Source organism: Mesoplodon mirus, assembly GCF_964341445.2.
Source record: "Mesoplodon mirus genome assembly, chromosome: 8".
NCBI classification, from domain to species: domain Eukaryota; kingdom Metazoa; phylum Chordata; class Mammalia; order Artiodactyla; family Ziphiidae; genus Mesoplodon; species Mesoplodon mirus.
Genome location: NC_138984.1, coordinates 44,425,086 through 44,497,174, shown reverse-complemented (window position 1 = coordinate 44,497,174; position 72,089 = coordinate 44,425,086). Strand labels below are relative to the sequence as shown.

The window sequence follows — 72,089 nt, the reverse complement described above, 5'->3', positions numbered from 1 at the left end:
TTTCCACTAAGATCAGGAACAAGACAAGGTTGCCCAGTCTCACCACTCTTAGTCAACATAGTTTTGGAAGTTTTAGCCACAGCAATCAGAGAAGAAAAGGAAATAAAAGGAATCCAAATTGGAAAAGAAGAAGTAAAGCTGTCACTGTTTGCAGATGACATGATTCTATACATAGAGAATCCTAAAGATGCTACCAGAAAACTACTAGAGCTAATCAATGAATTTGGTAAAGTAGCAGGATATAAAATTAATGCACAGAAATCTCTGGCATTCCTATATACTACTGATGAAAAATCTGAAAGTGAAATCAAGAAAACACTCCCATTTACCATTGCAACAAAAAGAATAAAATATCTAGGAATAAACCTACCTAAGGAGGCAAAAGACCTGTATGCAGAAAATTATAAGACACTGATGAAAGAAATTAAAGATGATACAAATAGATGGAGAGATATACCATGTTCTTGGATTGGAAGAATCAATATTGTGAACATGACTCTACTACCCAAAGCAATCTACAGATTCAATGCAATCCCTATCAAACCACCACTGGCATTTTTCACAGAACTAGAACAAAAAATTTCACAATTTGTATGGAAACACAAAAAACCCCGAATAGCCAAAGCAATCTTGAGAACGAAAAACAGAGCTGGAGGAATCAGGCTCCCTGACTTCAGACTATACTACAAAGCTATAGTAATCAAGACAGTATGGTACTGGCACAAACACAGAAATATAGATCAATGGAACAGGATAGAAAGCCCAGAGATAAACCCACGCACATACGGTCTTCTTATCTTTGATAAAGGAGGCAGGAATGTACAGTGGAGAAAGGACAACCTCTTCAATAAGTGGTGCTTGGAAAACTGGACAGGTACATGTAAAAGTATGAGATTAGAACACTCCCTAACACCATACACAAAAATAAGCTCAAAATGGATTAAAGACCTAAATGTAAGACCAGAAACTATCAAACTTTTAGAGGAAAACATAGGCAGAACACTCTATGACATAAATCACAGCAAGAGCCTTTTGGACCCACCTCCTAAAGAAATGGAAATAAAAACAAAAATAAACAAATTGGACCTAATGAAACTTCAAAGCTTTTGCACAGCAAAGGAAACCATAAACAAGATGAAAAGACAACCCTCAGAATGGGAGAAAATATTTGCAAATGAAGCAACTGACAAAGGATTAATCTCCAAAATTTACAAGCAGCTCGTGCAGCTCAATATCAAAAAAACAAACAACCCAATCCAAAAATGGGCAGAAGACCTAAATAGACATTTCTCCAAAGAAGATATACAGACTGCCAACAAACACATGAAAGAATGCTCAACATCATTAATCATTAGAGAAGTGCAAATCAAAACTACAATGAGATATCATCTCACACCAGTCAGAATGGCCATCATCAAGAAATCTAGAAACAATAAATGCTGGAGAGGGTGTGGAGAAAAGGGAACCCTCTTGCACTGTTGGTGGGAATGTGAATTGGTACAGCCACTATGGAGAACAGTATGGAGGTTCCTTAAAAAACTGCAAATAGAACTACCATATGACCCAGCAATCCCACCACTGGGCATATACCCTGAGAAAACCAGAATTCAAAAAGAGTCATGTACCAAAATGTTCATTGCAGCTCTATTTACAATAGCCCAGAGATGGAAGCAATCTAAGTGTCCATCAGCAGATGAATGGATAAAGAAGATGTGACACATATATATAATGGAATATTACTCAGCCATAAAAAGAAATGAAATTGAGCTATTTGTAATGAGGTGGATGGACCTAGAGTCTGTCATACAGAGTGAAGTAAGTCAGAAAGAGAAAGACAAATACCGTATGCTAACACATATATATGGAATTTAAGGAAAAAAATGTCATGAAGAACCTAGGGGTAAGACAGGAATAAAGACACAGACCTACTAGAGAATGGACTTGAGGATATGGGGAGGGGGAAGGGTAAGCTGGGACGAAGTGAGAGAGTGGCATGGACATATATACACTACCAAACGTAAAATAGATAGCTACTGGGAAGCAGCCACATAGCACAGGGAGATCAGCTTGGTGCTTTGTGACCACCTAGAGGGGTGGGGTAGGGAGGGTGGGAGGGAGGGAGACGCAAGAAGGAAGAGATATGGGAACATATGTATATGTATAACTGATTCACTTTGTTATAAAGCAGAAACTAATACACCATTGTAAAGCAATTATACTACAATAACGATGTAAAAAAAACATTTCCTGATTTTATCAACTTTTGCTGTCTGAAGAGGCTGAGAATTCTTTAAATCATCAGTTTAACAGTCCTTCTCTCAATTTATCTCTTTCCTTTCACATTTTACTATAAGCAGGCTGTATCTTCAACACTTTGCTTGGAAAGCTTCTTAACTAGATCATCAAGTTCATTAGGCATATTCTCTGCTTTCCACTTAACTGAAGACAACAGTGTTGCTAAGATTTCTGCCACAATATAACTAGCATCTCCCTTCCTCCACTGTTCCTCACTTCCCTTCGAGCCTTCACCACCAGCATTCTCAAAGTTCAGCTTTCTACTAACAGTCTACTCAAAGCAATTTAGGTTTTCTTTAATATGCTTCTCAAAATCCTTCTAGCCTCCACCACCCATTGCTTGGTTCCAAAGCTATTCCCACACTTTTAGGCATTTGTTATGGCAGCACACCACTCTCAGCACAGGGTTCAATCAGACAAGAAGAACCACTAGGATGGATATATGTATGCATGTATGTATACACAGGGGTTTGATCTTCCTGAATTGTGGGAGCTGGTTAAGAAGTCTCTTAAGCCTGTTGTCTTCACATCTGAACCTGGAGCTTGAAGTCTAACAGTCAGGCAGAGTCTGGAGGGGATGATGGAGATCAAGAACAAGCTAAAACCCAAAAGCATGAGGTCTGAGCCCCATGAGGACAGACTGAAACCCCTGCCAATTCTTATTGCCTCTAACCTTGGTGGTGTGAATATCCTGCAGAAGCCAAGGCTCATTGTCACAGAGATAAACACTCACACCTGGCCCAGGAGTCAGCCACTCAAGGAGAATCCAGGGGAAGATGGAGCTGTTGCTGCCTTACACCCAGCTGCTGCCTCATACCAATGAGGTGAGTCAGCAGATCAGCAACAGGTGTGAGAGCTACAAAATGGCTGAAGCACTCTAGATCTCCCACAAAAATCTCGCTGTGGCCTGCCCTAAATGGAAACATGCAGGAAAGGGAATTCTGTGGAAAGTAATTCGTACTGGTTAAATTGGCACATTCTAAGTCACCATAATCCACTGCAGTCCAGCCAGTGAGGAGGAGGAAGGAAATGAAGAAAAGCTCATCCTCCTCCATTTAAAGACACTACTTCAAAGGGATACTTAACCCTGTGGGCTAAAACCTAGTCAGGGAGATGGGAAATATAGTCTTCACTCCAGTGGTCATGGGCATAGGAATTCTGTTCCTGGGAAAGGAAGAAGGATGAATATTGAAGACAACTCACAGTTTCTGCCACAACACATTTGGCTCTGCACAGAATGTCTTTTCCTCCTTCTCTGCTTGGCAAGCTCTAGTTCACCCCTATAGGCTTAGCTCAGTTATCATCCTTCCTGCAAAGCCTTCACTCTGTTTTCCCATTGGGTTTTAAAGTCCCTCCATCTTGGCATTTTCTTGTTTATTCATTTAACAAGTTTGAAGTCCTTCCATATGTCAGGCATTGTTCTGGGAACTGGGGATTTAGCAGTGACCAAAACAAAATCCTTTCCTTTGCAAAGCTTATTGCATCGTAATTATTTAATATCCTTTTTACTCTAAGGCTATCTCAAATTAAGACAAGAAGGGCAAGATTCACGGATAACTTCAAACATTTTTATTCCCAACTAAACGTAAAAATCTGTTATCCAGAACTAAGATTAAATAATTGGGTAAGGCTTCTAAAGTACTTCATATTCTTTCCTATTAATCACCCAGGTAATATTTGTGATTTACAAATTACATCTCTTTTAGGAAGTCATGGACCTTGAAAGGACCTTGGAGATTATGTAATTAAACCACCTCAGTTTAGATGAGAAATCTGAGTCTTGGATCACAAGATTATTTACTCAGGATTATGTGCCAAGTTAGTGTCAGGACTAGAAGTAGAATCCAAGAATACTGATTCTTGTACAGGTGCCCTTGATGTATTGTATTTTTGTGAAAAAATCACAGTAAAAAATATACTCCCATTATGTTTATAAAAATCAGTCTTTCCAAAAATTATAGCATCAGAATTTATGTTAAAAAAACTGCTACAAGAATAGGGGTATTTGAGGTGAGTGTGTGATAGTATTAAGGACATTTTCTAGTTCCAGTATGTGGAAAAAAGATATAAATAATTTGAAAATAAACACATTAGAGAACAGTAATATAGAGTTGTAAAATGTCAGCTACATTTTAAGGGTGACAGATGACACTTTACATCAAGGTCTATGTAGCCCTTTCCTAAAATTTCCTGGATTCTATTAGATCTGCTTTATGTTAATTTGAGATCTGTAACAGTGCACACACACACACACACACACACACTCAAAAACAGAAAAGCAGAGTTTTAATTTAAGACTGATATAAAAAATAAAGCCATTATGCAGAGTTTTGGGCAGCCACTGAATTCTAACACATATCCTTGCTCTTTGACCTTTGCTCCCACACACCAACAGATGCAGTCTAAAACACATGCCCCCACGTGCACACCTACACTTTCAGCCATCACATGTCCCTCACACACAGTTCTGACGTCTTTGTTCCACCTTCTTCATCTATGGGAGATAGCACGAAGGAGAAATGAAATGAAAGACACGAGCACAGATGCATAATGTATAAATGTGCGTACTACACAAAGCCTGTGGAGAAAAGCTTTCAGTGAAATAAACTTTAATTTATTTCAGAAAAATTAATTTTCAGTAGAATCAATGAAAATATAGCTAGCTCCTCCAGACCAAATTCATGAGCCTAGATGGGAAGATTGTGATTCAGTTTCATCCACTCCATTTTTATAACAATATATCTGAACAAATACAATAAATTGATGGTTTCCTGAGAAAGGGGTTTAAAACAGTACTATTAAATTAGCTCTAAAGAAAATAATAGTTTTATCTTTTTATGATGGTGCAGGAAGACTTTAAATTGAATGCATTAGGGGTTTTGCCCCAAAGCCTGAAGTTTTTCTGATTCTCTACTACATTTAGGTTTAGGAGGATAAAATTAGGTCAAATATTAGATTTCAAAGCACACAAATATGGAAAGTCAACAATGCTATTGCTAAAAATACACAAGCCAGGAACTGTGGCAAATTCAAAATTATCAAATAAGATGAATGTTATAAAACCTCTCTAAAAGTGGTGGCCATTGACTGTATATTACTCCTGCTGACAAAGCATCTTGTACTTTACATGACAAATTTTTGTTTATCAAGAATCTTAAAGGTTCTGGAAACCAATAAAATTCTGAAAAACAGACTAGAAAGGTGTATATTTCCTCCACTAATGAGTAGAAATAGCTCACCTTCAGCACAGGCTAAGACTCTAGGGAATGAATGGACTTCTTTTGTTTACAAGTAGCAGAAAACCTGACCCAAACTGGCTTAAGAGGAAGTTTATTGTCTCCTGTAACTGAAAGGCCCAAATGTAGGTTCCAGACTTCAAGTATAGCTGGATTCAGGCTAAACAATTCACAAGTGCTTGGTTGCTCTCCATCTTTTAACTCTGCCTTCTTTGTGGCTTCAGTATCATGCTCCACACAGTTGTACTCCAGTCCTACCATCCTCTCAAGTTCAAGACCAAAAAGCAAGAGCAAGTCAGCTTCCCCAGGAACTCAGAGTTACTGACTTGAGTCTTGTGCTCATTCCTGAGCCAATCACCATGGCTAAGAGAATGTGATGTACTGACTATTGTAGGCCTAAGAAGTATGTTTTACATCTGAGTGAGGACAAAGGTGTGGTCTTCGTCAAGCACATGGACTAAATTGGGGAAGAGTGAGGAAAGGGTAAAATTCAGTATGAAAATGGGGAGCTGTTGCTGGAAGATGGAGAGTAGATGGGATTCTGGAATACAAAACACACATTTATGGGGTAATCTGTTATGGGGGAAAACTCAGTCGTGGCCATGGAGATATGGTTTTACTGGTTTGGTCAGGACCAATTAACAAGTTGTCATAGATCAAAGGTGATGATAAAAATGCAGAGTGAACCCACTATATAGCCAAGGAAACTGATGATCAGTGGCATATCTGCCTAATAAATGGGTGAACCTTGGCTGTACAATGACAATCATACCACTTACAACTCATTTTTTTGGTGAGGATTAATAAACCAATGCATGTGAAAGTATAGGTGGTTAAAGAATACCCTTTGAGTCAAATTTTCCTTTCTTAGGTTGAGAGTTCTTTAGACTAGGAAGTATGCCTGATTCTTCTTCTTTTTAAAAAAAATCTCTAGAACCTAGGATAGTATCTAATATATAGTAGAAATTTAGTGTGTGTTGAACAAAGAGGTGTTAGGTATATTAGTTAGGTTATAGGATAAGCTGTTGCAACAAAGAGACCCCAACATATACTGGCTCAAACAAGATACACGTTCATTTCTCTCTCACAGAGCAGTCTGGAGCCTCTGGGCAGTTTTGGTAGGGAGGTAGCTCCGCTCCTGTAAATCATGCAGCTTCCTTCTCTTTTATTCTACCACCTTTTCCTTGTTTTCCTCATAGGCATGGTTGAAGCTGGCTAACCACCGTTGCAACTGTGTTCCAGCTCGTGGGAAGCCGCAAGAAGATTTGAAGGGCAAACAGCTTCCTTTTAGGAATGTGATACAGAGAGACGGGGGTGGGTGTGTTTCAGTGGGCTGTCTGTGCAGTGCCCTGGGGGTTGTTAGCCTATCAAGAACTGTCTCTTTAATTGTTACAGACCTGTTGGACCTGGGAATGCAAGCCCCCCTGGCCACCAGAGCCAGGTAATCAAGGGACATCCTCTGGGTAGCAGCTGAAAAGACCTGGGCACTGGAAGTAAAAACCAGGGCACCAGATATGTGTAAAAACTCCCCTCCTGGAGATACTGGCACTCTGGAGCAAGGCAGTGGGAGAGCATGAAGATAGCACCTGTCTTTCAAAGTCTCTATAAAGGATTACAGTCAGCCCTTAGACTGTTTAACTAGAAGCCTGTCCCTCTCAGGCTGCAGCTATGATGATAAGCTAATAGGCCTCTTTCACAGAAAGACTGAATGCCTGGGTCTATTGCTTCTTGCTGTGCCCTGAAGGAGGTAGCCTTTTAAGAATTCTTCCTCCATTATAAGCCCCACTAGCCAACAGAGCCAAGTTATGTAGCGGTATCCCCTGGTGGCAGACATAAAAACTGGGGCACCAGATGTAAAGCCAGGGCACCAGACATGTATAAAAACTCCCCTCTGGGAGATACTGGCACTACGGAGAACAGCAAAGAGAGGGTTCAGAGATGGCGCCCACTGGCTGAAGTGAGGCAGACAGAGAGGATAGAGATGGCACCCACTGGCTAAAGGAGAAAAGAAAAAGCCTTAAATTAAAAAAAAAAAAAAAAAGATGGCATCCACCGACTGGAGAAAGGTCAAGGGTTAAGTGCAAAATGATGCTCACCAGTCTCCATCCCTGGAGAGCACCTAAGCAGGCCCCAAATATGTCAAATCAGATGCCTGCCCCTCAGGTCAGTGCTCCCAGACAAGCAAATGAGCTTCTCCCATACAGAATGGATGACTGCTGTGCTGGGCCCTGGGGGCAGGTGAGCCCTTTAAGAGCCATTCCTCAGACTGCTATTCTGTGGGTCTCGTTGGTTTTCAAAGCTAGATGTTTTGGGGCTGTCTCTCAGGTGCAGGTCTTAAAAGTTGGGGTGCCGATGTGGGGTTCAAACTTTTTGCTTCTCAGTGAGAAGCTCTGGGTTTTGAGTTCCCTCCAGACTGTGGGTAGCTATGCTGGGGGTGAGGCTTAAAGTGGATTGTGTCTCCCACTTAGATGTGGGCCTTCTCTCATTTGCCTGATGCATAGGAGCCACTCAGCCAGTTTTCAGGGTTTGTTTGTTGGTTTCTTTTTTTCGCAGAGAACGTTGTTCCAAATATAGCTTTAGATTTGGTGTGTGTGTGGAAGGAGGTGAGTTCAGCATACTCTTACATCACGATCTTGGACTATCTTGAACCATCTTGAACCACCATCTTGATGCTCTTTCATTCCCCTCTCATGAACATGGGTTTTATTCTTAAAGAGTTAATTTCTAGGAATGATTAACCTGATTTTGTCATTTCTCCATATGAAAGTTCTAAGGAATGTAGGAAGTATTATTTGAGTTAAGAATTATATTTTCAGCTAAAGAATTGATAAATATACTTACAGTCTGTTCAATGTTGAAAGGACTTGTCCTAAATCAATAAAACATATTTAAGGCAATTAGACTGCCCCAGATTTTCTGCCCCAGATTTTCTGAGGCAGTCTAATTTTAGATATCTGGTATTGTCACCAATCCTATAAAATATTGTAGAGCATGCACCACCTATATATGTATATTTATTTATCTATATATGTATGTACTAACATAGATATGAACTGATGTGTCATGTCACAAAACATAAAGCAAAACAGAAAAATTTAAAGGATGAGCTAAAATAATTGTAAATAAAAGTTCTAATATTCACTTCTCACATTCTCCTGGGGCTCATACACATACAACATTAAACCACTGTACCAGTCAGTGAGAGAATCTGGGCCAGAACCCAGGTCTCCTGACTTCAGAGGTGTTTCCTCTGAACTTACTGCTTTTCATCTTTCTAATATCTAATGGAACTAAAGTGTAAGGCAGGCTTTGTTCCAGACAAGATGGAATAAGTGCATACCTCCTGCTAACAACAACAATAATAATAACAAAAAACCCTGAACAGGGGGAGAGATAAGTTAAGAGTTTGGGATTAACATATACACATTACTATATATAAAATAGGTAAACAATAGGACCTACTGTATACAGGGAACTATACTCAATATCTTGTAATGACCTACAGTGGAAAAGAATCTGAAAAAGAATACATATATATGTATATATTTATGGGTGTGTGTGTATGTAAAACTGAATGACTTTGCTGTACACTTGAAACTAACACAACATTGTAAATTAACTACACTAACAACAACAAAAAAAACCCAGCAAAAAAACCCTGAACAAAACACACATCTCTTACCAGAAGATCTGAAAAGTGGAGAAAAGAAGATGAATTAGCTAGAAAACGTGAGACCTGAGGAATAGGCTTCCTGAGTTTTTTTCTTGCCCTCTATATATCCAAGCCTGTGTGTTAGAAAAGTTTGCAATCTGGAAATACCAGTGGGAAAGGACAAAAACATCCCCAAGAAAATTCTGCCCTCTCCAGCCAAAGGACCAGGAAAGGGGCAGCCCAGTAAAACAGAAATCTTTTAGCTGTATGTGGTAGGCAGAATTCTAAGCCATCCCCCGACAAATTTCCTGCCAGTGATGCCCTGACCTGGAACTGGGAATTTGATGGACTTTACCTCTGTGATTAGTCTATGTTATACGGTATGGTTGATCTTAAGATATGGAGATTATCCAGGTGGTCCTGGTCTTACACATGAGTCTTTTAAAAGTCAAGAATTTTTTTCTGGGTGGTGGTAGAAGAGAATTCAGAGAGATTCAAAACATGAGAGGGATTCAACATGAAGGAGGTTTTCTTTTGCTAAGATGCAGGGGTCCACATGGCAAGGACCTGAGAGTGGTCTCTAGGAGCTCAGGATGGTCCCCAGCTGACAGCTAGCAAGACATGGGGACCTCAGTCTTACAACTGCAATGTAATTAATTGAATTACAAGGAAATTAATTCTGCCAACAATGTGAAGGAGTTGGAAGCGAGTCTTTCCGTAATTGAACTTCCAGGTGGAGATATAGCTTGTCCACATCTTGGTTTTAGCCTTATGAGATCCTGAGCTATGGGACTCTTGACTCAGGGAAACTAAGAGATAATAAATTTGTGTTCTTTTAAACCACTAAGTCATTGGTAACTTGCCGTTCTTGAGACAAACACTATGAAAAAGCCATGTCCTCCTTCACCCCGGTGGTGCTGCAGTAGTGGAGCTGGGTGGCAGAACTCTGACTTCCACTGCTCTATTAGTTTCCTGTTGCTGCTATAACAAATCACCACAATCTTGGTAGTTTAAAACAACATAAATTTATTATCTTATAGTTTTGGAGATCAGATGGCCAAATGGATCTAAAACCAAGGCTAAAACCAAGGTGTCCACAGAGCTGCATTCTATCTGGAGGCTGTGGGGAGAGTCTGTTTCCTTGTTTTTTTCCCCAGCCTTTAGAAGTTTCCTACATTCTTTGGCTCATTGTCCCTTCCTCCATCTTTTTTTTTTAAAAATAAATTTATTTATTTTTGACTGTGTTGGGTCTTTGTTGCTGTGCACGGGCTTTCTCTAGTTGCAGCGAGAAGGGGCTATTCTTCGTTGTGGTGCACGGGCTTCTCATTATGGTGACTTCTCTTGTTGCGGAGCACAGGCTCTAGGCATGTGGGCTTCAGTAGTTGTGGCACATAGGCTCACTAGTTGTGGCTCACAGGCTCTAGAGCACAGGCTCAGTAGTTATGGCGCATGGGCTTAGTTGTTCCGCAGCATGTGGGATCTTCCCGGACCAGGGCTCGAACCTGTGTCCCCTGCATTGGTAGGTGGATTCTTAACCACTGCGCCACCAGGGAAGCCCCCTTCCTCCATCTTTAAAGTATATCACTCCAACCCCTACTACGGTGATCACATCCCCCCTCCCTTTTTTGACCCTTTTATCTTCCTCTTATAAAGATGCTTGTGGTGACATTAGGCCCACCTGGATAATCTGGTATAATTAAGATCCTTAATTTAATCACATTTGGAAAGTCTCTTTTACCATGTAAGGTAACATATTCATAGGTTCTGAGGATTAGAATGTGGAATAGCTCTGTAGAGGCTTAATAAACCAAATTTGAACCACAGCCCACAAAAGCAGGCCAGGATATACATTCTGGATATAAGCAGCTTAACTACATACTAAACTAGGAAATGTAAATAAGAACCAGAGTCTTATCATATAAAATGTTCAGGATATAGTCCAAAATTTCTCACCATATCTGGAAAATTTTCACTCAAATAAGAAAAGACAATCAAGAGTTACCAACACCAAGATGACAACAGACGTCAGAATAATCAGACAGGGATTTTAAAGCAGCTATTACAAAAAGGTTGTAATAAGCAATTACAAATACTCTTGAATTAAATGAAAAACACAGAAAATCTTAGAAAATATTTATAGAATATATAAAGAAGAACCAAATGGGAATTTTAGAATTTAAAAATATAAAAACTGAAATAAAAACTCATTGGTGGGTGTTTTGATAGTACCCAGGATTTAATTTATAGAGGAAACTGAGTGAGGACACTGAGAGGTCAATGCTATTGAAGGAAGAGTTTATTTAAGGGGCATGCTGTGCCATGCAGGGCTAGATGAAGAAGTGCCAGGGTCAGGTAGGAGGCAGGAGGTGTGAGGGGAAAGCATGGGCACAAGCCATTTTAGCTTCCAAAAGAAGGAATGGGTAGGCAAGTTTGAGCAACCTTAGGATTGGATAGTTTTAATGACTTCAGGGGGCTCAGGGTTACAGTGGTGGTCTCTACTTGTCCAGTACTTGGCCCTGGGGTTGATTTAGGGCAGGGGAAATATTGGCTTGATGTGTGAATGCTAGGTAAAAGAGGTTGTTGGGTGTATGGGCTCTGGATTGGTTGGCTTGCTTATAAAAAGCACAAGGTAGGGGAGTCATTTGTTATCTCAAGGAATTAGTTAGTTCTGGGAGGGCCAGTCTCTCTCTGCTTGGCATGGCCCCCAAGATGTGAAAGCATCATAAAGTATGAAAAATAAAAAACATAATTAAAACAATGGCTCAATAGTGAAATGGGATGCCAGAAGAATCAAGTGAACTTAAAGATAGAGCAATAGAAATTATCAATACAAACAACAGAAAGAAAAGAGATTTATAAAAAATGAATAGATCCTTGGGGACCTGTGGGGTAGTAACAGAAGATCTAACATTCATGTTATCAGTTTCAGAAGAAGGAAAAGAACACTGAGCAGAAAAACATTTGAAGAAATGACGGCTCAAATTCGGTGAAAGATATAAACCTCCAGATTTGAGAAATTGAGTGTACCTCAAATAGAATAAATTTTAAGGGATTCACACCCAGATACATCATAATCAAACTTCTGAAAATGAAGGACAAAGAAAAACTTTTTTAAGCAACCAGAGCCAGAGAGAAACAATGCATTACCGACTGAGGAACAATGATTCAAACAGCAGCAGATTTCTCCTCAGAAACTTGAAGGACAGAAGGAAGAGGCAAAGATTTTTCAAGTCCTGAAATAAAAGCATTGTCAATCCAGAATTCTTTATCCAGTAAAATATATCCTTCAGGAAGGAAGGTGAAGAAACACTAAGAGAATTTGTCACCAGCAGACCTGTTCTACAAGAATGGTTAAATGAAATTCTTCAGACAGAAAGGAAATGATAAGGAAAGGACACTTGGAACACCACGAATGAAAAAAAGAGCAGTGGAGTCATATGGATTACATATTGTATAACACTCTCAAAGTGACAAAATTATAGTGATTGGAGAATTGATCAGTGGTTGCAAAGCGTTAGGATTGGAAGAGGGTGTGATTATTTAAGTGTAACACAAAGAAGTTTCTTTCTTGTGATGGAACAGTTCTGGATTCTGATTGTGGTGATGGTTACAGGAATTCACAATCGTGGTAAGATTTCAAATTTTAGCCTCTAAGAAGAGTGTATATAAAGAAAGACTGGTAAAATCCAAATAAGGTCTGTATCTGAGTGAATAGCATTGTACAATACCACTATGAATTTCCTGGTTTTGACATGTTACTGTGGTTATAGGAGATACTATCATTGGGGCAATATTAGGTACACAGAAACTCTCTTGTAATATTTTTTGCAACTTCTTGTCTTAAACATTTCCAGAACAAACTGTTATAATGACAGTATAGGACATATTTTAGTTTTTAAAAAATTTAATAATTTATAAAGGTAGGAATAAGAGCAGGTGAAAGCAGAGTTTGAAGAAAAACAGCTGAACTGGCAATTGGTATAGGAAAGATTTTAGTTCAGTGAGATCATCCTGTGCACACCCCCTCTAATCTACACATGCATATGTACATATGCACACTCACGCACACATGCACACACACGAACACAATTATAGCCACCTAGGTTTCAGTATTTCCTTGTTGTTTCTACTATCCTCTTTCTAGCCATCTACCTTAGATTTTTCTGTGCTTACATTAGGAAAGATCTCTCAGGAGATTATTCATCTTTTCCTATTGGTGGTCTCACCCATTTAACTCCTCCCTCACCCCCTTATGCTTCATCTCCTAATTCTTTTGAAGCCTTTATAATTCTCACTGCCATAAAATTCTAGCCTCCATTTCTAAGAATAATATTGCCAGCAGCCTATTTAACATCCCAGAATTTGCTACCACCTTATTGGATATGACAGAGTGAGAGAACACTGACTCAACACTAAGTGATGTCAGACAAAGGAGTCACCCTAGAGGTGCTCACAATCTCTCCGTCACATTCCTAAAGCCCATATGTCCTCTGGAGGGTTGTGGTGGGGAGAACAGCTCCAGAAAAGTCTGAGGAAACATAGCAGGTAAGTAGAAAGTAGGAAGAGAGGAAAGGAGTGGTGAGAAGTCATCCCATTTATTAGAACATTATTCAGCTCAAATCCTTTGATGATCATTCAGGCTGGGACTGAGAAAGGAGAAGAGCAGTCAAGAGAAAAGAAGGAACAGAAAACTTCTTATAGCCAAAAAGTCTATTCCCATCTTGTTCTGAGGCTAGAGGGAAAAAAGGGTCAAGGATGGTAGACCCAATTCTGAGGTTGCTGGGAGAAGGAATAGAGAGAGCTCAGTAGGTGTTGATGACTTTGAGGATCCAGTCTGTATAGTGAGAAACCTTGGTGTAGTAGCCAACATCACCTCTCAGAATATACCCTTCTGACCAGGATAAGATCCCTTGGAGCTGATATTGGCACAGAATTGGGGCAGCAGCTACTTCCTGTTAGAAAGAGGAGAGATGGGTCAGGAAGAGTAGCCAGAACAAAGATGACCTAGTACCAAGTCCCCATCTGAGGAGCCCAGAACAGAAAGATTTAGGTGATAAAGGTTGGAAGAAATGTCTGGTGGCTATCTTGGGCCCATCCCATCACTCACCCTAGGCTACATCAGAGGAAGCCATGGAGAAATGAGAACACTCAGCTGTTTCCACCTTGACATCTAAGTTCATTCATGATTGGAAGGAGGACACATTCCTTCCTGGACTGTAATTACCTTCATCTCTTCTTGGATGTAGACAGGGAATTGGATTGGGTTGAGGGAGATATGTGGACCCCAAAACAGTGTCCCAGAGCAAACTTAGGAGGGGCTAAGGGAAAAGAGTTACCTTACATGAGTGTGTGCTATCCAGAGATGATCCTGCACAGAACATGTTCTCTGTGATTTTAACAGGCATTTTTCCTATAGGGGAATCTTGGCAATATTCATTAGGGAAGCAAAAGACAGTCTGGTTTATCTCGACATCAGGTTTTACATCTGAGCACATGCACATACATGGGGTGGGGGGAGGGGAGAGAGAGAGAGGGACTTTTCCTTTGATCCTTCACATATCCATCTCCCTTTCTTCTCTCCTTCCCTCCCTCTTACCTGTAATTGACCTCTCTATCATTCAATGAAAGAAAAAACCAAAATGAAAAGGAACCAGAGAAGAAGAAAAGAGACAAAATGAGAAAACTAACATCTGGTTCCAGTGTTGTAAACTACATGCCTTGGGCTTGTAACCATGCATGCTTTTACTTGTAAATGCATGTCCGTAGGTTTCTAATGAATGAGCCACATTCAGCATTACCAGCAGGGTGACCCTCCAACCCCTTCCTCACCCATACACCCCTTCACCCACATCTGAGTGGTAAATGAGTCAAGAATACTGGATTCCAGAGACCTCCAGCCATAAATAGTCATGTTACCCCTAGGTATATCTTATCACCAATTTGGGCCTCAGTTTCCACATGAATAAAATTAGAAGTTAAGATATATAAGTTCTCAGGACCCTAACAGCTTTCTTGATCTATAGTAAAAAGTATCTGATAATCCTCACTGAGCGGACATTCAAGGAGCACTAAGCATCTGTCCTGAGGGTCACTCACTGGAATTCTTCCATGACCAGCCCCAGCCAAAGACTGTGCAATTGTCTTCTGTCAGTCGTGGTATGGGGCAGAACCACCAGCTTCACCTGATCATTGAGCTTTAGGGGAATCTGTCAGCTTGATGAGCATGATGTCATGCTCAGCAGAATCCCAGGTGAAACTTGGATGTTGGATAGTAAGCATGGGTCTTAGGTTCTTCATCTTGTTTTGGAAACTCCCTTTTAAAGTAGCAATCTCTATCTCAAGAAATCTAGAACAGGCCATGAAGGATTAGTAGAGGAAATAGATATTATTATATTGTTCAATTTGCATCCTTTAGCACCCTAACTTGCTTTGTGACTTTACACAAGTTCCTTCCTAAACTTGCCAAGACCCCCATCTCCTTGCCTGGCAAATGACAATTTCCATTGCTGTTCTATAATTCTTTGATCCGTACCACATTGCATATAGTCTTTTCTTCCCTATTGGTTCATTCCCTGGTCCTCAGCTTCCCCAATCCCCTCCGTCTACATCATCCTACCCAGAAATCTAACTCATAACCACCCAGAACTATTTCCTTCCTCCTTCCAACCACTTCTTAGGCTTGAGAGTCCCCTGGGCAAGTCTCTTCAGGGCTGAGCAATCCCAGTGACTAAGGGGGAACACCTCTCCCTCCAGGAGCCCCATCACTCACGGTAAGAAGCAGTGCACTGCAGTGGGAACCCACTGTTTGTGGATCAGGGTCCCCAAACAAGCCTCATTTTCTGAGTTCAGGAAAACCAGAAAAGTTGACACAGTTTTGCTGTTCGCCTGACTGAACCGCCTGACTGATCTTGCTTGTTCTGGTGTTGGTGTTACGGTGGTTGTTGTTACTGCTGTCAGGTGGGGAAGGAAGGCAGAATCTTAGAGACAGGGGCAGACGTTCCAGAGCATGGACGTCTGAGATGTTTTATGTGGAAGTGCTTTGAAATGGTCAATGTGTTTTGGGTACTTAAAGTACTATTAAACTATTTCAGAATCCTTCTGTTAATTTCTCCTTGGACTTCCTTCTGCATTTGTGTCCTCCTTCTTACTCACTCCTCCTCTCTCTTCCTTTCTTCCTTTTGATTCTTCCTTCTTTTCTCCAAGCTTCCTTCCCAGCTATACAGCAAAATCACATTTTTTGCCACTATCCACCACGTATTTGTGTAAAGTTTCATCTTGGTCTGAATCTTCTCCTGTGCTGATGGAGCCAGGGGAAAAATCAGTGGACTCTAGTTATCTCTGAATGTTCTAGGAAACTACCAATCCCTGGGGTCCTGAATTCTTATCTTTCTGATGATCTCTTCACCCCTGTTATCTAGGGGTGAAGAGATCCTACACTTTCTTCCAATATGACCTTTTCAAAATTTTAAGCCAAAATAGGAACCTGCACTCACCAGTCACTGTCAGAATAGTGAGGAGGCTCTTCATGTCTGCTGTCTCCACACCCTCTTCCAGCGAGAAGACCTGGGAAGGGAGTGAACTACCAACAAGCCTGATGCTCTGGAAGCTTTGCAAGGGGAGAAATTACAAAAAGGGGTGGGGAGGTTCAAGGGAGCAAGTGGCGCTGAACTAAGGGAGGATGACATCAGCTGGAGGAAAGACAGTCCCTATCTCTCTAGAGGGTCTGCCTTCCCACTGCAGTCTGGGAAATTTATCCAGGGTGAGATGCCTGACCCCCAGGGGGATGTACTATAAACCAAGAACTTTGTTCTCCTTTATTAGCAAAGAGAAATCTCAACTGGCCAATCCTGTCTGCCCTAGTCTACTGTCTCTAGTAATACTTCAGCCCCCTGGTTCCCTTAGGTTTACTCACCTGTCCTCACTCAGTGTGGCTGATCTCTACCTCTCTGTGTGACATTTACCAGCCCTCAGCTTAAAAATAAACTCCCTCTTCTATGAGGTACAGACCCCCTCACCTAACACACTGAGCCCTCCCCCATGTCACACTGACCCTTATCGTGTGAGGACCCCTTGCCCTCATGTCACACTGGCTCTACCCCCATGTCATCCTCTCCTTATGTCACACTGTCCCCATCCCATGTCATCTTTCTCTATCCCCAAGATATCACTGACCTCTCCCTGAATATTTGCAGAACCAGTCAGAGACAGACAGGATATGCGTAGCGCAGACCTCCCTTGGAATGAAGTCAAAGGGATACAGAGTAGAATGTACCAGCCAGCATTTGCTACACAGCAAATTTCCTCAAAACTTAGTGGCTTAAAACAGCAGTCAATTATTTGCTCACAATTCTTTGGGTTGCCAATTTGGGATGGACTCAGCGGCACAGTTCTTCTGCTCTTAGCAGGGCTTAGTCATTCATCTGTGATCAGCTGACAGTCAATGGTCCCATGAACACGCCTGGTGGTTGGCTGGAGTGATGGGTGTAACTGGGCTACATGTCTATCATCATCCAACAGACTAGCCCAAGATCATTTATATGATGGTAGCTGACAGTGTTCCCAAGATCAGCAAAATGCTAAGTTCCAATGCCCAGCACTTTTAAAGCCTCTGCATATGTCATATTTGCTAATGTCCATTGACCAAATCAAGTTGCATGGCCGACCCAGATTCACAGGGCCACTTATCCCACTCTAGTCCCTGTGTATCCTAACTTCTTTTTAAAAATTGGCTGTAATCTTTGGCTTTTATCCCTCTTAGTTTGGCCTCCCCCGCCACACCTGAGCATCTCCCATCAGTACCCCACAGGCACCTATTTCTGCCCTGATCTGAATACCTTCTTCTCCTAGGCTCCTGGTCAAAAGCCCCTTGACTTCCTTCATCAAAGGTCATCTATGCATTCCCTGCCTAATGAGCAAGGACTGGCTCCTCCCCCTATCATTTGGTTAAACAGTGGCCCTGACTCTTTTTAATGTATTCCCCTGATTGGCTCTGAGTCCTTGGCTATTCTTTCTGAGTTCATAGCCACAAGAAAGTCTTCCCATTCATCCTTTGATCTGGCTACAACCCTAACTACACTGAGGAAGACTCTGCTTCTCTGCTCTCCATTGTGCTAATCCCTGTCTGGTACCCACTGAGCTCCACTTGTTCAGACTGGATTTTAAGAGCCCCTTTGATTCCAATTTGAGTCTACTCCTCCAATCCCCAAACTGTTTCCTGGAGCATTATTTTTCTCTCTTCTCTGCTATGAACTTTCTACTCTAGGCCAGCCAGTTTCTTCAGTATTCTTCACTTTGACCATTACCATACATGTGCCCTTTCATTCTTTGGCTCATTGTATAGACATATTTGGGGGCACCTACGCTACCCACTCCTTGTCAGGGAGTCTGTCGCTGCCCACAACCCTTGCTGAGTGGCTCAAGATTAGATGTCAAAAGGCCAGAAACTGGATCCTTAGAGATCCCCTTGGATCAATGTAGCTCTACCTCGGTGCCCAACCCTAGTTCTGCCTGATCTCGGTCTGACACTTCCATGCTCACAGCTCATCCTATCAGACCCTCACATACTTCTGGATGGTCTCAAACTTAAGAAGCTCCATTTACCTGGTTCCTAACCTTGACTTCCTTAAGGATAGGATTTATATCTGATTCAGCTCTGTGTCTCCAGATCCTAGCATAATGTCTGGCCCCACACAGATTTTACACACACATACACACACACACAACTTTTTTAGATGAATGAGTGAATACCATCTGCTTATCTCTTGACTTAAAACTCTCAACAATCTGCAACACTGACCTGACTGACTCCAGGGAATCTAAGCTCCCTGGCTTGACTTAGGTCACTTCCCTGTGAGTTATAGTGGGAATAGCATTCCTAGATCATGGTATTTGATCATACCAAGGGTGACGTACTGGATGTCATTGACATGAGATTTAATCTTTTTTTCTTTTAATAGCTTAATTGAAGCATAATGACATACAATACAATAACTATACATATTTCAAGTGTACAATTTGGTAATTAATATTCCCAAAAGACTCCTTATGTCCCTTTGTAATACCCTCTTCTTTCCCTCTCACCCACCACCTTGGCAACTACTAATCTGCTTTCTGTCACTGTAGGTTAATTTACATTTTCTAGAATTTTAGATAAATAAATCATACAGTATGTTCTCTTTTTTCATCTGGCCACTTTCACTCAGCATAATTTGAGATTCATACATGTTGCTGTATGACTCTAGAGTTCATTTATTTTCACTGCTGAGTAATATTCCATTGTATCGGTATACCAAAATTTGTTTATTTATTTACCCATTAATGGACATTTGGGTTGTTTCCAGTTTTTGGCTGCTACAAATAAAACTTCTATGAAATCACTATATACATGGGTCTTTATGTAGACATATGTTTCCTTTTCTCTTGGGTAGATAACTAAAGGTGAAATGGCTGGATTACATATAGTAGGTAATGGTTTAATTTTGATAGAAATGGCCAAATTATTTTCCAAAGTATTTTACATTCTCACCAGAAGTGTATGAGAGTTCCAGTTCCTCTATATCTTCACAAACACTTGATGCACTCAATCTTTTAAAATTTTTTTTTTTTTTTTTTTTTTTTGCGATATGCGGGCCTCTCACTGTTGTGGCCTCTCCCGTTGCGGAGCACAGGCTCCAGACGCGCAGGCCCAGCGGCCATGGCTCACGGGCCCAGCCGCTCCGCGGCATGTGGGATCTTCCCGGACGGGGGCACGAACCCGTGTCCCCTGCATCGGCAGGCGGACTCTCAACCACTGTGCCACCAGGGAAGCCCTATATCTCAATTAAAAAAAATTTTTTTTAGGGGCTTCCCTGGTGGCGCAGTGGTTGAGAGTCCGCCTGCCGATGCAGGGGACACGGGTTCGTGCCCCCGTCCGGGAAGATCCCACGTGCCGCGGAGCGGCTGGGCCCGTGAGCCATGGCCGCTGGGCCTGCGCGTCTGGAGCCTGTGCTCCGCAACGGGAGAGGCCACAACAGTGAGAGGCCCGTGTACCACACACACACACACAAATATATTGAGATATAATTGATAAACAACATTGTATTGGTTTAAAGTGTACAGTGTGCTCAGTCTTTAATTTCAGCTATTCTCATAACTGTGAAATAGTGTTTTAAATTTGGGGTTTAATTTGCATTTCCCTAGTGACTAATGACATTAAACATCTTTTCATGTGCTTGTCATTCATGTATACTCTTTGATAGTGTTTGTTCAAATCCATTTAAAAATTGGATTCTTTCCTTATAATTGAGATGTGAAGGTTTTTAAAAATATCTTCTAGATGGGAGTCCTTTAATACTTCCAGAAGCTGGAGAAATGGACTCCTACAGGTCCATCCACATGCCTCTTCCCTAGATCTGCTTCTCAATTTTCTAAGCTTTCTCCTTCCAAACCCTGAAGCAAGCAGCCACACTATTCATCACTGAGATGAGTCCCATATATTTTTGTTCAGGCTACTTTTCTTTCCACACAAAGTAGATGACTGGGTGTACCATAAATCTCTTCCTATTGGAAGAGTTTCCTTTCACTACTGTCTTCTAGGGCCATGTTTGAATGGGGTTATAGTGTAACAGTCCATTTCTGACTTTACCACATATGAAGCTGACCCATCTGTGTACCAAGCACAGACTTTTTCTCTTACAAGGGCTGGTCATAAGGGAATCTCCCTGCCTGCCCCCCAAAACAACCATATGTGTAAACTGAGGAAGGGGCAACAATGCCATAGTGGTGGGTGACACAGAAATCTGAGCCATCTACTTATGCAGCTTACTTGTCCTCTGGCCCTGCTCAGGACCAATCCTAGATATATCACTTCTGTCTTACTGGACTTCTGCTGGGGCTCACATGACTATGACTTAGTGGATCTGACAGAACACACCTTACAATGAATAGTTCTGGCTGTATGGTTACTGGATATTCCAAGATCAGGTACTCTGTCTCTACCAGGGCACAGCAGCACATCAGGGACTATTTTTTGAATGGTCGCTGCTGCAGATGGCATGACATTGTTCCAGAACTCTACAGTTTACACGGTGATTCTCTTACTAGGGCTTGCTGAAAGCGCCAAAAAATTTCTTCTCCTGCCACAGATACCTCTAATAGGTCTGCTAGGTAGTATGGCCCAAGTAGCGGTGCTCCTCGTACCATAGCCTGAGACTTCTTCAGAGCTTTTCCTCTGGACCCCACTCAAAGCTGGCAGACTTCCATATCACACAGGAAATGGTTAAATGCAATATTTCCAAGGGTTGAATATGCTGACTCCAGAACCCCAAAAGCCCACTGGGCACTATGCTTCTTCTTAGTGCTGGGACACCTGGCATGTCCCAGTCCACTAGACAGTGAGGTGGAGAACCTCTGAATCTTCTTAGGATATATCTTTTACCCTCTAGAGCACGTTTCTTGCCAAGGCCTCTAACATTCTTGACACTGCTTAATCACCTGCTCTGATTAACCTGATATAGTAGTTATCTGCTGCTCTCTTTGAAATTACATAGCAGCTTAAAACAGTAAATGTTTATTATCTCACAGTTTTTGTAGGTCAGGAATTCAGGAGTCGTATACCTGAGTGATTCTGGCTCAGGGTCTCCCATGAGGTTACAGGCAAGATGCTGTCCAAGGCTGCAGTCATCTGAAGGCTTGACTGGGCTAGAGGATCTGCTTTTATGATGGCTTAAATGGCTTTTGGCAGGAGGCCTCAGTTCCTTTCCACATGACCCTCTCTGTAGAGCTATTTCAGTGTCCTTATCACATGGTACCTGACTTCCCTAATAGCAAGTGACCCAAGAGAGAGCAAGGAATGAAACTGTAATGTCTCAGAAGTCACACATCATCACTTCTGCACTAATCTATTTGTTAGAAGCAAGTCACTAAGTCCAGTCCACACTCAGGGGGAGAGAAATTAAGCTCCACCTCTTGAAGGAAGAAATACCAAAGGATTTGTGGGCATACTTGAAAATCACCACACATGATATCACCAATATAGTGGATCACTGTGATGATATGCAGAATGTCCAGGCAGTCCAGGTTCCTTAGGGCTATATCATGACCAAAGGCAAAAGAATTAACCCTGGTCAACAAACACATGAAAGAATGCTCAACATCATTAATCATTAGGGAAATGCAAATCAAAACTGCAATGAGATATAATCTCACACCAGTCAGAATGGCCATCATCAAAAAATCTACAAACAATAAATGCTGGAGAGGGTGTGGAGAAAAGGGAACACTCTTGCACTGCTGGTGGGAATGTGAATTGGTACAGCCACTATGGAGAACAGTATGGAGGTTCCTTAAAAAACTACAAATAGAACTACCATATGACCCAGCAATCCCACTACTGGGCATATACCCTGAGAAAACTATAATTCAAAAAGAGTCATGTACCAAAATGTTCATTGCAGCTCTATTTACAATAGCCCAGAGATGGAAGCAACCTAAGTGTCCATCATCCGATGAGTGGATAAAGAAGATGTGGCACATATATACAATGGAATATTACACAGCCATAAAAAGAAACGAAACTGAGCTGTTTGTAATGAGGTGGATAGACCTAGAGTCTGTCATACAGAGTGAAGTAAGTCAGAAAGAGAAAGACAAAATACCGTATGCTAACACATATATATGGAATTTAAGAAAAAAAATGTCATGAAGAACCTAGGAGTAAAACAGGAATAAAGACACAGACCTAGTTGAGAATGGACTTGAGGATATGGGGAGGGGGAAGGGTAAGCTGTGACAAAGCGAGAGAGAGACATGGACATATATACACTACCAAACGTAAGGTAGATAGCTAGTGGGAAGCAGCTGCATAGCACAGGAAGATCAGCTCAGTGCTTTGTGACTGCCTGGAGGGGTGGGATAGGGAGGGTGGGAGGGAGGGAGACACAAGAGGGAAGGGATATGGGAACAGATGTATATGTATAACTGATTCACTTTGTTATAAAGCAGAAACTAATACACCATTGTTAAGCAATTATACTCCAATAAAGTTGTAAAAAAAAAAAAGACTGTAAATGTCTGTGTTATTCCACGCATCTGTTCCCTCTCCTTGATAGGAATGGAAATGAAGGCATCTGCTAATCAACACAAGGTACCTGAGGCCATATTAATGTGTTCCAGCAGAGATATTATTGATACATCTGGCATAGCAACTGCAATTAGGGCAACTATTTGGTTGAGTTTCGTATTCCCCAGGATCAGACATTTTTGTCAGGGCAAGACTGGTGAATTAAATGGGGATAAATGAGCATTATCACCCTACATTCTTTAGGTCTTAAAGGGTAGCATTAATCTCTGCCATTTCCCCCAGGATGTGGTATTATTTTTAATTTACTATCTTGGTAAGGGAGCAAATGTTTCAGATATTCCACTTGGTCTTCCCCACTAATGTAGCTTTTATCCCACAGTACATTCTGAGCCTCTTAGAATGGAGTTGCTTGTTTTTAAAGCACTGAATTATTCATAAAACATTGTGGCTTCCCTGGTGGTGCAGTGGTTGAGAGTCCGCCTGCCAATGCAGGGGACACGGGTTCATGCCCCGGTCCGGGAAGATCCCATATGCCGCGGAGCAGCTAGGCCAGTGAGCCATGGCCGCTGAGCCTGCGCGTCCGGAGCCCGTGCTCTGCAACGGGAGAGGCCACAACAGTGAGAGGCCCGCACACCGCAAAAAAAACAAAACAACAACAAAACATTGAAATACTTTCAGACTTCTTTTGACAAATTGGAAGATCTGGCTATTGCCATTTTTTTCTGGTGCTCAGAAGTAGATACTCATTTCAGATGGGCATATGCTTTTCTATTTTATCACAGTCCTCACCACTCCTTGTTGTCTCTTTCACACTAAGGCTAAGTGAGAGTTGCCATTCATCAGTGTATAAATAGGATCATTTTTCTTAAAGTAAAGAAGAAAGTGATATAGTTTTATATCCAAGTCCATATAAACACTGGGAAGAATGAAATGTAGACAGAGAGAAGTATACATTTCAAGAAAATGGGAAGAATGTTTTTGGAAGGTAAGAGAGCACAAAGATCATTCCTAAGCATTTAATACATAATATGCAAACAAAATATGACTGGGAACATAGTGTGCAATTCAAGATATAGGGAGCCTGAGTTTGCAATCCTTTTTAATCCAATAAAGAAGAATAAATAGTATATTCCACTTAATTTGCAAGGTACTTATTTCTCTTTAAAAGAAACTCTATAATTCACATTATTATGCAAAGCAATTTTAGTTTCTTTTCTTTCCATGTCGATATCCTCCCTCCAGGATATATACTGTCCCACTTCAACTCCCAAATTTTGCCCTTTGGGAATGGAAATAGAAATCATTGCTAGTTCATATGCTTAATAACTGTTGCTTCCTTATTTACAAAAAGAAAAAGTTTTACAATTCCAGTTCAGAAAAGAATTAAAATCTCATCTAAGGACACTTATTTTCTTCAATTTTAATATGGGCGGAAAGGTGATTTATTCTTCCAGTTGCTTTTTAAGTTGATGGCTTTAGGATCCAATAACTGTAATTATAACAGTAAAAGTAAAATTTCTCATTAGTAATTTGAATTCTGGTATGTCCTTAGCTAGAAAATACACATGATGACTAGAAAAATGTAACACTATTAGGTAAAATTATCCAGATGTTTTTTTAAAGGCCAAATACAAATTCATCACAATCTGGCATCGAGGTAAGCTTAAATGGTAGTTAGGTTATGGTGCACAGTTGTCAAACTCTTGCAAGGAAACAAGAGTGTTCTTATATTTAGCTGAATATGTCTTTCTCCTTCTACCACCTTCTCCATCTTCATTCAAGTCAATTATAAAATAAGGCAAGTTATTGAGCCCAATATTCATTGATAGCCAAGCAGGCAGCTTTTGGGTGTGAACCAGACTGGGGATGGCTCACTGGAAGCCAAATGTTTGTATGGAAAGCTCCCCCCTAAAATGGCACAAAAGCAAATATTTATAAACATGTTAAAAAAGTGTGGTGGAGCTCTTGGGAGGAGGGGTTTAAATACTGCCACACATTCCTAATTATACCATTTTGATAAAACATTGCTTTGCTACCATGGAGGCTGGCCCAGGCCTTAAGCCTTTCAGAAACAGGGTTGCTATAACTGGTAGGGCTGTCCTGACTCACAGTACTTCTTATTTTGAAATATGACTCTATTTTGATAACCTCAGACTAATCTGTATTTTGAATGCACTGAAAATTCATGTGCTACTTCTGAAAATGTTAAGGTTCCTATAGATAGGTTTCTCAATTGCAATCTACACAAAGGTCACAAGAAAAGAGTGGTTAAAAATGGAAATCTGTTTCTTGCTGAGCAAGCATTTATCTCAAATGGTGTAAGCATTTATTTAAATTCTGCACCGTGATGTTGACTATTGTTTTAAATGCCCTTCTTTATCCCTCAATCTAATAAAAAAGTTGTTTTCATTCTGATAGATATTTTTGATACACATCAGGCTCCTGTTAGACTTATCAGGCCCTAGAGCCCATGACTCAGATGATTTGGGGCCCATGGGAAGGGAGTCAGCTCTGTTAGAAGTTGTCTCTGAAGATAAGGTGATGGTAATGGTGGAAGGTTGGTGTTTTTCTATTTGGTCCTTATTTGAAAGGGAACCAGGTGATCAGGAGGTAATCAGGTCAAGAGGCCAGCCCTCCTGCTAAACCAAACTGCCTGCCCTATTCCTATGACCCCTACTAGGGTTTCTAGGTTTGTTGGCACATTTTAAAAAGGACATTGAGTCAGCCAAGCATTGATGATTGAACTCATTGAACTAAGTAGCAGCACTTTAGAATTTTGTCTTGCATCCAAGAAACCAATAGCGGCCCCTTTCAATCGTACCTGAATTGTATATGCTAACGAGGTGACTCTTGGTAGGCCCCTAGATAGCTTCAGGATGAGGGCTGGTTGTGGAACCAACCTTATGATTAGAGAGAGAGAACTTTCAAGCCCACCCCACTGACCTCCAAAGGAGAAAGAGAGGGGCTGGAGATTGATTTAATTACAAATGTTCAATGATTTAATCAATCATGCCCATGTATGGAACCTCCATTAAAAACCCCTAAATGATAAACTTCAGAGAGCTTCCTAATTGGTGAACACATCAAGGTGTTGGGAGGGTAGTATGCCCAGAGGGCTCTGTGCCACCCCTTCCCCCCCCCCACCTTATACTTTGTCCAGTGCACTCCTTCCAGTTGGCTGCTCCTGAGTTGCATCATTTGTAATAAACTGGTAATAGCAAGTAAACTATTTCGGAGTTCTGTCAGCTGTTCTATCAAATTATGGAACCTGAGGCGGGTCATGGGAACACCCAATTTATAGCCTGTCGATCAGAAGTACAGGTGGCCTGGGACTTGAGATGGTTGTCTGAAGTGGGGACAGTCTTGTAGGAATGAGTCCTTAACCTATGGGGTCTGCACTAACTGGTAGCTAGTGTCAGAACTGAATTGTGGGTCACTTAGTTGGTGTCTGGAGAGTTTGAAAATTGGTTGGTGTGAGGAAAAACCCCATACATTTGGTGTCAGAAGTGTTGTCAGTAAAAAAAATAGCTCACCAGGCTTTTATGATTTCCATATGCTAGAATATGAATCGGGTTTGCCAAATCCATATGAAAAAATATACATGTAGGCTCTAGTCTACTGGGTAGATCGGACAAGACTCAGTTGACTCACAGATACATGGAAATAGATCAGACAAATAGCATGTGTTTGAAAGGAACACTTTAGTTAGACAAGGAGCGGGGATTTTTTGACAATCGTTTTGAATGTGAGTCAGAGTGTAGGTTTGTGTGGGTGAGTGTGTGGGTGTATATACATCTGTGGGTGTCAGAAAGAGACAGCCAGAGATAGATGGCTGCAGTTCCTTAGCTAGTAAAATGACTATAATAGTAAGATAAATTTAAAGGCATAGAGCTTCATAGAGCCCTTTAAAATAGTTTTAGACACATGATGTCTACAGACAGGCTTATTTAAAATACCAATTGCTTCCCACAAAGACTCTAAATTACCCCCTCCTTACATAATACCAGGCAATTTTCATTTACCACTTACTTGAAATTTGGTAATTATCACAAATTAAACCCTATCTTACATTCCTGATAGTCAAAACTTTTTAAAAATGGGAAAATTGAGATACTTTGGCTGCATTTCTTATCTAAAAAGTGACCTTCAGCTGTTCATAGACCAAGAAATGACAGCAAATAACTTGCTACAGAAAAAGGAGCTAAATGGGTAATAGGATAAGAAGAATTTTATTTACAGCTATAACAAGATAATTTCTGATATACTTATCTACATGCAGTAAATAGGCAATACAAAGATGTAAAAAGATAGGGAATTGGCAATGTAATTGCTTGTCTTGTTTAACCTGGGAGAATAATGATGATGGTGAAGTGAAGTCTATGCACAGAGATTTTACTTAACAAGAAATTCACAGATTTTCACTGTTTTGGGCAATTCCATGATTGCATCTCTAGACCCTGGCAAGTGTGAATTCATGAGCAAGTCCAGAGCCCACAAAAGCTACTAAGAATATCATTTGAAACTAAATGAAATAATCCCAGAATGACAGAGATGATGGATCAATAGGCACAGGGTAGGTAGTCAGTCATTCAATATGCAACTCCCATATTTGAGCCTCTATGATGTGCCTCCCTGCTGTGCTTCCTTCTAGAAATACAACCTGCATCTGCCGTCAAGGAACTTAGCCCTTGAATTATAGTTAAGGAAGCTGATAAGCACTGTTTTTGCCAGGTCAATGGAGGAAACAATTCTTTTTTTTTAAAATAAATTTATTTATTTATTTGTTTTTATTTTTGGCTATACTGGGTCTTCGTTGCTGCACGCGGGCTTTCTCCAGTTTCTCCAGTTGCGGCGAGTGGGGCTACCCTTTGTTGTGGTGCGCGGGCTTCTCATTGTCACGGCTTCTCTTGTTGCAGAGCGCAGGCTCTAGGTGCGTGGGCTTCAGTAGTTGTGGCACATGGGCTCTAGAGTGCAGGCTTACTAGTTGTGGCACACAGGCTTAGTTGCTCCGGCATGTGGGATCTTCCCGGGCCAGGGATCGAACCTGTTTCCCCTGCATTGGCAGGCGGATTCTTAACCATTGTACCACCAGGGAAGCCCCGGAAACAATTATTAATTCTTCATTCACCAACAGTGATTTTTTTTTCCAAAATAGAAATACCTTTTTCTAATTATAAAAATAATAGGGACTTCCCTGGTGGAGCAGTGGTTAAGAATCCACCAGTCAATGCAGGGGACACGGGTTCGATCCCTGGTCCGGGAAGATCCCACATGCCGCGGAGCAACTAAGCCCCCCGTGAGCCACAACTACTGAGCCTGTGCCCTAGAACCCGCGAGCCACAACTACTAAGCCCGCGTGCCACGACTACTGAAGCCTGCGCACCTAGAGCCCATTCTCCACAACAAGAGAAGCCACCGCAATGAGAAGCACACGTGCCGCAGTAAAGAATAGCCCCTGCTCACCGCAACTAGAGAAAGCCCACGTGCAGCAACAAAGACCCAACACAGCCAAAAATAAATAATAAATAAAAATAAATAAATTAAAAAATATATTAAAAATATACACACTCATTATAAAAAATTCAGATACAAGAGAAAAGCATCATTCAATGAGTTAAGGAGAATTCATTTAAAGCCATTAGATACCGAAGGAGTATAAAGGGTCTGTGTTTCATCTCATATTCCCTTTTTGTAAACTAACTTCTCCACTCCTTGCCATACATCGCTTTTCATGATTAACTGGTGGAGAGTAAGTGATACAATGTACTTGCCTAGTAGAGCAATATGCCCATATACCATTATTGGTTCTCACATACTGTAAGCATAATATACATTTTTTTCATAAGTAACTTTAGGCCTGGAAATATCCAAAACTATACCTGCCTCTTATTCGCATTAATATCACTCCTGCACTCACAAGAAGGGAGCTCTCACCTGTCCCTGCTCTAAAGTCCTGATTCTTTACCTTTATAGCTAGGAAATCAAATCCCATGTAACCAGTCTGAGAATGATTAGTGGTAGCTTTGAGCCTCCACAACGTTTGGAATTTTTGATGTGGAGATTGAACAAGATACATAGAATGTGTGAGCCTTGTGTAAGTCAGGACAAGATAGGCTAATGTTGCAGTTACCCAACTAATCTGAAATCCCAGTGGCTTAACACAAGAAAGGTTTACTTCTTGCTCTTGCTACATACCCATTGCAGATGGGGAGGCCATCTTATTCAAGGACCATGATGATGGAGTTTCTGCCATCCTGTGGCTACAACAGCTCCTTGGTCACTGCAGCAGGGATAGAGAGAGAGGAGAATCTCAGATGGGTTTTTCACTGCCTCTGCCCAGAAGGACCACCTGTGGCTTCTGCTCACATTTCATTGGCCACAGCTAATCACATGGTCTTCCTAACTTCAAAGCTGAGGAATTTGGGGAACAGACGGAATGATTAGTCTCTCCCTTAAACCTAAGTATGCATTTTTGACACAGGCTGACATCATCCAAAATCAGATAAGTGATATTTACTTATGTCAAATTTTTGGGGGTTTTCTCACCGCTGTGGCTTCTCCTGCCGCGGAGCACAGGCCGCGGAAGCACAGGCCCAGCGGCCATGGCCCACGGGCCCAGCCCCTCCGCGGCATGTGGGATCCTCCCGGACCGGGGCACGAACCCGCATCCCCTGCATTGGCAGGCGGACTCTCAACCACTGCGCCACCACGGAAGCCCCTACTTACGTCAATTTTTTACTCCTTTGACATGAATATTTGAGTGTGAGAAGAATGTAAAGAAGAATATATTATACCTTACACATAAACAGTTTTTTATACATAAGATAATTACTGAATACATAATAGATTTTTATTTTCCATAACAGGTATTCGAGAAGGAGGGAGATGATTGTGAAAGAGAACACATTACCAAACCCTCATTTTTAACCACTGATTCCAATTTGGGTTGACTAAAAGCAGCAACAGGCTTGGATTTGTCAGGGTAGAGTAATTTCTGTAACAATTAGTTATCTCTGGTCTTTGGAATTCTGGGTATTTTTTTCTTTTGAATACCTGAATTTTATAGTTTTTCTATAATCTCTCTGGTTAAGACAATAGAATTTATTAATTGCATATGTGACAGTTCTGTGTACATATTTGATGAGTGGCCTTCCATAAGGCGATTCAGGGAACTGGGCTCCTCCTTCCTGAGACTGACATCTTCCAGGGTTTTAGAGTCCTCTGCACGTTCCCCTGCCTCAGACAGACAAAGGAAGAGAACAGCTGGGAGGATCAGGGCCCAGGCTTGGAAACAGCATATATCATTTCCACCCACATTCTGTTGGCTGGAACTCATGATCACACTTCCCCCAAAGGGTTCCTGGGAAATGTAGTCCGGCTGTGTGCACAGGAGGAAAAGAAAACAGGTTTGGTGACTGTCTCTACCACAATGTCCCTAACATGACCTAAGTAAATAAGTAAATAAAAGAGGAATCTGACCAGAGTTGGATATGTCGGAGGAAAAGAGCATTATTTCTATTGCCTTGTTCTTATTTCCTTCATTTATACTTATATATTGCTTCTGTGCAAGTTCTTCCTTTTATTTTCTTTTAAAATGAGATTTTAAGAATACCCCACTTTCTTGAGAGTATACAGAAATGAACATGATGCCACTCATCTGGTTGGAATGTAAACTGAAAGAACTTTACTGAAGGGAAATTTGTCTATATGAATCAAAAATCTTATGAGTATAGCCAACAATTCTACTTCTAGAATTTTGTCCTGAGGAAATAAACAGGTAATATAAACAGATGCATGTACAAGTATGTTTATCATTGTATTGCTAATAATGGGTAAACACTTTCATGAGATACATGTCCAGCAATTGAAGGTAAATTAATAATGTTACTTCTAGGGCTTCCCTGGTGACACAGTGGTTAAGAATCCTCCTGTCAATGTAGGGGACACGAGTTCGATCCCTGGTCCGGGAAGATCCCACATGCCGCGGAGCAACTAAGCCCGTGCGCCACAACTACTGAGCCTGTGCTCTAGAGCCTGTGAGCCACAACCACTGAGCCTGTGTACCTAGAGCCCGTGTTCTGCAACAAGAGAAGCCACGGCAATGAGAAGCCCGCACACCATGGCGAAGAGTAGCCCCACACAACTAGAGAAAGCCCGTGCGCAGCAACGAAGACACAACACAGCCAAAAAATAAATAATAAAATAATAATAATAATGTTACTTCTAATAAAATATCATGTGGTCGTGAACGATGCCATAGATGTCTATTCAGTAATGCTGAACAATGTTCCTTATACATTAAGTAAAAACATCAGTTTACAAATCTCTATGTCTAAAATATTCCCATTTTCATTTCAAGAAAGATTATATACATAATATATATCAAATCAAAATCAAAATGGGAATATTCTAGACATGGAAGGTTTGTAAACTGATATTTTACATATACTATTTTTTATTTACCTGTGTTTTAAAATTTTTCTATGTAAACAAGTGATATTTTTCTAAAAAAAGAAATTTATTTTTTTATTTTAAAGCAAAAAACGAAAACCCCTAATGTTTAAAGCAAAAACACAGAGTTTTAATCCATAGGCATCTCAAAGAAAAAACAAAACAAAATACCACCTGGCTACCCACACTGGCTCTGTCTTCCAGACAGCCCCCTTGCTTGAGCACCTGATGGAGCCCCAGACATCATGGTGGGGGTGGTGGGGAGGTGGGGGAAGCCAAATTCCCGGTAGGCCCTCGTCTCAGTGCCCGGCTTAAGCTAACTGTGGAGTCCATACATAGCTGCTGCTCTTCATTCCTCACCTCCCTCACTCTGACAATGGTCTGCTTTCTTTCCTCTGAGTAGGAAACCTGCAGAGGCAGCTGGCTTGTGATATTTTGTGTAGGCATGTGAGTTATATGCAAAGATACGAAGAATCGTTTCTCAGATGGCACAAGTCAAGAATATTTGTCTCCAGTTTGTTACACCTAAAAGAGAGCACATGCTTCTGATATTTCTCTTACTTAATTTATTCCAGAATAAGTCAAGCTGCTGTCAGAAGAGGTTCAGCTTTTCAAGTTCATATTTGTTTTTGGAGTTATACATGCATGCATGCTTACAAAAGTTAAATTATTTTCAAAGAAATTCCACCACAATTGAATTCAAAGTAAGTGAAGAGCCAGAACATGATAATTTTATCCAAGAATCAACATCCTTTACAGTTCAAATAATGTAATATGGATTTATAACAGCCCAATGATGAAAACATTTTTTAATTGCTTTCAATATTAAGAATAGTGATTTTATGACCTGTAGACTTCACTCAGCAAAATCATATATCTCTGTCACTTACACATGCAAACACACATCCCAAATTTTATTAATATTTGTTAAAATTATAGCAGCTATATTCATTTAAAAATTAATTCAAAGTAGTATACTTTTAAAAAAGATAACACCTACACTCAAAAATCAAAGCCAGTCTTGCTTTTCTATTAAAGACCAACTTTTATTAACCAGTATACTCTCTTCCAAAAATTATGAAACTCAGAAAAAAAAAAAACAGAACACACCAAGATGTCACTTTGTTTGCTGAATTATAATTATAATTAGCCTATACTAGCCTAGGCTTTTTTTTGGTTTTCAGAAGCAGGTTGAAAAAGAGGAAATACTGATAACTGTACGTAACTCATTCTGATTTTACTGCTTAGCAGTAAGTTAAGAAATCTCTTTCCTAACAGAGAAGGATAAGATGTTAATTATCATAATCACTCAGGATTTTAATAGGAGGTAGAAGGGAATTATTCCCTGAGGGGTAAGGAGATAAAGTGTCAGTGCTGAGGTGAAAAGGCCGGGAAAAGACTAGTGGCAGGACCCTTTGCCTCCTTCATGATTTCCTGCAAGACTCTAGCTAGTATTGCCATAAGTAAGTCTCTTTCTAAGGTACAGCTTTTGTTACCACAAAGGACAACAGGATCAACATAAAAGGTGTGTTCTGGGGGAGGCCTTGCGCTTATACCTCAATGTTACTGCTCCTCTGGAGGATCTTGTTTGTCTCCCCTTATTGGCTACCCCCTTTGAGCACCAGCTGTAAATGCTGATCATTTGCTCCTGACTCACCATTCCCAGCATCTCACTTCCTCAGCTGGACCATCATTAAAAAGACCTTGGTCAGTCTGGATAGTCCCTCCTCACTCTGGGTCCCTGACTGGCTGCCAATGGGCATGGCGATTTTCCACTGCCGAGCTCAGACAATGTGTGAGGAGGGTCTACTGTACAGGGCAGAAAGAATACTAAGCAGCTCACTGATTTCACCTAAGAGCTATCCTGGAATGTTGTTGGGACCAGTTGAAGGGACTAGTGCAATTATAAAGGTAAGTAAGTGTACAGCTTGTTCTCTGACAGCCAGAGATCGGATAGTAAGAAATAAAAGAGTAAAATTTGGCAACTCAAGCTTATCGTCTTGAATCTCTTTGGCAAAGAAGCTGCATAATGCTTTCTTATGATCCCCACTCATTTTCCTGCTCACCCATATCAGTCATCCTCCCTTCCACACAACACTCAGCTTTTTGCTTACTACTCTGCTTCTCCCACCTACCAATCAGTGAACCCATTTACATGCCCTTGAACCTTTTTACTGTTACATCATGCATCAGGGTATTCTGTGGAATATCTTTCTGTATGTGTAGGCATTTGTTTCCTTTCACCTCTAAAACATGATTTTCTTTAGTTGAACAGGTTCTTTGGTTAACCTGTGTGGCTATATTGCTTCATGACATAATGTGTAGGTGTGTGCACCTCTACTGAGGAGAAGGTTAAATCCTGATGATGGTTTAAATCAACCTTCTGTATATACAAAGTGCAAACTGTATGTTTGTAGGTATGTGCATACCAAGAGGTATAAACTCTTGTGTTTATCTGGGTATCTGTGTTTAGGTACCTGGGTTGTGTTTATGTATGTATAAGTCCACATCTGTATTCATCTGTATGTGTGTCTTAAGGCGCAGCCAATAGCTTCCTATAAAGTATGACCATCTGCCTCCAAATTTCCCTATCTAGCAGTGCTATCCTCCTGGGTTTAAAAAATTTTTATTTTTATTGTGGTAAAATACATGCAACATAAAATTTACCATTTTAACCAATTTTAAATGTATAATTCAGTGGCATTAATTACATTCACAATGTTGGACAAACAATCACCACTATATGTTTCCAAAATTTTTCATCACCCAAAATGAAACTCTGTATTCATTAAGCAGTAACTCCCTGTTCCCCTTCTCTCAACCCCTGGTACCCTCTAATCTACTTGCTATCTCTACGAATTTGCCTATTCTAGATATTTCATATAAGTGGAATCATATAATAATTGTCCTTCTTATGTCTGGCTTATTTCACTTAGCATAGGTTTTCAAGGTTCATCCTTGTTGAAGCATATATCAGAACTTTATTCCTTTATGTGGCTGAATAATATTCCATTACATGTATATACCACATTTTATTTCTGTTTATTTGTAATGGACACTTGGGTTGTTTCTACCTTTTAGCTATTGTGAATAATTCTGAAATTAGCATTTGCATACGAGTATCTGTTCAAGTTCCTGTTTTTAATTCTTTTGGGTATATAACTATGAGTTGAATTTGCTAGGTCATATAGTAGTTTTATGTTTAGCTTTTTGAAGAACCACCGAACTGTTTCCTCTTTGGCTGCACCATTTTACATTACCATCAGTGATGGATGAGGGTTCCAATTTCTCTACATCCTTGCCAACATTTGTTATTTTCCTCCCCCTCCTTCCCCTCCTCTTTACCCCCCACCCTTCCCCCCACCTCCTTCTTCTTCTTTGATAATAACCATGCTAATGGGCTTGAGGTGGTATCTCATTGTGATTTAGACTTGCATTTCTTTAATGATTAGTGATGTTGAGCATCTTTTCATGTGCCTATTGGCCATCTGTATATCTCTGGAGAAATGTCTATTCAAGTCCTTTGCCCAGTTTTTAATTGGGTTGTTTGTTTTTTGTTGTTGAGTTAGAGGAATTCTTTATATATTCCGGATATTAATTCTTTATCATATATATGATTTGCAAATATATTCTCCCAGTCTTTAGGCTGACTTCTCACTTTCTTGATAATGTCCTTTGAGGCACAAAAGTTTTTAATTTTGATGAAATCCAATTTATCTATTTTTTGTTGTTGTTGCTCATGCTTCTGGAGTCATATCTAAGAATCTATTGCCAAATCCAAGGTCATGAAGATTTTCTACTATGTTTTCTCCCAAGATATTTATGTTTTCAGCTCTTATATTTAGGTCACTGATTCATTTTGAGTTAAGTTTTGTATATTGTGTGAGGTAGGGGTCCAACTTCATTCTTTTGCATGTGGAAATCCCAGAACTATTTACTGAAGAGACTGCTCTTTTCCCATTAAATGGACTTGGCACCCTTGTCAAATACTGACTGTAGATGTCTGGGTTTATTTCTGAACTATCAATCTTATTTATTGATTTGTATGTCTATCTTTATGCCAGAATCACACTGTTTTGATTACTGTGGGCTTGTAGTAAGTTTTGAAATCAGAAAATGTGGGTCTTCTGACTTTGTTCTTTTTAAAATTGTTTTGGTTCTTCAGGGCCCCTTGAAATTCTATATGAAATTTAAGATTGGCTTTTCCAGTTCTGCAAAAAGGGCCGTTGGAGTTTTGATAGAGATTTTGTTGAATCTGTAGATTGCTTTGAGTATGATTGCCATCCTCACAACATTAAGTCTTGCCACCCATGAACATGGGATGTCCTTTCATTTATTTAGGTCTTTAATTTCTTTCAGCAATGTTTTGTAGTTTTCAGTATATAAGTCTTTCACCTTTTTGGTTAATATTCCTAGGTATTTTTTTACCCTCTCCTTTTAATTGACTTGAAATCCTCCACTGCAATTACTAGACTATAATGTGCCCATAGTGCAGAAAATAGTGCCTAGCACATAGCAGACATTGAGCAAATGCTAATTGAATAAAAGGATCTCTAAAATCATAGGCTCTTAGAACTTTGAGGAAACACTCATACCAATTCTATTCTTCTAAAGATGAGGTAACAATGTTCAGAGAAGATAACAATTCTGTTTGGATTGTGCCACATAGCAGTTAGCTAGTGGTAGAACCAGAAGTTCACATCTCCTAAGATTTTCCTGTGGATCAAAATGTGTCATTATAAGCCAAGATTCTGTCTGCTGGAGTAAATAAATGAGTGTGTTTATAAACTTGGATGCTTGTCTTTGGGTATGGAGAATTTTTCAGTATCTGGTTTTGTATACATTTAAATGAACCTTAAGGCTCATTTAGGATTCAAATGAATCTTGGGATACACAGAGGATTGGTATATTTACAAAAGTGGCCAATATGTACACAAAGGTGTACATATTTCAGCAAATTCAAATGGATAATTTAAATGGATTATCTGGAGATATGTATCTATGAGGGCATCATATATGGGAGTTTCCAGGAGTGTCATTTTGGAAATAAATTTAGCCCATTAGATCTTTCCTCACTGACAGCAGATGACCCTCTACTAGGCTTTACCTCCTAAAAAACTAATTTCATTATAGAATTACTTCCATTAAGAGAAAGAGTGGAGAAAAGAGAAAAGAACTGTGTCCTTGTTTACAAACTGGGACATTCCTTAATGTGCTTTTTTAAAAAAATAATTGCTTATTGGGTTCTTTTTTGCTCCCTCCCGAGGTAAGGGTCAATCAGCCTGGGACAGAGCGTTAGTGTTGCTTTATTTTGGCCCTTTTTCATAGCTGGTCAGTCCCTCTGTCGTTCTCTTCCTTTTCCTGACATAGGTGTCTCCCAGGACCTCTCAAAGATGGTCAGTAACCATCAGTCTAGTAATTGTCTCTGAGTCAATGGTGGGAGATCAGCAACTCTCTGACTCTGGAATTTGGGAGCTGTATAGGAGAATTGCTAATTGCCTACCCAATATCCCCTTCACTTCTCCTACTTCCCCAATTTTGTTGTGGGCAATAATGTGCTTAGGAAAAACAAAACAAAACAAACACCAAAAAAATACAGCACCATACATTTCCCATTCTCCTTTCAGCTAGAGATTGTCATTAGCCCAGCTCTGGACAATCAGGCATAAGGAAAAATTTTTGCATGGGGCTTTCAGGAAAGATCTTTAAAATGGAGTTGATAGTTGACAAATGCTTTTTGCCCTTTGCACTCTGCCTCTTCCCAGCTGGCTTCTAGATGTATGATGAAAGTGTAGTAGCCCTCATAACTATGGCCACCATGAGGGAAAGGTTAAGATGTCACAGAGATATCAACATTGACATCACTGTGCTGCTCAACCAAGGCCCACTACCACCTACCTCTTGTTTCACAAGAAAAACCCCTATTTAGTTTAAACCACTGTTTTCTGGGTCTCTTAACCAGCAGCCCAATTTAATTCTTAACTGATAAAAGCTTAAAAAGCTCAATGAGATAATCTGAGTCAGTGGACTCCTATGTATTTTGTTGGCAAATTAGAGAGACTTACAGTGAACATTGTGGAGGAATTCTAGGTAGCCAAGATAATGGTGGTGGCGTAAATCTAAATCTCCCAACATACTGCCCTCCCCTGTAAAAACACACAATCACACACACACAGAGAACAAGAGATCAAATAAAACTACATAAAACCCATGTCTTCAGCATAACTAGAAAACAGAGAATGTCCAAATTTCAAATTAACTATAAATAGAAAAACAAACATTAAATCCCAGAAAGCTGCCTTCCATACTGCTGATGAATCCTCTCAGGTAAACAAAGTCAGTTTGGGAAAAACCATGGTGGTGGACTTAGGATTGATTTAAAACTACCAGAAAGAAAAAGTCTGCATCTAAGTAGAGCACTTACTACATGGAAGGCACTTAGCTGTGTGTGCAGGGTGCAAGGAGACAGTCTTGGAAAAATAAAGCTTCCAAGTGAAAAGGGTCCAAAGGAAAAGGGTCTAGAGGGCTCCTCTGGAAATCATGAAGGGTGGGGGTGAAAACTTGAGGGGGGAACTAAGGAACCTGTCAGACCCTCTCTCCCTCCAAAATGGAGGTAAACCCAATCCCTATTATTTCTTTTCCACAAGAAAAAACCGTACAAACAAACAAAATTTTAAAAAGAAAAAAGAAATCATACTTTGCTACACTGACAGAAGAGGGCACTCTTGATCTAGGAATCCTACAACCCCACACCTCCAGCTCTGTCCATAGAAATGCAGATTAGTCTCCATCTAATTACTAAAATAGGAAAGAATCCAGTTCAACTGATACAAATTTCTGCCCCCACTAATGGCAGAGTACAATAGAAGAAAACTCCCTAACTGTAACACAACTCTCTAAACTGAATTATACATCCTCAAACAAGCTTTTGAGAATAATGAAAAACACTTTGAATGACAAATTCAGAAGCTAAGTACAGAAATGCACACACACACACACACACAAAACCAAGGAAGAAATAAAATGAGAGTTGATTGAACTCAGGAAAGAAATAGAAGAAACAATAAAATAAACATTATACTGCATTACCTGTAAGATTTTAGATAATACATACTAAGACATTTTAAATATATACATATATATCCATGCCATCCTTCAAGTTACAGTCAAATGATTTCTTCACCATGAAGCTTTTCAGAATTTATCCTAACTGGATCTGATCTTTGAGGCATGCAATAAATAGTGTCTGCCATTATTGCTATTATCACCATTATTGGCAATGACTGGTTGAAGACAGCAAGGGAGGGCAGAGAATACCAAATAAAATGTCTAGAGCAAAAAATTATAGAGTTTGTCATACTCTGTGTCCACCTAGGCCAACGACTTGACTTTATGGATGAGGAGACTGAGATTCAGGGAGGTAACATGGTGGTCAATGGAGAAAGCCTTCCTTTCCTTTTCTCACCTCTTGTCTTCCTCATGCTTCAAAAGACAATTCCTCTCTCAATCCAGCCTTCAGCACCCTCCAGATGCTATGACTCCCCTATTAGCATGATCTCTTTTATACTTACCCTCCCCTTTTCCTCTAACACATTCTCCCAGACAGAAGCTCTGCCTAAGTCACTCTCATTCTAAAATGCAAATAAACCAAACCACCTTCCCCAGGCTCTGTCATCTCTGATTTTCCTCTTTTCATTAAACTTCCGAAAGTGCATTATACTAGCTGTCCTCTTTTCCTCCCTGATCATTCCTAAAACTCTTGCTGTTTCTCTCTCCATTCTCTCTGAAAACTCCTTGTTCAGAAACTGTTGGCTACCATCTTTAAATACCTTTGCCCCTTGTCTTCTTGGAGCCACAATCTTTTTCCTCCAGTCAGTTCTACAACTCCTTATTCTCGTGTTCTGGCTTATCTTCTTCCCTCTTCAATGTAGGTATTCCACCAAAGTTTTCCACTACCTTCTTTTTCTGCGCTCATAGCTGCAAACTGCAGTATACACAACCAGGCACATCTGCTTCTTGGGTGTCTCTCTAGACATCAGAGAGGCACCCCTGGGTTTCAGGAGGCACTTGGAGATCAACATGTCTAAAACTGAATTCCACACATTCTTTTCAATTCTGTACCTCCTCCCAACCTCCAACCCAGCTTCAAATGGTCCTTGATACCATCCTTTCCTTTATCTTCTGTCCCAAATCATATGCAGGCACTGGCCATGGGACTGGGAGATCAACAAGACTCACTTTCTACACTCTACTTACAGACTCAATGAAAAGTCCTGTCCAATCACTGCATACAACTCTCCTTCCATTCCACTGTCAATCCTTTTCATTCCCACTGTCACCCTCCAAGTTCAGGTCAGCATTACCTCTTTCCTAGGCTAATAAATCAGCCTTTTATAGATTTCTCTGAAGCTAGCCTGGTCAAATGAAGTTGATCTCTTTTCTCCTTGCACATTTTGTAGTTTAACACATCTGTTCCTGTTTCTATGTTTCTCTCTACCTGGAATACCCTCCTCTGATCTCCCCATGCTATACTTTACCTGTCCTTTAAGGCCTATCTCAAATGCCAGTCTTCTCTGATGTTTTCCCTGACTTCCCAGGCCAGGAATATGTCTTCTTTCTCTGAATTCATGCAGACTTATCCTCTGCACCTATGCTTTACCAGCCATCCCTCCTGTCCAAGCTGGTTGCTCCACAATCATGATTAGAATATAGAAACCAGTTTTATGTGACAGGAAAGTGGCTCAGTGATCGACTTCAAGAGAGATTATTCCATCATCAGTTAATTTGTATAACTTTTTTCCTGGAGATTTGATAAACTAAACTCCTAAGAAGCTGAATATGCTAGGGTTACTAAATTTTGGTTGGTGCTTCAAAGGAAATAATACACGATTTCAACGAAGTCGCATGAGTTCTCGGGACCTTGGCTTCATTACCTAGAAAATATCAATAGAAAGTTGTACTGAATGACCTTTAGTTTCTGAAGATTCTAGTTTTCTAGATCTAACATTGTATAATTAAGGTCTCTAGGAGATCTGACGGGGTGATTTTGTCTATTAATAGACTAATCCAATACCCATTCCCATCCCCTCTCCTTTCCTTGCCTTCTCTATAGAAGTTGGAAGAACTAGATATCCTCCTTGCCAGCCTTTCTTACAGCTAGAAGTGGCCATGTGATATAGTTCTAACCAATGAGATGTAAGCAGAACTCTATTAAAAGGGAATTCTGGGAAGCCATTGCTTTCCAGATGAAAGAGAAAGGCACAGTTGACATCACTCCTGTGGAAGGCAGACTTCTCAGATGGCCTCCTGATATACATGCCCTGTATAATCCCCTCCCTTGGAGTATGGGCAGAATCAAGAGACAGTGTCCCCATGATTAGGTTACTAATAAGTTGGCTTTGAGTCAATCAAAGGGAGATTATCCTGTGTGCGCCTGACATAATCAGATGAATCTTTCAAAAGAGAGACAATTTCCTGTTGGCTTCTTAGAGGAAAGCAAACAGCCATGTTGTGAACTGCCTTGGAGCAGCCTCCAGAAGCCGAAGACCTCAGCCCTAGGAAATGCATTCTACCAACAACCAGTGAGCTTGAAAGAGGACCCTACGCCTCAGATGACACGCAGTCCCAGTTGACACCTTGATTGCAACCTGGCGATTTCTCGAGCAGAAAACTCAGTTAACCAGTGACCAGACTCCTGACATATAGAAGTTGCAAGATAAACTGGTTTTAGGTTGCTATGTTTGTGGTAATTTGTTACGCAGCAATAGAAAACGAATACAACCTCTTTCCACTTAATCTCAAAAGCTGGGCACTTAGGGCTTCCCTGGTGGCGCAGTGGTTGAGAGTCCACCTGCCAATGCAGGGGACAGGGGTTTGTGCCACGGTCCAGGAAGATCCCATATGCCGCGGAGCAGCTGGGCCCATGAGCCATGGATGCTGAGCCTGCACGTCCGGAGCCTGTGCTCTGCAACGGGAGAGGTCAAAACAGTGAGAGGCCCGCATACTGCAAAAAAAAAAAAAAAAAAAAAAAGAAAAAAAGAAAAAGAACTATCTTGTGACCATAAAGGAAAGACCAAGTGAATGACAGAGCCCCTGACCCTGACCACTTGCACCTCTAAACCACAGTCAGCAGCTGCTTTTCTCCAAAAAATTTTTTACACCAGAAAAAGAAACGTCTATTTATACAAGCCAATACAAATTAGCTAGCTTTTCTTTTACTTGTAGTTGATATTTCCACCTGATAAAGCAGACTTCCAAAACCAGCACGAGTATATTCTTATTTATTCACTGGCAAACATTTATAAGGAATCTATAACGTTCCAGACACCAGAAATAAAAAAATCTTTGCCTTCTATAGGCTCATAGCCTAGTGTAGGGGTAGAGGTGGTGGGGAACAAGGTGGGGAAGTCAGGATACAATTAAAATACAGAATGGTTAGGCTATGATAAGTATAAGCAGAAGGTCTTAGGGAAGCTCAAAGAAGGGACGCCTAGTGTAGACTTCAGGGCTGTCCAGGAGGGGAGGGCTGGCTCCGGAGCTTTAAGAGGAGGAGCAGAACTATGAGGGATGAGTATGAGGCTCACTCAAGAGCAGTAGGGGAGGGAAGTTCTGGCACAGAGAGTGGAGGTCGATCAGTCAAATAACTGACAATCACCAAAATAGCTAACGTGAGGCTGAGGAATGTGCTAGATGCTACAGGGAAACAGAGATCTAGAGCACTTGGTGCCCACCCCAGGTTCTTATAATCGTCCTGCATCACCCCCACCCCCTTCAATAGAGCAGAATGAGTGCTCTCCCTTGTCACAAAGGGAAATGCAAACAGCACCTGCCACTCTGTCCTGCGGCCTGCTCCCCGGATTAGTGCCTTTGGAAGCTGCCCCAGATGTAAGCACATCCAGAGAGAGGCTTACCCAAGGGAGAATCTAGGTCAAGGTCCTTTAAGAATGTGCTGTGCGTAGGGAATTCAAGAAAAGAGAAGTGGATTTGACAGAGAAGACAAGCCCTTCAGTTTTTGAAGTAGAATCTTGGGGCCTACAGGCTCTGTCAAACCATGTTAACTCTCCTCCTGACTTACGGTTCTTATAGCCTAGGATTTCACTTGGAAATTAGAAAGCTTCTGTAAATCTCCTTTAAACAAGTAAAAGAACAAATATGTCGAAATAATAAAATGTGAATTCTGAAATAGGACCTAGAGAAAAACACTGGAGGTAAAAGGACTAAGGCAGAGACTGTTGCAGGAAGTCGAGAGCAGCAACAGAACGAGTCTTATTTCATTTATTGACCTATTTTATCATGTTTGAGAAGCAAAGAGCGTTTTTTTGGGGTTTTTTTTGCGGTACTTGGGCCTCTCACTGTTGTGGCCTCTCCCGTTGCAGAGCACAGGCTCTGGACACGCAGGCCCAGCGGCCATGGCTCACGGGCCCAGCCGCTCCGCGGCATGTGGGATCTTCCCGGACCGGGGCACGAACCTGTGTCCCCTGCATCGGCAGGCAGACGTTCAACCACTGCGCCATCAGGGAAGCCCTCAAGCTACACTTTTATAGTGCAAACAGTAATAGTGGTACAGTGAATTTATACACGAATCTCTCTGTTTATTAGCATTTAGAAATGCATAATTGCATTTTAATCAATCAAGAGCATTTACAGGCCTGTGCTACTGCCCTCAAGGACCTTGCAGAGATAATTTAAAAGATAGCATATACTTAAATTATAGACTTTCATTGCTGCAAAGAGTTTAAGGGATCATCTAGTCATAGCATCACAGATTTTCACAGTTGGCAGTGACCTTCACACCTGCTTATCATCTTAGATTTGAATTTCCTCCAGGGGTGGCAAACTCCAAGAGCGGATGAGAAATGTAAATGTATGAAACTAGCCAGGAGAGACTGATGGGGCCTGAGGCAAACTGGAGAGAGCATGGTAGTACTCACAGCCACTCAAATTCAATTTAAAAACAAACACTGAAAAAACAGTAAGTACATATATCTGGGCTTGCTTTAGTCCTTGGGTGGTCACATTGCAGTCTCTCTTATAATAGCCTTCCCAAGTTTTTAGCTAGTATAATAGATACTCCTGAGACCCTGACCCACATCCTTTCACTCTTACCAGTTCAGTATGTGCCAGTCTAGCTTTCAATTGCCAGCATAGCATTTAATTGCTGTAGGATTTCTTGAAACCCCAGTGCCGGCTTTGCCCCCCTCCCACCAGGCAGGCCGGAAGTGGCAGGAGAATGATACCCTCCTGGAGTAGCTTTCAACGACCATTGATGGAAATTCGTGTATAAATATCCCAGCTCTCTCAGCTCGTTGGGGGATTAACTAAGGTGAGTATTTTACACTGGCCACCAGAATTCCCAAGTGAAATTAGAGTTCCTTTTATCACAGTGGACTCTTGTGTGACAGTATATCCTTTATTTCCAACATCCTTTTTTGTTTTACTTCTTCATCTCCTACCACTCTTTCCTGAGATCACCTGCCAGATAAGCTACTTGTATGTGAATCTTCATCTCAGGGTCTGCTTCTGAGAGTTGATTTCAAGTTAATGAAGCCAGTGAATACTTGAATAACGCCAGAGATGAGGGACTTACTGCATTCCTAAACCCTAGAGAATATCTTGAGAAATCTCTGACCCACAGAAATATCTTCCCCTTACTGAGATGAAAGTGTCTTTCTATGGCATCTAAAGCTTCACTCTATGGGACCATATACTGTCATGTAAACCTGTCTAGAAATCTCCCTTTTTAGAAAGAATCATTCAATCCAATTCTTAAACTGCTTAATTGTCTTTGAATAAGTCCAACATTTCACTCACCTTATTTAGGAAGAAAATTGTCAACTGGTACACAAAGCCACTAATGAGAATCTGGAATGAAAAATGCCCAGGAGAAGGAAAACCCCCAGAAATCTGGGGGGTGTAGGAGGAGACTGGACTTTCCCTTTTATGTGAGATGGAAACTAGAGCCATTTTTAGTTAAAGGTTAAAAAAAGGATCAATCCAAAGGACATGGGATCATTTTGTTTACACATATAATATATGTATTATATGGAAAATTTATGGTTTTAGTTTTTCACTTGGGAAAGGATCATGAAAAATGTACTATGTCTTCATTTTCAGCCTGACAGTTTTCAGGCTTCCACATTTCCCAGTCAAATGTTTAACGTTTGTTCTCGTATATACTACCTAACAGGGTGTCACACACTGTGTAAGTGTGCTGGTATAGTATTAAATTCTCAGCTTCTTTCCAAGAGGCAACTTTTGGGCTTCTTTAAGAGGCAAAAATGGTTCTGAAATGTCTGAGCAGTGTCCTGAGAGCATCTCCTACACATTCCTTCCCATTTTAAGAGAAAGGAGAGTTTCAGGGGAACCAAGAGCTGGGCGAAATACAGTGCAAAATAGTGTGACAAGTAGATTTCAGAGCTCTTATGAATATCCCTTCTGACATTATATTTGAAATAAAGTAATTGTTGGAGAGTTAAATGTACTAGATTTAAAACTTTGAGAGTACTTTGAGGATATCCATGTCCATTTATTTCACAACCTATTTCTGGGACACACTGAAAGGACTGATTACTTGCTAATATGTCTTTTGTTTCACAAAACTATTCATGCGCTTCCCTGGTGGCGCAGTGGTTGAGAGTCTGCCTGCCAATGCAGGGGACGCGGGTTCGTACCCCAGTCCGGGAAGATCCCACATGACGTGCAGCGGCTGGGCCTGTGAGCCATGGCCGCTGAGCCTGCGCATCTGGAGCCTGTGCTCCGCAACGGGAGAGGCCACAACAGTGAGAGGCCCGCGTACAGGAAAAAAAAAAAAAAAAACTATTCGTGACTATGCAGTTTGAGTATTTATGAATAGTTTTTCTTTAAAATTTTTTTCAAAAGAGAGATAAACAAGTGATTACTGAATTCAAGGCTACACCTATTCCTCCCACTTCTCCTCCATCTGATATAATTACAGTAAATGTGGGTTGTACATATCTGAACATCTTCTGATTTTGATTGTCAAGCAATCAAATAGCATTTCTCACCCCCACTCAGACCCATAATTTAGAAGCTTCTCTGCAGTGACACTTGGTGCAGTTTAATTATAATGCTCTTCAATCCAGAAAGCTATTTAAAGGACAATGGAAGCTAAATTTGCAGTCCTTTCTCTTGAAAAAGATTCAGAAATATATATGTGTAGCTGATCCCAAACTGAAACTTGATAGCTTGTGTGATGAATGGCTTTGAACAGCAATGCTTTTTCCTTTGAAAAAATGATTGATATTTTAACGTATATGTTTCTTTCTAAGAAAGTATACAGCACACTTATGCCATTTAAAAACTTTTCCATCACAACACTAGAAGCAAGCATGTACAATTTCACAATCATCTGCATTCTGTTTACAGCAAATATTTTTTCATTTCAAGATGAAATTCTCAAGCCTCTAATGGGTAGGTGTTTTAATTCAGCATTGAAATAAAGAGCTGCTTTTTCTAGATATATTCTCTTCCCTTCCCTGGCAGTTACTGGTACCAACTTGTTCTTAATTATCTTCCATTCAATGCTAGTCATAGCTGCCCGCCTACTTCACACCTCGGCAGGCCAGCCCACAGTACTCACCCAGCCCCCTCTGGCTGAATCATCTTCCACCCCCATCCTTTCTCACTGCCGTTTCCTTTTCACTTCAGTGTTCTTTGTAGAGGGACATTCTTACTTTTCGGAAGTTTTTTCTTCATTCTGTATTATGTCCCCTTTATATTCTAGAAAACGAAAACTCTTAAGGAATTTTCTTCCCATCACTGAAGACAACTCGTGTTCAATATATCATAGAATCTGTGTTCATTAGCTATCCATTAATTCTTGAATACTTTAGGGAAAAGTAGGATTTGAGACCCTGGACATTTTATCACCTTCCCTCCAAAATACAAAGGAGAAAATGGAGTCATTTTCATAAGTTTCCACCTTGGCAGAGACACAGGAAATCCCAAGCCTGGGCAATTTAAACAGTCAACCTAGAGGTTGAGATTCCTGCTTTCAACATTCTGTTCTCGTTGATTTTTTTTTTTTTTAATGTTACAGTTAAGTCCTTTCAAGTTAACTCTCGAATCTCCATTTTTCTCAGACATAAATGCTGACCCAATGGCTCCTACAAAGTGTGGGAAGTTGGGGGTTTTAGGGTTGGGTACTTGAAGGTATCTGAGTCTGACCAACCAAGAGAAATATTGTGCTGCTACCAGGCTAGGCCATGAAGACACAACTGAACATTTTATATTTATGTGTTATTGACTTAAAATGATCTCAACATTTTCTGGAAGTATCCATGCATGTAGATAAATTTCTCCCTATCTGTAGACAAGTCACTCATCATCATCTCACAAAGATTCCTAACACAGATCTCACAGCGACACCAACAAGCAATGGGAGAAAAGAGGAAGGCAAGTTCAAATGATCACTGATGGCCCCATTGAGGGGGTCACCTTTTGCTAAGAAGTTTACAATTAAAAGAGATACACTTGGTCCAACTCTTCACTTTGTGTGAGAAAAATGAGCTCGAAAGGCCTGATATGACTTGCCCAAAGTCATTAGGGAATTAGTTGACAAAAAAAAAGCTAAGAGTAGAACCCAAGTTTGTCCACTAGACAAAAGGAAGCCTAGATACCAGGTTCAAGATGGCGGAGTAGAAGGACGTGCTCTCACTCCCTCTTGCAAGAGCACCGGAATCAAAACTAACTGCTGAACAATCATCGACAGGAAGACACTGGAACTCACCAAAAAAGATACCTCACATCCAAAGGCAAAGGAGAAGCCACAATGAGATAGAAGGGGCACAATCACAATACAATAAAATGCGATAAATGCTGGGTGGATGACTCACAAACTGGAGAACACTTATACCACAGAAGTCCACCCACTGGAGTGAAGGTTCTGAGCCCCACGTCAGGCTTCCCAAACTGGGGGTCCGGCAATGGGAGGAGGAATTCCTAGAGAATCATTCTTTGAAGGCTAGCAGGATTTGACTGCAGGACTTCAACAGGACTGGGGGAAACAGAGACTCCACTCTTGGAGGGCACATACAAAGTAGTGTGCTCATTGGGACCCAGGGGAAGAAGCAGTGACCCCATAGGAGACTGAACCAGACCTACCTGCTAGTGTTGGAGGGTCTCCTGCAGAGGCGGGGGGTGGCTGTGTCTCACCATGAGGACAAGGACACTGGCAGCAGAAGATCTGGGAAGTACTCCTTGGCATGAGCCCTCCCAGAGTCCTCATTAGCCCCACCAAAGAGCCTGGGTAGGCTCCAGTGCTGGGTTGCCTCAGGCCAAACAACCAACAGGGAGGGAACTCAGCCCCACCCACCAGCAGACAGGCTGGTTAAAGTTTTACTGAGCTCTGCCCACCAGAGCAACAGACAGCTCTACACACCACCAGTCCTTCCCATTAGGAAACTTGCACAAGCCTCTTAGATAGCCTCATCCACCAGAGGGCAGACAGCAGAAGCAAGAAGAACTACAGTTCTGCAGCCTGTGGAATGAAAACCACATTCACAGAAAGATAGACAACATGAAAAGGCAGAGGGCTATGTACCAGATGAAGGAACAAGATAAAACCCCACAAAAACAACTAAATGAAGTGGAGATAGAAAACCTTCCAGAAAAAGAATTCAGAATAATGATAGTGAAGATGATCCGTGACCTCAGAAAAAGAATGTAGGCAAAGATCAAGAAAATGCAAGAAATGTTTAACAAAGACCTAGAAGAATTAAAGGACAAACAAACAGAGATGAACAATACAATAACTGAAATGAAAACTACACTAGAAGGAATCAATAGCAGAATAACTGAGGCAGAAGAACGGATAAGTGACCTGGAAGACAGAATGGTGGAATTCACTGCTGTGGAACAGAATAAAGAAAAAAGAATGAAAAGAAATGAAGACAGCCTAAGAGATGTCTGGGACAACATTAAATGTAACAACATTTGCATTATAGGGATCCTAGAAGAAGAGAGAGAGAAAGGACCTGAAAAAATATTTGATGAGATTGTAGTCAAAAACTTCCCTAACATGGGAAAGGAAATAGCCACCCAAGTCCAGGAAGCACAGAGAGTCCCATACAGGACAAACCCAAGGAGAAATACGCTGAGACACATAGTAATCAAACTGGCAAAAATTAAAAACAAAGAAAAATTATTGAAAGCAGCAAGGGAAAAATGACAAATAACATACAAGGGAACTCCCGTAAGGTTAACAGCTGATTTCTCAGCAGAAACTCTACAAGCCAGAAGGGAGTGGCATGCCATACTTAAAGTGATGAAAGGGAAGAACGTACAACCAAGATTACTCTACCCAGCAAGGATCTCATTCAGATTGAATGGAGAAATCAAAAGCTTTACAGATAAGCAAAAGCTAAGAGAATTCACCACCACCAAAACAGCCCTACAATAAAGGCTAAAGGAACTACTCTAAGTGGGAAACACAGAGTACAAACCCAAAACAGTTAAGAAAATGGTCACAGGAACATACATATCGATAATTACCTTAAACGTGAATGGATTAAATGCTCCGACCAAAAGACACAGGCTTGCCAAATGGATACAAAAACAATACCCATAAATATGCTGTCTACAAGAGACCCACTTCAGACCTAGGGACACATACAGACTGAAAGTGAAGGGATGGAAAAAGATATTCCATACAAATGGAAACCAAAAGATAGCTGGAGTAGCAATACTCGTATCAGATAAAATAGACTTTAAAATAAAGAATGTTATAAGAGAAAAGGAAGGACACTACATAATGATCAAGGGATCAGTCCAAGAAGAAGATATAACAATTATAAATATATATGCACCCAATATAGGAGCACCTCAATACATAAGGCAACTGCTAACAGCTATAAAAGAGGAAATCGACAGTAACACAATAATACTGGGGGACTTTAACACCTCACTTACACCAATGGACAGATCACCCAAACAGAAAATTAATAAGGAAACACAAGCTTTAAATGACATAATAGACCAGATAGATTTAATTGATATTTATAGGACATTCCATCCAAAAACCACAGATTACACTTTCTTCTCAAGTGTGCATGGAACATTCTCCAGGATAGATCACATCTTGGGTCACAAATCAAGCCTCGTTAAATTTAAGAAAATTGAAATCATATAAAGCACCTTTTCTGATCACAATGCTATGAGATTAGGAATCAATTACAGGGAAAAAATGTAAAAAAAAAAACACATGGAGGCTAAGCAATATGTTACTAAGTAACCAAGAGATAACTGAAGAAATCAAAGAGGAAATCAAAAAATACTGAGAGAGAAATGACAATGAAAACACAACGATCCAAAACCTATGGGATGCAGCAAAAAGAGTTCTAAGAGGGAAGATTATAGCAATACCATCCTACCTCAAGAAATAACAAATATCTCAAATAAACAATCTAACCTTACACCTAAAGGAACTAGAGAAAGAAGGACACACAAAACCCAAAGTTAGTAGAGGGAAAGAAATCACAAAGATCAGAGCAGAAATAAATGAAATAGAAACAAAGAAAACAAGCAAAGATCAATAAAACTAAAAGCTGGTTCTTTGAGAAGATAAAGAAAACTGATAAACCATTAGCGAGACTCATCAAGAAAAAGAGGGACAGGACTCAAATCAATAAAATTAGAAATGAAAAACAGAAGTTATAACAGACACCACAGAAATACAAAGCATCCTAAGAGACTACTACAAGCAACACTATGCCAATAAAATGGAAAACCTGGAAGAAACAGACAAATACTTAGAGAGGTATAACTTTCCAAGACTGAACCAGGAAGAAATAGAAAATATGAACAGACCAATCAGAAGTAATGAAATTGAAACTGTGATTAAAAACCTTCCAACAAACAAAAGTCCAGGACCAGATGGTTTCAAAGGTGTATTCTATCAAACATTTAGAGAACAGCTAATACCCATCCTTCTCAAACTCCTCCAAAAAGTTGCAGAGGAAGGAGCACTCCCAAACTCATTCTATGAGGCCACCATCACCCTGATACCAAAACCAGACAAAGATACTACAAAAAAAGAAAATTACAGACCAATATCACCCAAAAAATAGATGCAAAATACCTCAACAATATACTAGCAAACACATTAAAAGGATCATACACCATGAACATGTGGGATTTATCCCAGGGATGCAAGGATTCTTCAGTATATGCAAATCAATCAGTGTGATACACCATATTAACAAATTGAAAAATAAAAACCATATGATCATCTCAATAGATTCAGAAAAAGCTTTTGACAAAATTCAACACCCATTTATGAAAAAAACTCTCCAGAAAGTGGGCATAGAGGGAACCTACCTCAACATAATAAAGGCCTTATACGATAAACCCACAGCAAACATCATTCTCAATGGTGAAAAACTGAAAGCATTTCCTCTCAGATCAGGAACAAGATAAGGATGTCCACCCTCGCCACTATTATTTGACATAGTTTTGGAAGTCCTAGCCACGGTAATCAGAGAAGAAAAAGAAATGAAAGGAATACAAATTGGAAAAGAAGAAGTAAAACTGTAACTGTTTGCAGATGACATGATACTATACATAGAGAATCCTAAAGATGCCACCAGGAAACTACTAGAGCTAAGCAATGAATTTGGTAAAGTTGCAGGATACAAAATTAATGCACAGAAATCTCTTGCATTCTTATACACTAATGATGAAAAATCTGAAAGAGAAATTAAGGAAACACTCCTATTTACCACTGCAGCAAAAAGAATAAAATACCTAGAACTAAACCTACCTAGGGAGACAAAAGACTTGTATGCAGAAAACTATAAGACACACTGCTGAAAGAAATTAAAGATGATACCAACAGATGGAGAGATATACCATGTTCTTGGATTGGAAGAATCAACATTGTGAAAGTGACTATACTACCCAAAGCAATCTACAGACTCAATGCAATCCCTATCAAATTACCAGTGGCAGTTTTTACAGAACTAGAACAAAAAAATCTTAAAATTTGTATGGAGACACCAAAGAATCCGAATAGCCAAAGTGGTCTTGAGGGAAAAAAACCGAGCTGGAGGAAGCAGACTCCCTGACTTCAGACTATACTACAAAGCTACAGTAATTAAGACAATATGGTACTGGCACAAAAACAGAAATATACATCAATAGAACAGGATAGAAAACCCAGAGATAAACCCACACACCTATGGTCGGCTACTCTATGACAAAGGAGGCAAGGATATACAATGGAGAAAAGACAGTATCTTCAATACGTGGTGCTAGGACAACTGGACAGCTACATGTAAAAGAATGAAATTAGAACACTCCCTAACACCATACACAAAAATAAACTCAAATGGATTAGAGACCTAAATGTAAGACCGGACACTATAAAACTGTTAGAGGAAAACATAGGAAGAACACTCTTCGACATAAATCACAGCAAGATCTTTTTTGATCCACCTCCTAGAGTAATGGAAATAAAAACAAAAATAAACAAATGGGACCTAATGAAACTTCAAAGCTTTTGCACAGCAAAGGAAACTACAAGCAAGACGAAAAGGTAACCCTCAGAATGGGCAAAAATATTTGCAAATGAATCAATGGACAAAGGATAACTTCCAAAATATATAAATATCTCATGCAGCTCAATATTAAAAAAACAAACAACCCTGTCCAAAAATGGGCAGAAGACCTAAATAGACATTTCCCCAAAGAAGACGTACAGATGGCCAAGAAGCACATGAAAAGCTGCTCAACATCACTAATTATTAGAGAAATGCAAATCAAAACTACAATGAGGTATCATCTCACACCAGCTAGAATGGGCATCATCAGAAAATCTACAAACAACAAATGCTGGAGAGGATGTGGAGAAAAGGAAACCCTCTTGCACTGTTGGTGGGAATGTAAATTGATACAGCCTCTATGGAGAACAGTATGGAGGTTCCTTAAAAAACTAAAAATAGTATTACCATATGACCCAGCAATCCCACTGCTGGGCATATACCCAGAGAAAACCATAATTCAAAAAGACACATGCACCCCAATGTTCATTGCAGCACTATTTACAATAGCCAGGTCATGGAAGCAACCTAAATGCCCATCGACAGACGAATGGATAAAGAAGATGTGGTACATATATACAATGGAATATTACTCAGCCCTAAAAAGGAATGAAATTGGGTCATTTGTAGAGACGTGGATGAATCTAGAGACTGTCATACAGAGTGAAGTAAGTCAGAAAGAGAAAAACAAATATCGTATATTAACGCATATATGTGGAACCTAGAAAAATGGTACAGATGAACCGGTTTGCTGGGCAGAAGTTGAGACACAGATGTAGAGAACAAATGTATGGACACCAAGGGGGGAAAGTGGCGGGGGGTGGTGGTGGTGTGACAAATTGGGAGATTGGGATTGACATGTATACACTAATATGTATAAAGTGAATAACTAATAAGAACCTGCTGTATAAAAAAATAAAATAAAATTCAAAAATTCAAAAAAAAAAGGAAGCCTACCTTTGTGAAGTGCCTGGCAGTGTACCCTTCTCTTTTATCATTTCACCCAATCTTCACAACCACGCCACAGAAAGGCATCATTTTCCCCACTTAACAGGTAAGAAAACTGAGGGTTATAAACCTAAGTAATTATCACAAGTTCACCCACTTGGAAAGTGATACTGCCACATGGAATTTCTAGCAAATGTTTGCAGCAAGCATTTTACAGCTTTGTGAGCACTCACGCAGGAAGTGCCACGCATTGAAATAAGCTCATTACTATATCACCTGACTAAAGTCTCACAACAGCCCCTTGTGATGTTTATGTATTGATAATATCATCTCCATAATGAAAACATGGAATTTTAGACTTCTTTTGTGCCTTTTCTGCTGTTTGTTATGTTTATTTTTTTGTTTTGTTTATCTCTTTAGACATAAAGACCATTCAAAGAACAGAAGACAAATGGGTTTTTCTCACATATTATTTTTTGGAGTCCAAATAGTCAATAGGTTTTAGGAGACAAGAGACTAATCATACTCTCACAGCTCTTAGCATTTTTCCCCTATGGATTGAATGTAAAGTATTTCTGTGGGAAGATGGATGAGGGACCAAAAATGGTAGCCCCACCTATCCTTGGAATTTTGTCAGGAAAAATAAACTGTAAGGTGATGCTTGATATCTTTGCTCTTACTCAAGGTTTAATTGGGTGGGAATACTGAGATAAGAGAGGAAGTGTGCTTTTATTATTTTAACTTATCTGCACTTACCAGGATATACATGCAGCACAATTCTCAATGGTTTGTTCAGAAAATAAAGGAATTTATGTTTAAATAAAGCTATAGCTTGTGTCTCCTACAACCTATTCATCAAAAACTAGGTAGGAAAAATTGGGGGATATAGATAATAATAATAATAAAATTTAATGTGTAGGTTTTTTTGATTTGTGAACAGACCTTCCAAATCACAGTAACAAATTTTTAATGTGCACACATCGGCTCAGTCATCCATCTCTGTCTCCAAACCTTCCTGGATGCCCTACCCAGTGTCTGGAACACATTCCCATTCTCAGCTGTATGAGCTCGTGCCTTTTCAATTGTTCAATCATCCCCCCAAATTATTACCTTTCAGGATGCTTTTTGGTATTAACTAGAAGCATGATGGTAATTTCTTTTAGAATATCTGTCTGAATAACCTTTTCAGACTGCATTTTCTTCACTTGCAAAATGAGAGTCTGGATTAGATCATCAGCAAGGTGTCGTCCAGGTCTTAAATTTTATAGGTTTCTAGTATAATGTATTAAATCAACAAACGTATTGAGCACCTACTAATGTCAGGCTCTGTATAAGAAACTGGGGGAACCAGAATGCAGTCCCTCCCCTCAAACACCTTATTCTATAGCAAGGGGGAGGGGCTCGGAGATGGCTAATTATCATTCAATATCAAAAATGATGAAATCAAGGTATGTGCACAGAGATGTAGTGATTATGGTTAAGTAAAACACAGAAAAGATGACATCTGAGTTGAGCCTTGAGAGATGAGTTAATAGGCCCAGACACAGAGGAAAGAACCTTCTACATAGAAGGAATAGCATAAGCAATGGCATAGGAGCATGAGAATACATGGGCAGAGAAAGAAGAGCACAGATGAGAGGAGCAGTAGAGCAGTAGGACAAAGACCACGTCCTCTGAGAAGTCAGTCATTCAGTGTAAGTCATCTGGAGCTGCCATATAGAAATCCAACAACTGGATGGCTTAAACCAGGGGTCCCCAACCTCCGGGCTGAGGACCATTACCGGTTAGGAACCAGCAGGAGGTCAGCACCAGGCGGGAGAGTGAGCGAAGTTTCATCTGCTGCTCCCCATCGCTCCCAAAACCGCCTGAACCGCCCCCCGCCCCGCCCCCAGGTCCGTGGAAAAACTGTCTCCCACGAAACCGGTTCCTGGTGCCAAAAAGTTTGGGGACTGCTGGCTTAAACAATAAAAATTTATTTCCTCACACAGTTCTGGAGGCTGGAAGTCCAAGATCAAGGAGTTGGCAGGTTTGGTTTCTCCTGAGGCCTCTGTCACTGGCTGCACTATTTGGAAAACAGTGAGGAAAAGCCTCAGGGCAGCCAGAGTGGCTACCATCAGGTGCATATATTAAAACTCAGTCACCTCATTCATAAGAGAACCCTTATGACTGCCTCAGCTAAATGACTGCATATTTGATTTTACATTCAATTTTGGAAAGCTAGTTTGTTTTGCCACTTCAGAAGTTTAGAACTGAAACCTTAAGCGTTTGGGAAGCCTACAGGGGAGATGTGTCAATAACCATAAGAAATGGCTGCTGACAGATTGTATTTTTCAAAGATGGTCCCAGCAATCTCTCCCATCCCTCATGCTCTCCTGCACTGTAACCTTGCCACTGCACCATTAGTAAGTAAACTCTAAATCTTGTTTCCTTGAATTTGGGGCTGAACTCATGACTCATTTGTTGCTAAAGAATGGTGCTGTATGATTTCTGAGGCCATGAGGAAAGGCCGTGAAGCTTCCACCTGTTTCTCACCCTCTGGAAGCCCCATTTTGGGGCTTTCCCTCTCAGAACTCAGTCACCATGCTGTGCAAATCTTAAACCATGTTAAGAGGCCATGTGTAGAGGTGTTCCAGTCAATAGTTGCAGCTGAGACCAGCCTTTAGATGTCCCAGCCCAGGTGCCAGACAGGTGAGTGAGTGATCATGGAGAGAGCTCCTCCAGTCCCAGCTGTTCCAGATTCCAGCTATTAAAGTCACTTCTAGTCACCTGAGTCTTCCTAGCTCTATTAAAGTCACTGCTAGTCACCCGAGTCTTCCTAGCTCAGGGGCCAGGTGTGGTAGAGCAGAGAACTGTCTCCACACACCCTTTCTTAATTCTTGATCTACAGTATCTGAGAGCATAATAAAATAATTTTTTATGCCACTAAATTTGGGGTGGTTTACTGCAGAGCAATAGTAACTTAGTGGGACAGTTAAACCACTAAGGGAACAAGATTTTTAAAAATACTTATAATAAGTAAAAAGATGAACCAAAAAAGTATAGTCTGAGTCCATTTAGTATGGAAAAATAGCTCTGCACACCTCAATATTGTTCCTGAAAAGTTCCCTATTTACAGTATAGCATACTATGCTCACAATGATATTCCAGTCTCACTAAGAAAATATTAGATTTAGTTCAGGATATATAATTTTACAACACAGGGGAAATAGATCATACATTTTAGAAAGAAAAACACCTTTCATTGGTTAATATTTAAAAAGATGTGGTGCTTTAAAAGGAATAACATTTCCATTATCAGAAAAATTAAAACATAAATATTTTCATTCTTTGATAATACTGGATAAATTAGGCTTCATATAATTTTTAACTGAACGTATTTCATATTTTTGGTGTTTGTGTTGCTTGTCAAGAGTAAGTCTTGGGAACTTGCATATTATTATTTATTTATTTATATACATTTTCTTTTTCAAAAGAGGATTTGAGGAGGCTTTGACGTTTGCTTAACCAGCTTCATACCCCATCCAGCTTACTGTGTATGATGGAATCATTAAGAAATACACTTCGACAATGGTGATGATGTTAAATTATGGCCTCTCTAGAGACGAGGGACTATGCCCTATTACTTGTTTATGTATCCCCAATATTGCCTAGTTCAATTCTTTGTAACAGAAGCTCAAAAGAGATATGGTGAATTGAATTGACAGAATTGTGTTCAGATCTTTATATAACTTATGTCTAAAATTTCTCTCCAGAACACTACGGAGAAATCAGCAAAAAGGTCTGAAGTAATCATTATCCTCAAGTAATACCAAAAAGCCATGTAAAATACCACTCACTTCTAAAATGGATATACCTATGCATTACAATAAACACACCACATGATGGGCTTTTCTAATTTTATTTCCATGGAGTTTTACACAATTCAAGTGGTATTATAAAGAGCCCAATTATAGTTCAGGTCAGGACTAACATTGAATGAGGAGGATGGTGCATGTGGTTGCATGTGGTTGTGTGTGTACCTGTGCATGAGTATGTATGTTTAGAAGGGAAGCAGATTTATGAGTAGAAATAGGACTTCAGGTCTCATAATACCATCACAAATATTCTTTGCAAAGAGCAGACAGTGACTGGGGCAAAGTGGGGTCTGGTGGCTGGCCCCTAGGAAGACACAGGGTGCCAGCAACCATGTTAACATCAGGAGTTCTGGTTACTCCTTTCCTCCTGGAGACCAGCAAAGCCCAGGTCCTCTTCCCACCCTTTGAAGGTTCTCACCCTGCAGCTCCATATAGGACCCCCATTAGCATTCATCCTAGAGCGCTGGGTCCCCGACTAGAGACAGGTCAGGTGGAGGTTCCCTCCCAGTTGTTCCATTGTACAACTCAAGATTGCAGAGATGGACTGTTGACTAAAATTTTATCTTTGCTGGTCATTAAACTATATGCAGGCAGTGTAATTGCAGTTGGGGATGCAATTAAAATTCAATTCAAAATATATGGTCCGTATCCTTCAGAATTTATAATCTAGTGGGAAAGACAGGCTCAGACATTTCTAGCTAGCCATAGTAATTTCTGACTATATACATCAGATGCTAGTCTTTAAGTATGAGTGAAGTGCTGTGTGGGGAATCTGTGGAGGGAGGTCGTTACCTCTGGTACTGTGGAGGAAAATACAGATCTCACTTGACTCTCAATTTTGACAGATGGTTCTGATTAGAACAGCTAGTGCTACGAATTGTAAAATGTTTTTAATAAAATAATTATAATAGTATTTAATTTATTGAACATACACAATGTCCAAGATTCTAGCATTATGCTATACACTTGACTGCATTTCTTATTTTACCCTTAAAAGAGCCCTAGAAGTAGGTACTATTATTATACTTGTTTTATAGATAAAGTAACTGAAGTTTAAAGAAGTGACTTACCTAAGGTCACACAATTAGAAAATGGCAAAGCCAGGACATCCACAGAGTTCAGGATATTTCAAACCAAATTTTGCACTGCTCAATGTCAGGAAAATATCTGGATTCCTTGCCTCCATAATATAATGATTCTGATATTTTAAAATATTTCTGTGTTCTGATTTCCCCTTACCCTCAAGAAAGAAAAGAAATTTAACACAAGACTTAATTTGTAACTCAAGATTTATCTGTCTTTATCGATACAATAGAGTATTAGTTGTCTAACAATTTTTCTAGTTAATTGCTGATTAATTATATATTTCAGATTGCTTGTAGTATGTTTCTTTAAGAAGAGTATAGACAGCTTTATTCGTAGGTTACAATTATAAGATTATACAGTTCCCACCACTGATTTAAAAATAATTAATGAAGGCTTATATGGCTGTTAGCATAACTGACACAACCTTGTGTTTTACAGTTCCTCCTGTCCTTTCACTGACCCTACCCAGGACTGTACTGTGTGGTAAATCACTTCTCTGTCGTCAAGGGCTTTGCAGTTAACAGGTATTGTTTAGTAATCATTAGGACCAGGTGGCCTCTATGCTCTGTTAGTCCCAAAACAATGATGGAAACCCTTGCTGACATATTCCTGGTGAGCACGAGACTAGTTACCCACTCATAAATCTTGATTTAGGAATGCATGTCCTGCTTCCAAGCACCTACTTTCATACCCCAGGTTAACTATAAAATTATCCAGTGGCCCCTCAGTGGTGAGGAGTGCAGCTGCAAATGCTTCCAGATCGTTGTCCACCCAATCCAGATCCTACCCTGTGAGTAAGTTACCCTATGATAAACTGATCCATTGATTATATGGAGCTGCCTGCCTCAATTTTTGGTCTCACAATGACTTCTCAGTTCTGTGGACACTTTCATTCCCTCCATCTTCCAACAAGGCTCAAGTTTCAAGATGGCAAGGACATTATTTCAAAAATGTTGATTTCTAGTTCACTGGAGGAAGCAAGAACCTCTTCAGACATTTTATGTTCAAAAGTGTCAAAATTTCCTATACCAAAATACACAGGCCAAAATTTTTGAACAAGATGTCTATGGCACACAAGTTACATACCACACCACACCACATCAACCATTCCACCCACCTGGAGCAGAAGCAAAGAAGCTTCTGTAGCTTGTATTACTCCCTTCGAAGCCCAGGAGACCATAATCTCTTTCCACTTGAGAATAAAATTATAGCCTTTATCCAGTAGGTTAGTTTATCAACTGATCTCTGGTTTCCAAATTAATCAACAAGTATACAAGTAGAGCACAATGCCAAAGAAAATGTACAAATGCATCTGGTATCCCAGACTGGATTAAGCAAAGAGCAAATTTAAGTATGTGCTTAGGGTACCACAAAAAGTTAAAATAGCATGTAAGCTGTCATTAGGAGAGAGAAGTATACTTTAATAAACTACATTACACTGATTTTATAAATCAGATTAAAACATTTTTTTGAAATATGTTTGAGAGGTTGAGGAGATGGGGAGGCATCATAACCTTTACAGAGGTTGAGGCCACTAAAGGCAATCAACCCTTCTTTATATCTCAGAGTAGAACAGTTTGACATAGAATACAATTGATCAACCAGAATCCCTCCAAATTCTTTATTTGTGACAGATATTGGGAGGTTTTAATATAGTTCACAAAATGGTCCTAGTCAATAATGGGGTCTGTTTCTAAGTACTTGTCCTCATGTGGCTTAGAGTTTCAACAGTGGGTTGCTTCGACTGAGGTTTCAATAGGAGAAATTGTGGACATACTTCAGTGGATGTTTATTGAATTAATGAACCAGAAGCAACAGACCTGGATTCAAAACCCACTTTCTTTCATTTCTAACCTGTGACCATGGATCACTTACCTTGAGCTTAGGTTTCTACATCCATAAAATGAAAATCACATTATGTACTTCATGGGGTTGTTATGATGATTAAATGAGATAATGTAAGTGAGATTATCTCATTAAAGTAGTTGAATCTCTTATTTGGGGTTGGGAGGATTAGAAATGAGACACTTATTTAAGGAACTGTATTAAAATCCTTCATAACCTCCCCATAATGATTCATTCATTCATTCATTAAAAGTATATAGAATACCTACAGGTACAGTATTAGGTACAGAGAATCTTCCATGATAAAACCTTAGGAAAGAGGACTTTATATGTCCATTTGGACATAGTTTACAAACTACGTAGTCTTTGATAGAGTCTGCAACAATTCATTGTAGTTTCAACCTAACCATCCCTCCCTAGTGCCGCCCTCCCAACTTTGAATAAGAGAGGGAGTGAGAGTGTCTGTTTTACACTTTACAATACAAATTACCTAGTGATTTTCAAAAATCAAAGTTTAATGGCTTGGTACTTTTAGAGTCATGAAATAGGTGCAAATGTCAAAACTACCCAACTAAAATGTCACCCCCTCTGCGAACTCGCACCCAAAATGTCACCTCTTGAAGGCACCCTCCTCTCTGGTCTCTAAGATTTCACAAATGCTGCTCCACCTGTCTGAATCATGCTCTCCTGACTCCCTATCTCATGTCATTGGCTCCTACCCAAACTTCAGCACTCTCTTCAGTCATTCTCTGTCCTGGATGGCTCCTCTGTTCTCACTCCTACTGTCCCCAGTCTAAATAGGGGCCTTTCTCACCCTTATAGTAGGGTATTAAAATGAAATCAAGGGCCTCCCTGGTGGCGCAAGTGGTTGAGAGTCCGCCTGCCGATGCAGGGGATACGGGTTCGTGCCCCGGTCTGGGAGGATCCCATATGCCGCGGAGCGGCTGGGCCCGTGAGCCATGGCCGCTGGGCCTGCGCGTCCGGAGCCTGTGCTCCGCAACGGGGGAGGCCACAACAGTGAGAGGCCCGCATACCGCAAAAAGAAAAAAAAAAAAAAAAAAAAAAAAAAAAAAAAAAAATGAAATCAAGTTTGTTTTTTCTTAACTGGAAAGATCATTTAAAACATGTTAGTAGTGGAAACAATCATTCACCTTTGAAGCAGATTCTTTTGCTTTAGGAAAATCACTAGAATACTTTTATAAACATAATAACCACCATTGTTCTTGGAGAAAAATATTAAGTCATCTTTAATCTGAAAGCTAGTACTTCAGACAGAGATGTGAAACAAGCCACTGATCATTGTACATTCTGTTGTCTTTAGCATAAATACACCCTTGCAGAGACAGAGACAGATAATGTTAAGTTTTTTCCTAAGTATTTAATCTTGCCTCTGAACCCACCTCCCACCCCTGACCCAGGAGATATGTATATCTTTTATAAAAGAATTTTTTTCTCACAGACTGGTTTGGAACAGTCCATTTCGGGCTTTCACTTAACGTCGTGTTAGAGTGAAGATCTGGGATGGCCTTGGAACAGCTTTACCATGGCTGAACTCTTGGCAATGCACCCATGGGTTTTTTTATTGAATAACCCAGACTTTGAAGTATGTCTTCTAAACTGTGGCATTGTCTTGTCTATTCCCCTGAGGCTAAAGAGTACCTGCTGGGTGAGGATGAAGGAATTGGGTGTTTCCACTGTCAATCATCCTTGGGTGGGAGATGAGGTAGGCCTGGGCATGGACTGGGAGAAGGCAGACTTCTTCCCAGTTAATAGACAAAGGAGAGGTAAGTGTAGAAACTCCACAATGTGTAGATGCCTGGGGTGACCTGCCACATGGAACAGTCTCTGACATACAATATCAATTTATTTATATTTAATATTGATGGAAGATCCTAAGAGTAGCAGGTCTCTTTTAATGGCAGCTGAGTTAAAAGGTACTTTCTATGTTGTGCTTGAATTATCCCTAAGCCTTCAGTTAAGCGTTAAGTATTTCAGTAGGCTTGGCTGTGCTCTGCGGAATTAAGGGAGAACTTTGTGCACACATCTAGTGTGAAGCAAAGAAGAGCAGCAGCAGCACTAAAAGGCACTTACAGGACATCAAAAAATAAACTGTGGAATATGGAACTATAACGTCCAGATCAAGATGGCTAGTCAATTGGTCAGTGATCATTGGGACAGATTGTGGAACATTGAAGTGTTCCTTGGAGATTTATAGAACTTATTTGGGAAGCAAATCCAGTAAAAGAACAGATTTCCCACAATTCTCCCCAAGGGCTATTGCTATTGTTTGTGGGAATATTGATAGAAAAGTATGTGCTTTTTAAAGGTTAAAAAACTTGGACTCCATTCTTCATTTTGTCTTTTCTACAGAACCATCAACTTATTGACAATAAGGACTGTGTCTCTATTATCTTTGCATCATCACAGTTTCTAGAACAGTGTCTGGAACACAATAGGTGCTCAAAAATATTTGCTGAGTTACACATGCATAAAGTCTGTCATAATATTGTCTTCAACTTGATGAGTTGACTTAGGTCAATAGTCATTTAAAACTGGTTGTGAAACTGGAAACCAAAAAACTCCTAGAAGAAAACATAGGCAGAACACGTTTTGACATAAATTGTAGCAATATTTTTTGGATCTGTTTCCTAAGGCAAAGGAAACAAAAGCAAAAATAAACAAGTGGGATCTGATTAAACTTAAAAGCTTTTGCACAGCAAAGGAAACCATCAGCAAAATGAAAACACAGCCTACTGGATGGAAGAAAATATTTGCAAATGATGACCAATAAGAGGTTAATATCCAAAATATACAAACAGCTCATACAACTCAATATCAAAAAACCTCAAACAACCCTATTAAAAAATGGGCATAAGACCTGAATAGACATTTTTCCAAAGAAGACATACAGATGGCCAACACACATGTGAAAAGATGCTCAACACTGCTAATCACTAGAGAAATGCAAATCAAAACCACAATGAGATATCACCTCACACCTGTCAGAATGTCTAAAAGACCATAAATAACAAATGTTGGCAAGGATGTGGAGAAAAGGGAACCCTTGTACACTGTTGGTAGGAATACAAATTAGTGCAGTTCCTATGGAAAACCTTACAGAAGTTCCTCAAAAACACTAAAAGTAGAACTACCAGATGATCCAGCAATTTCATTCCAAGGTATATATCCAAAGAAAACAAAAACAATTTAAAAAGATACATGCACCCCAATGTTCATAGCAGCATTATTTACAATAGCCAGGATATGGAAGCAACTTAAGTATCCATCAACAGATGAATGGATAAAGAAGATGTGATATACACACACACACACACACACACACACACAAAACGGAATGAAATACTACTCAGCCATAAAAAAAGAATGAAAGTTTGCCATTTGCAACAACATGGATGGACCTGGAGGGTACTATGCCTAGTGAAATAAGTCAGATAGAGATAGACAAATACTGTATGTTATCACTTGTATGTGGAATCTAAAAAATAAAACAAATGAATGAATATAACAAAACAGAAACAGACTCACAGATATAGAGTACAAACTAGTGGTTACCAGTGGTGAGAGGGAAGTGGGGAGGGGCAAGATAAGGGTAGGGTTTTAAGAGGTACAAACTACTATGTATAAAATAAATAAGAAAAAGGATACATTGTACAGCACAGGGAATATAGCCAATATTTTATAATAACTTTCAATGGAGTATAACCTATAAAAATTCTGAATCACTATGTTGTACACCTGAAACTAATATAATATTATAAACCAACAATACCTCAATTTAAAAAACTGGTTATTAGAAATATACTGAAATAGAATTAGTAAGATACCTTGATACCCTCTATTAAGGCTGTTGCTATAACTTTCAAACTGGAAAATATGTTTTAAGCACAGATTCCTGCAAAAAGCTGCACAATCATCACATATTGCCAGAGAATCAGGAAACCAGAAGAGACCTGAAGGCCATTTAGTTCCCTCACTTTATGAATGAAGAAATTAAAGTCCAGAGTGAAAAAGTAACTTGTCCAGAGTCACACATCTCACCAATGGTGGAGCCAGGGCTAGGTTGCACCTGTTCTGATTCATTGCTCTTCTTCTTAGTACTACATCATACACTTCTACTAAATCATACCAATCATGGGTCCGTGGCTAGATGGGCAGTTGATAGTATTTATTTGTATTTTATGTTTAAAAAATACTCTGAAACAATAGATGGTGTTGAGATTTTTTTACATCATACTTTGCTTGATTTTATGAGCACTGAAGATCCTTAAAAGTCCTAAACAGTGATTTTCATACCTGGCTCTAAAAAGACCTATGCCAGGGTCGTAGCCCAAGCCAGCAGGACTCAGGCATTGGTATTTTTGAAAAACCTTCCCCAAATGTTTATAATTGCAACCAAGACTGAAAATCATTGTTCTAAAATAGTTTTATTTAATGTCCTTATCCATTTTTCAATCTTTTTGTTTACATTTCCCAACTTCTCCCGGATGTCCTCCTCTATGATTAACTGGGAGACACTGAGAATGCACAGTCCTCATTTGGATTTCACTGATGACCAGTGGGAACTTCCTAAATTAGTGTAGTTCAATGCTAAAACCATTTAATTTACATTAAACACAAAAGACATTTCCACCTGCTTGGGACAACACAGTATTGCATTATTTTAGAGAATAGGTTTCCATAGAATCACATGATCAGCAAGAAGCATATCATTCAAATCTCAGCCACTAGGGAAATTTTTACCTATAGTACATGTCCTCTTTGTTCAAAATCATCAAGGAGAAGTATTTTGTATTTTCTTTTGTTATTCTTTACCACACTGCTGAGAATGTTCTTTACTTAACCAATTTAATGTAACTGCTGTCTTCTGTGGAAATGAAGAACAATGAATAGATTGCCTGTTTACATATCTTTTCTTTAGTTGTGGACTCACAAATTCGAAACTTAGCCTTCTTTTCTTCAGGCTAATAATAACTTAACCTGTCATTATGGCCTATATTTTATAACCATTTATAGTTTTCATTCCTTCCCTCTGAACATAATTAGAGCACTGTGTAATAAAATAGTTATTTACCTTTGCTTTAGCATGTCATCTAAAGGTGAAAAATGCAATGAGGTCAACATTTTTAAGTATCATTACCTTCATACTCAAATACTTTCCATTTTATACCTTATTTTATACCTAATTTTAAGACATAAAATACAGTTACTGGGTAATAAATTATAATTATCTTACCTTGTATTTGAAAATAGAATGCAAACATAAAGCTTTCTTGCTTTGGTAATTTCTGTAATTTATACACAGCATTGATGAGGCCCTAGGTATAATTCAAATGTACAGACTGCACCCAAAATACCATAAACATAAGCTTTTCTCAGAGCAAATCGTCACTGAAGCACCAGCTCAGACAAGAGAATTAGTCATTAACTCTTCAGGCAGCCTTTACATTTTCTTTATATAGTGTTATCTATACTCATCGTAATATTGTGCCATTTTTACCAGCTAGTTAAGATTTCATTGTATAAACAGTAGCTGAATATATTCATGTCAAAGATAATCATTCCTTTAAAAGGTTTCTTTGTCAGGTGTTCATTAAAGTGGATTTCACATCAAAATGATAGTCACTAATATAGGGCAAACATCTTACCCATCTGGCAGGTCTTTTTAAAAATTTAATTTTATTAGCACTGTATCAAATCCTCAGCCTGTATTATGTCTCCTTAACAGCACAAAAATCTGTTTTATGAATGCACACAGTTGGTGGGCATCCAAAGTGGAATAATCTGTGTATCATTTACAAATATAGGAGACCACAATAGAAGTGATGCTGCTCATGAATGCATCAGAAATTCACCATTAAAAATATCCATTTTCACCAATGGTATACTTTGTAAACAGTGCTTCCACTTTCTTAATATTGGTCTTCAGAAATTCATTTTGTGATAAATTCCCTAAATAAAGGCTTCTTCCCAGCTGATGTTTACCACTCCGGGCTGCATGAAGCACTGGCATTTTGCTTCAAGACAGGAGGTAACAGGAATAAATACAGCACCAGCTACATTTCCTCTGCATCAGATATGTGAATGTTTTGAGCATTGTAATGGGTAGCGTGGGTGACACAGAATTTCACAAAATCACCCACACAAAGAGCAGCCCTTCTTCAGAAGGCACAGCAGACACCATTTTGTCTCATTCCAAAGCAGTTCACAACCTTCTCCAGTTTTTCAGTTGAAGCGTTCAGACACAAAGTTTTTAATCTAAACCTGATGGGACATGATGAATTTTTAGGAGGGCAATTTGATTTCTAGACAGTAGGAGGGAGAATAGAAAAGGGCAAGAATTGAGGTCACAGCTGTAAATATCTCTGAGTTCTCTGAAGGAGTAAATTAAAGTGAGAATAGCCTTTATTTTTAGTTACATAGACACTGATAGGCATTATATTAATGCCAGTGTAAGATTTCATTCTTACATTTCTTCATAGGAGGGACCATATTTGCCCTGGGGGCTTGGTGGCAAAGGGGTCAGGGTAGGGATAAGTCATGAAACCCACTCCATGTCCTTCCGTGGAGATACGTGAGAAACCAGTTGTGGGCTGCTGCCTAGGAAGCCCCACCCAGTAAGAAGACCTCTTGGGACTCTGATTGGCCTATGAATGTGTTAATCACAATTATATCAACATATGCTGTGCTGTAGCTGTTTGTGGGGAGATTTTAAGGGATTTTTAGCTTTGTTTGCTTTTGCTTTAGATTTTGGCAAGCCAAAGGATATATCTAAGTGAGAGCTGGCTTTTAACATTGTAACCTGACTCTTCCCAAATTTACTGTCACTGCTTAAAACACTTTGGCGTATATTATTAGAATTCCCTTCTACTCCAACGGCTCATCTTTTTCTATATCCTGAGTACTATCAATCTTCATCCTTTGAGGGAAGATTTTATTTTGTGTATGTATTTGTTTCTTATTGTGGAAAACACACATAACATAAAATTTGTCATTTTAAAGTGTACAATTTAGTGCCTTCACAATGTTGTGCAACCATTACTACCGATCTAGTTCTAGAACATTTTCATCACCCCTGCTCAAAAAGCAGTCACTCCACATTACCCCCTCCCCTAGCCCCTGACAACAGCTAATCTGCCATCTCTATGGATTTGCCTATTCTGGATATTTCACATAAACGGAACCATACAACATGTGTCCTTTTGTGTCTGCATTCTCTCACATGTAATGTTTTTGAGGATCATCCATGTTGTATCTGTATTTGTTTTGAAGCAACAGGAAGCCAAATAGAACCTAGTCTGGTCAGTTGGCTGAGTATATACTGTTTGAAAAGAGTTTAAGTGATATTACAAAGTAAATGAGATTAATTTTCCTATGTGCTTATGTTTTGTTTTTTTTGCCCTTGAATATATAGGTTCTATTTACACTAAAAAACAAAAAACAAAAAACCCCCACACCAAATAAACACCACAATACATTATTACCTATACTCAGAATATAAGTATTGCTTGATTACTGCCAAGTAGACTTAGGTTCTCTTTTTCGGGGGTGGGAGTTGGCCAAAGGATGTGATGCTGAAGATGTTACACAGAAACTGACATCCCCCTAATGAAAAATATGAGGTACTGTATCTGAATTCAGATCTTAGGTGACTATAAGGCAAAGTATTCAAGTTCTGCTTTTGTAGCCTCTCTTTGTAACATCCTCCCTTTTAATTGCCCACTCTCCTAGTTCTCCCATTAAGATAATAACATAAATTCACTCTAAAATATTTATGACTTAATGAATTTAGAAACTAATGAAGATATCCTTGCTTAATTCTACAAATTAATTAACTTTTGATCAATAAGTGGAGAGAGATGTTAAGGGAAGGATCCTTTCTTGTTCTCTCAAATCACACCACATGGACCAGTGTGGTTCTCAAACTTTTTTGTGTCTAAGAATCACTAGTATATTTGTTTTAAAATATAAATTTCTAGACCCCAGAAACTCTGATTCAGTCTGGGTGAGAAGCAGAAATCTCTACTTTCAATAACTATCCTAGTTTGGTGGTCCTCAGACTTTAGTGTGTATCAGAATCACTCTGAGGGCTTGTTAAAATACAGATTTCTGGACCTCAGAATCTAGAGTTTCTGATTCACAGGTCTGGAGTGGGGCCTGAGAGTTTACCTAACAAGATCCCAGGTGATGCTGATGCTGCTGGTTGGGGACCATGTTTTGAGAACCACAGTCTTACGTGATTCTAAAATAACTGTGCCTTGGCTACATTTGGAGCCATACTGATAAACTAATCACAATTCTGCAAATCAAGCTAAGCCTGTATGGCAGCCTGTGATAAAAGGGCTTGGCTTTCACAGGGGTGGAATAAAATAAACCTTTGTCCCTAGCTGTGGAAGCATCAGTAATTTTCACAAACAATTTTAATAGGGTACTATTTTAATCTAAAATATCAGTTAAGGACCTAAAACCAATGCATGAAAAACAATATTTTCTTTTGACTTTCAGGTGTACATATAAAAATTTGTAAATTATTGTTACAGACTTCATTTAAAATAATTTATATATAAAAAAAGCAACTGGGGACTTCCCTGGTGGTGCAGTGGTTAAGAATCCGCCTGCCAACGCAGGGGACACGGGTTTGAGCCCTGGTCTGGGAAGACCCCACATGTCGCAGAGCAACTAAGCCCACGCGCCACAACTACTGAGCCTGCGCTCTAGAGCCCGCGAGCCACAACTACTGAGCCAGTGTGCTGCAACTACTGAAGCCCATGTGCCTAGAGCCCCTGATCCGCAACAAGAGAAGCCACCGCAATGAGAAGCCTGCACGCCACAAAGAAGAGTAGCTCCGGCTAGCCGCAACTAGAGAAAGCCCGCACGCAGCGACAAAGACCCAACACAGCCAAAACTAAATAAAATTTTAAAAAAACAAAAAAAAACCTGAAGCACTTAAGAAAATCACTGTTTAATGGCTTGGGGTTTCGGTAGAAAACTGATTCAGGGGTACAGCCTACTGGATAATTCTGAGATTGCAAAGGAAAAAATTGTCATGGGAGTTTTAATATTTAATATCTTTCTTTTATGTATTAATTTCTTTCCATGTTTCTTTATAAGCATGGTATAATGGAAACATCATGAACTTTGGAGGTTCAAGATCTTTCTTTGCCTTGTGACCTTCCTTGCTATATGACCTTGGGCAAGTTACTCAAGCTTCAGGTTCCTACACTGTATAATGGGGTAACACAATAATTACTACCCAGCAGAGCTTTTATGACAATTAGGAAATAAAACATTTAAATTTCCAGCATAATGTTGGACTTATTGCAGAAACTATGTCCTTTACACACACACACACACACACACACACACACACACCAACAAACATAAAAGAAAAAAACTCAGTTTCTGACCTTCTTTCTATACAAGTTCCCTAAACTTAATTCTGCTTTGAAGCAACAACATTTACCAGCACATGTGGGGACTCCATGTTGGTGTTTCTCTGCATTTTGACTTCTGATAGTTCTATGCTTTAATGAGTTAGGGAAAACCAGGCAGTGGAAGAGCCTCATCACCCTTTGCTGGTATTAAAACATAATGATGGAGGGCCACGCCACGGCCTGAAAGGCAGCTGGGAGGCTGCCAGAGGAAACACTGTCGCTCTGGAAACGGGAGCAAGCCCTGTTGAAGACCCTTGTCGTGGACCGGGACACGGAGGCGTGGCAATGGGACCACGCCTTTTCGGGCCTGCAGAGGGTCCGGGGCGTGGACGTGTCCTTTGTGAAGGGCGACGGTGTCAGCACCTGTGCCTCCCTGGTGGTGCTCAGCTACCCTGAGCTTGAGGTGATGTATGAGGACTGTCGCATGGTGAGCCTGACAGACCCCTATGTGTCAGGCTTCCTGGCCTTCCAAGAGGTGCCCTTCCTGGTGGACGTGGTACAGTGCCTGCGGCAGAAGGAGTCCCGCCTCATGCCCCAGGTCCTTTTTGTGGATGGAAATGGGGTGCTCCACCACCGAGGCTTTGGGGTGGCCTGCCACCTTGGTGTCCTCACATACCTGTCCAGCATCGGGGTGGCCAAGAAACTCCTGCAGGTGGACGGGCTGGAGAACAACGCTCTGCACAAGGAGACGATACGGCTCCTGAAGGCTGGAGGAGACTCATTTCCTCTGATGGGAGGTTCCAGGACCATCCTGGGCATGGCTCTGAAGAGCCACGACCACAGCACCAAACCCCTCTATGTCTCTGTGGGGCACAAAATGAGCCTGGAGGCAGCCATGCGCCTGACCCATGGCTGCTGCAAGTTTCAGATCCTGGAGCCCCTGCACCAGGCTGACATCTGCTCCCCAGACTACATCCGCAGGACCCTGGGAGTCCAAGGGGCCCTTGCCTTGCGGCCGAAAGGAGCAAGAAAGCACAGAGGCCAAAGCCGTGCCCCCAGGGACTCTCAGAAGAGCCCGCAGATTTAGAAATTATCCATTGACTTTCTATCATGGGGCTTGAGAGTTTGTTCCCTCTCACACAGCCTCTTATACACTTTCCTTCCACCCATCTTCTCATTTTCATTGAATCAGAATTCAATGTCTGCGTTATTCTTTTTTTGCACATACTACTCATAGCTGAGTAATGTAATGTGATTACCTCTCCTTTTTTGTACAACCTCTTATTTTTCCTGCACTTGATAACTGCCTCATGTTTTGGGTTTGGTTTATTTTCTCTGTATCCATTCCTTATTACCAAACCCTGCAATGGAAATATAAATTGGTACATTAAAAGCATCAGGCCATCTTGAATTTATTTTTTTCTCAGAGCCTGTGGTAGCCAGCTTCCAAGATGGCCTCCTAGGGCTGGTGTAGCCCTATGGCCACACTGAACCTGGTCCATCTGTATGACCAATGGAGGTGTGGGTATGTGAGGGTGTGTCACTTCTGATACTAGGCCTAAAACACATAGGGAATTTTGTCTGGATGGTGCCCCCTCCTTCTCTCTCCCCCCTCATCATTCACTTTGAGAGAAGTCAGCTGCTGTGTTGTAAACTGCTCTGTGAAGTCCACATGGAAGAGAACTGAGCCCACCTGCCAGTCACCACGTGAGGAAGTCATCTTGGACAGCCTCCAGCCCTGCTCAAGCCTTTAGATGCCCCCAGCCCTGGCTGTCATCTGACTGCAACCTCAGGAGCGACCCTGGGACAGAACCACCTAGCCAGTCTGCTTCCAGGTTCCTATCTCACGGTTTCTGAGTATCTCACGTTGTTCTGGAATAATATTTTTATGCAGCAGAACATAACTAATACAGAGCCACTACTCCCATAAAAATAAAAACAAAAAAAAAACCCTTAATGATTAAATGAAGCATCTCAGCTAAGTACTTTCCTGTAAAAAAATTGTTTAAGTAGAAACCATACTCAGTGCCTTCAGTCAATTAATTCCCTCTGTTCATTCTGAGAGAAGACACTTATAAATTGATCCTTGTCTAAGATAAACAACAGAAAATGAGATCACATTAATGACAAGGCCCAAATTGTGATGTTTCTGGACATGCTTAGGAACTCACATCTTGAGTTCTTCAAATCTCCCTGTGATTCGTGGAGTGTCCGTGGTGGTCTCAAGTGTGCTTGGAAATGGGTTCACTCATGTTTTCGGCTCTGGCTTCCTGGTCAAGCAATCCAGTGTTGTGATTCAGTGATCTCCTGTTGGGCCCGGGGATCTGCATTAAAACAAGTACTCCAGGAGATTCTGAAGAAAGGCATCTTTTTCTTTTTAACATCTTTATTGGAGTATAATTGCTTTACAGTGGTGTGTTAGTTTCTGCTGTATAACAGTGAATCAGCTATATGTATACATATATCCCCATATCCCCTCCCTCTTGCATCTCCCTCCCACCCTCCCTATCTCACCCCTCTAGGTGGTCACAAAGCACCAAGCTGATCTCCCTGTGCTATGCGACTGCTTCCCACTAGCTATCTATTTTACATTTGGTAGTGTATATATGTCCATGCCACTCTCTCACTTCGTCCCAGCTTACCCTTTCCCCTACCCATGTCCTCAAGTCCATTCTCTACATCTGCGTCTTTATTCCTGTCCTGTCCCTAGGTTCTT

General features: G+C 40.2%; 2 protein-coding genes across 2 annotated transcripts; one reads left to right on the top strand and one right to left on the bottom strand.

The window, feature by feature from the left end:
- Positions 1 to 13,985: 13,985 nt before the first annotated feature.
- LOC309809358 (serine protease 58-like) lies at positions 13,986 to 46,328 on the bottom strand (the record flags this gene model as incomplete). The annotated part of the gene is given in 9 exon segments (XM_082630417.1): positions 13,986 to 14,135; positions 14,520 to 14,668; positions 15,280 to 15,323; positions 15,325 to 15,386; positions 15,388 to 15,529; positions 15,953 to 16,133; positions 16,677 to 16,746; positions 44,504 to 44,554; positions 46,293 to 46,328. Coding segments are annotated over 9 exon segments (885 nt in total).
- Positions 46,329 to 54,794: 8,466 nt separating this feature from the next.
- On the top strand, positions 54,795 to 70,572 carry LOC309809357 (endonuclease V-like; the record flags this gene model as incomplete). The annotated part of the gene is made up of 3 exons (XM_082630416.1): positions 54,795 to 55,088; positions 69,621 to 69,836; positions 69,972 to 70,572. 3 exons carry the CDS (start codon positions 54,795 to 54,797, stop codon positions 70,458 to 70,460), a joined length of 999 nt encoding a protein of 332 aa, XP_082486542.1. The 3' UTR covers positions 70,461 to 70,572.
- Between the last annotated feature and the right edge of the window lie 1,517 nt (positions 70,573 to 72,089).